The 69,791-nt window shown below is 47.8% G+C and overlaps 3 protein-coding genes and 1 pseudogene across 3 annotated transcripts; 2 read left to right on the top strand and 2 right to left on the bottom strand.

Moving 5' to 3' along the window:
* The first annotated feature begins 3,932 nt into the window (after positions 1–3,932).
* SLC22A13 (solute carrier family 22 member 13) lies at positions 3,933–12,940 on the top strand. Its single transcript, XM_032409181.1, has 10 exons — positions 3,933–5,009; positions 9,813–9,916; positions 10,116–10,270; positions 10,487–10,655; positions 10,838–10,958; positions 11,050–11,144; positions 11,394–11,608; positions 11,809–11,917; positions 12,443–12,658; positions 12,847–12,940. The coding sequence occupies exons 1-10, from the start codon at positions 4,632–4,634 to the stop codon at positions 12,938–12,940; spliced, it is 1,656 nt and encodes a 551-aa protein (XP_032265072.1). The 5' UTR covers positions 3,933–4,631.
* A 13,958-nt stretch (positions 12,941–26,898) lies between these two features.
* On the top strand, positions 26,899–54,558 carry SLC22A14 (solute carrier family 22 member 14). Its single transcript, XM_032409180.1, has 12 exons — positions 26,899–27,142; positions 41,442–41,957; positions 42,673–42,776; positions 42,980–43,134; positions 44,186–44,354; positions 49,236–49,354; positions 49,609–49,708; positions 49,966–50,180; positions 51,586–51,637; positions 51,744–51,875; positions 52,494–52,697; positions 54,241–54,558. Exons 1-12 carry the CDS (start codon positions 27,089–27,091, stop codon positions 54,422–54,424), a joined length of 2,004 nt encoding a protein of 667 aa, XP_032265071.1. The 5' UTR covers positions 26,899–27,088; the 3' UTR covers positions 54,425–54,558.
* LOC116635207 lies at positions 30,056–30,728 on the bottom strand (annotated as a pseudogene).
* Positions 54,559–60,648: 6,090 nt separating the features above from the next.
* LOC116635316 (deleted in lung and esophageal cancer protein 1-like) lies at positions 60,649–62,204 on the bottom strand. The gene is made up of 2 exons (XM_032409233.1): positions 61,849–62,204; positions 60,649–60,996 (listed from the first exon to the last, which is right to left on the bottom strand). Exons 1-2 carry the CDS (start codon positions 61,945–61,947, stop codon positions 60,757–60,759), a joined length of 339 nt encoding a protein of 112 aa, XP_032265124.1. The 5' UTR covers positions 61,948–62,204; the 3' UTR covers positions 60,649–60,756.
* Between the last annotated feature and the right edge of the window lie 7,587 nt (positions 62,205–69,791).

Here is a 69,791-nt window from a genome sequence, read left to right as displayed (position 1 = left end):
GCACATGCTCTCCCTCTCTCTTAAAAAAAAAAAAAAAAAGTGCTTTATCTTCAAGGCGATTCAGGGAAAGGACTTTGAAAAGTACAGGTTTCTGATAACTTTAAGATCATAAAACAGAACTGGGTAAGGATTTCCAGAACTAATGGAAAAACTAGATTCAAGCAAAACAGTACTAATTACATGGGTCTGAATGAATGTAGGAGGATGATTATAATTTTTTATGACTTTTGTTTGAAACATTGCTGGTTCCTTAATTAAATTTTGTTTTTCCAGATTTAAGGAAACCTTTTCTCTTAAGCTATCTAAGACTTACCTGGTAAAGAACACCTTTGTAAACAAAGATGAAACATTTACTTTTTCTTCTTGATCCTGATCCCTCCAGAATTCAGAGACTTTTGAGTATTCTTTACATGGCAATATAATTATTTATTTGCATAAGTTCAATAAGAATCTGGTCTCCTTGTAACAGGACATAATTTGAAACATTGGCTATATTACCAATGTTATATTACCTATATTACTGGAATGTCCTATGTATAGACTCGATAGGACCAGACAGCTTTAAGGGAGTAAAGTTGACTTTATGAGGCCAATGAAGCCCCTTGGAAAAATCAGCCTGATACTCTGCTTACAGGGTTGCTGGCAGTCTTACCAGGTGAGTAAGGAAGGTTATCTCCTGACAGCCCCAGGAATCTCAAAATACTTTGGGGACCTTGAGAAAGGAGGAATTCACCCAAACCATAGGTATTGCAGGTAAAAATCTAATGATGAGCCCTTGGCTTGGCTTTCTGGCCTCAGAAGCTTTGAAGAGTTCACTATGAGATTCCTTATGAAAAGTTGAAGCAAAGCAGTCTCTAAAAGGAGCTTATATGCTCAATCGTTATTCTTACTGCACTTATAGGAAGAATCAGGCTGAGTTTAATGAATATTAATTTTACTGTGATTATCTTTCGTAAAAAAAAAAAAATGGAGGTAATTGTCAATAGAAAAGTTACATATGTACCATATGGATGTTAGATTCTAGCCCTGTTAATTGTCTTTGAGGGATTGTTATACACCTGTGAACTAATCTAGATTCTGAATTCTAGTTTCCTCAAGTATCTGGCTACAACTCTCCAAACTAACATTTCCAATTTTCTCCCACCCTTCTGATTTGGAGTCACTAAGAACAAAGTCTGTCCTTTAACCTCCTTGGAAGGGACTATACAAGTCCTCCTCACTACCCAGATGGCAGCCAAATTTCAGGGACTTGAACTTCAGGGTCCACATCTCCCAATTAAAAAAGGCTCTTTCAGAGTCCAGGAACTGGAATATCAGTTCCAGCTGCAGTGCTCAAAATCAAACTGATGAGGAAGAGAATGTAGACTGCTTCCACCCAAGACACTGGATCAACACTTATTAACACGTTTAATTAAACGTGAAACACTTTCTTCTCTTCTTTCCTTTCCTTTACTCTGTATTGGCCGGGAAGAGAACACCATCATCTGTATCTCCTAGGCCATTGCAAAGGGGGGTAACCCTGCAGACTGCTGGATTTGTCATCAAAAGCTCTGACCTGTCCATGATGTTAGAAGGAGTGCTACCTTAGCAGGAGTGGTTTGTGCCCCGACAGGACTAATCTTTGTCTGGGGTGGTTATCATCCTCCTTGGGGCTATGGATGCCCAGATAGCTGGCAGATAGCTGGGCAGTGCCCCTAGCTGTTCATGAACAGACACCTCACTGGTTGACACCCCTGAATTTACATTGTCAAGTTAGAAAGGACCTACTTGGAGGCTTTCATCATTCAGGATTTGCTTCCTTTGGAGGTCCCTGTTTCCCCCAGTTAGGAGCGAACATGAGTGAGGCTATGATCAGGAAACTGTCCTTAACTCTGGAAAGTATTGCAGAATCTGTGCCATAGCAATAGCTGCCAACAAAGATCCTTAGACTCGCTGGCCAAAGTTGTTCTTGCTAATAGGATAGCCTTTAATTATCTTTTAGCTGAGCAGTGAGGTATCTGTGCTGTGGTCAACACCACAGGCTGTACCCAGATTAGCGCTTCTGGGGAAGTTGAAACTCAGCTAAGTAAGATCACTGAGCAAACCACTTGGCTTAAAAAGGTGGCTCCTTCTATGGGATCTTTTTTTGACTTATTTGATTTTGATTGGTTTGTGTTTTGGGGACCATGGCTCTGAAGTGCACTCCAGACATTGGGAATTACCCTGCTTACAAGAATCATAGTAGTCTCCTTGGCATGCTGTATTCTCTCCAAAGCTTTAAATGCATGTTTGCAGCCACTGACCACCAAGCAAATGATCTCCCTAAGACTGGACTGTCAAAGAAGGACCAAAGAGAATGACCAACTGAAAAACTGTGAACCTGAAGTCATGATCTGTGAACACCAGAGAGACTCAGCAAAAAACATCATGAACTGTGACTGTCACAAAGAAGATAAGTTAAAGCTGTGAGAACTTCAGCACGGTAGCTGAGAGTGGCACAATGCCTTATATTTTGATCCCATCTGTTAGTTAAGCTTAGAGTCTGATCAAAAGGAGAAATTGTGAAAAAAGACATAATAGACTCAAAATAGAGTCACTTGTGCTAAGCCCCATGTCAGCAAACCAAGATTTAACACCTGACCTCATTGCAATTTCAGTCTCTCCCAGGAATGTGACTTTTAACCGAGTCAATCTGGAATTACCTGGTCAGCACTAGTGAGGTAAATCTACTTGATAGACCCCCAATCTTCCCCCAAAGGAAGGTGGCTTTGCCGGAAACATTCACTCTTTGCAGGAAATTTTCTTTTTTTCTGCCCTTTTGTGCCTATGAAAGTCTTCTGTTTTGTACAGCTCCTTGGAGCTCCTTTCTGCTTGCTAGATGGGATGCTGCCCAATTCATGAATCATGGAGTAAAGCCAATTAGATCTTTCAATCTACTCAGATGAATTTTGTTTTTTTAACAAGAGACAGACTCAGAATCATAGTGAATCAGTAGCAGTGCCCAAGTTTCCTGCCTCCTAGCTCCAGCTCCCTTGGCTACTTGAAGCCAAAGAAGCAAAAATCCTCTCCCTGACTGGAGTAGGAAGATGATGCAGGCTGAGGACAGGCTCCTCCATCTCAGTTCTCTGCCATCGGGGGAGCACCCTATTGGGCAGTGGCAACTGACAGCATCTGTTTTCTTGGTAATTCAGTTGAGGTCATGCTGAGAAAAGCACATGCAAGAAAGCTAGGTAAGGAAGAAAAGATAGAGCTGGGGACAGTGGTGAGACTGGTGGAGAATTCGGGATGGGGCAGAGAGGGAGGTACTCTCCTTACGTAGGGTCATGGGCCCTTGCCTCTGCCCTGCCTTGACCTGCTATGCATGCTGGCTGACTAATAAAAGCCAGCAGCTGAGCTGGCCAGGGGACCAGATACAGGCATGCTGTGTCCAGAACTGCCCCTACAGGCTTGCTTCCTTGCATTCCTTTCACCTATGCTCCTCAGTCTCTCTTAAAATGGTTCAGAATTCAAACATGAGAAGGCTTCCCATGTATACACAGGCAAATATGTGAATGTGTGTGTGCACATGTGCATGCTTGCACATACAGGTGTATTTTTCCCTAATGCCATCTTCAGTCCTATCATTCCCCACCTCCCATGACTGAACTAGATGCTTTCCAAGTCCTGGGTCTACCTCCAGTAGACCTCTTCCAGGGTAAAAAGGATGGGGGCTTTTTAATCTTTGGGAGATTCCTCCTCTCGGAGGTCCTGTTATTCTCCAGTCCTGTAAGAATCCTGACCTACCAGCCACCATGTGCCCCATCCCAACCTTGACTCCAGCAGAGACTTCCACAGCTGAGGTTATGATCGAGGGAGACTTTGTCCTGTGTTCCCCTGTTATCACTGAGATTACCTATTATAAATGAAGTTCCCTGCAGCAGCTTGCTTGTGCCTTCTCTTGGTCATGTGTTAATGGTTTCTTCCTCAATTAGAGTAGAGCTCAAAAGGCACTCTTGGCTCTTCTGTAATTGCTGTGTGCTCTTGGATTGTCTTCGGTACTGAGGAGGAAAGGCATTTATGCCCTTGGTGGGTCTTTTGGCCTTCTTGCTACCCTACCACGTGCCAGAGACCCCTAGGAGAAAGATTAGATCAGTAGCATCAAGAGGCCAGATTGGGCTGCTGACTGAGTTAGTATGCAAGCTGGGTCCTTGCTACTCTCCTGACTTACCCCATTGTCTGTTGTGGGCTGGTCCCTAGAAAGGAATTCTGTATCCCTCTGAGTGTTGGAACTACTCTCAGAATTTGGGGTCTGTCGTAATGGGAGGGGTTGGAGCTGGGGGTGACTTGTTTAGGATGTTGCAGTTGGAGGGTGCTGCTTGTGCACTAACATCTGGCTAAAGCTCATTCCTGTGCTGGGCCTGAGAAGGTCCTCTTGTGAGGCTTGTGTCCATCGCACTGTCAATAAGGCATCCTGGGATTCTGCAAGCCAGTGTGGACTAGTTTTTCATCATATTCTGTCCTTCCCAGGCTACAGTCAGGGAGTTGAAGTGTGACAGGTCAGGCCAGGCAAGGCTGGATTAAATATTAACACAGCTGTCATTGCTGCTCAGAGGAGCCAGTGCCCCCAAGCCAAGCTGCAGAGCTGTTTGGTGGCCCCAGGCTGACCGGTAGACATGGCTCAGTTTGCCCAGGTTCTGGCTGAAATAGGTGACTTTGGACGCTTCCAGGTACAACTGCTGATACTGCTGAGTATCCCCAACTTCCTGTGTGCTTACTACATGTTTGCCCAGGTCTTCATGATCCAGGATGAGGCCCACCACTGCTCAGTGGCCTGGGTCAAGAACCACACTTTGAACCTGAGTGCTGCCGAGCAGCTGACACTGAGCGTGCCTCTGGATGCTGCAGGCAAGCCTGAGTCCTGCCTCATGTTCCGGCCGCCCCCGGACGGTGCCAGCCTGGAGGACATCCTCAGCCACCGCTTCAATGGGACGCAGCCTTGCGAGGCAGGCTGGGAGTATCCTGAGGACAGGCCCCTGTCCCTAAAGAACGAGGTAGGACTGCCCTTCTGCCTGTCTGCCTCTTTGGGGTTGGTCAGCAACTCTGTCTGGTCTTCTGCCCTCAGCGACTGGTCTTGCCGCTTCTGCCCTTAAGCACCCATGCCCAAATGATGGACCATTGGGGTGACTTTTTTTTTTTCCTTTTTGCCACTCATCCTGCTTTTCTCTTTGTCCTCCAACTATTGGCCCCTCTCCCTCTCTCTCCATTTTCTCTGTCTGGTTTGTCTGCCCATCTGTCCATGCATCTTTCCCTATCATTTTGTTTGTCCCTCTGCCTGTCTGCCCAGTTGTCTGCCTTTCTGTCTGTCCCCTCCTGCTTTCCTGTCTTTGTATCTTTCTCTCCCTGCAGCATTCCCATCTATCGGTCCCTTGGCCTTTGTCGTTCCATCAGCCCCTGCGCTCTGCCTGCTTACCTGGCTTCTGGTATCCCTGTCCACTTGCCTGCCCTCCTGCTTACCTGCCTGCCGTGGGCCTCCTGCCTTCTAGCTGCTCTCTCTGGAGCTATGCCCACCCGCCCTCTGGGGCACCGGAGGGCGCAGATGACAGTACCTGCTCTGCTAAACTCGTTTTCTTGGGAAGGATCCAGGCAGATAAACAGATTCCCATTCCAGCCACCTGAGCAAGAACGGCTCCCTGGAAGCATCCGTGCCCACTCTGCTGCTTCCCAGAAGCTGGGACTGAGGCGCAGAGGAGAGAGATGATTTGGTCAGGCCAACCCAATGAGCTGATCATGGAGGTGGGGCTCCCACTCAGCTCCCTGCAGGAGCAGGAAAGAGCACAGATGGTCCAGAATCCTGAGGCATGGGCATCCTTGGGGCGGGGGGGGGGGGGCGGGGTCTGGACAACTCACCTTGATGGGGGCGAATACTGAGCCTTTGTGGAGAGGGGAATCAGAGTCCAGAGGTTAAACATTCATTTTTTCCCCCCATGAGTAAAAAAGTATTTACTTTTTAGAAGCTTTCAGAGGATGATGCTTTAACCAAAGGCATTCACATTTTTTTAAAGATTTTTTTTTATTTTTAAGTTATCTCTGCACCCATTTTGGGCCTCAAATTCACAACCCTGGGATCAAGAGTTGCGTGCTCTACCAACTGAGCCAGACAGGTGCCCCAGTCATTCACTTTTTTAAATGTGACCAGGAACTTGCCCCCAGAACCCTTGCAGCCTGAGAATATGTCCTGCTCGTCTTCTTCCTGACCCTCCACCTCATTCTGCCCCACAGGGGTGTAGGCAGCCTAGGAGCTCTCCCAGCAGAGCCCAGGCCAGTCCTCACTGGCCTCTCCATGTCCCCGGCATCACCCTCATGGTAGGGCCAGCCTCCACTGGTCCTCAGATGCTATGGGTGCCTACCTCCACACATGCTCAAACTCTGCCACCTGGCCAAAAACCATCCTTAAAGCCAGGCAAACAACCAGACTGCTCGGAGCCAACTCTAGTCCTGTTCATACCCTGTGCCAGACTGTTTGTGTACTTTTATTCAGCCAGAGCTCCCTGAGTGTTTACTGTACAGGGAACAGCCCGAGGAGGGAGGTACCTTATTCTCCTTAACTGAGGGTTTGGGATTCCCCTCTGTCTTTAATCATCAACCTGGCTAGCACTGGGGTTGGGCCTTGGACCTCTTGTCCTTCCCTATCATGTTTCTCCTGCTCCAACCCTCCTGAGGACTTTGATTCTCAAGAGAATGTACATCTTTGGTACTTTGTGCCCTGCACCAAATGATAACTCCAACTTTGCTTCAAGAGCTACATTGGTGTGAGATCTTCTACCTCTGTTTCCCATCTACGAGGAGGGGCTCTGCCACACCAACTCAGGGGACTCTCTCTGAGCTGACATCCCAACTTCCCTTATTATAACCAGCAGCTTCACAATCAAATTGAAATTCAAACAGGCCTAATTTGAGAAGACAAGAGCATGCTGCCTTATAGGCTATGTGTTCTTAAAGAAGAGAGTATGTTTCTCCTTCTCAGTCTACCTCCCAACATTTCCTGGGGGTCCATCCATGGTAAAAGAAAATATGACTCCCAGCCTTGTCCACATGAACTTCTGAATAGGGAGGAAAATAGACTTGGAGTGAATAACAACAGTATGATCCATTCTGGGACCAGAGAAGGGGCAGGAATGGGACGGAAGGGGTGTCAGAGAGAATAGCCATTTCTAGGACTGGAGGCATGAAAATGCTTGGCAAGTGTGAGGAATGCTGACATACAAAGAGGTTGGGAAATGGGCAAGAGCCGACTCTTAAACCATCTTAGACACAGAGCTGAGGAATTTGGGCCCTCTCCCAGAGGCCAAGGGGAACCACCAAAGCTTTTGGAACAGGGGAGGGAGATGTGACAGGTGTGTACCAAGAATGGGGGAGGGTGTCTGTGTGCCTCTGTGGCAGGCCCCAGACAGAACCATCCACTGTGGGTGTTAGGGCTGGGGAGGTTCATGGCTGGCGTTCCAAGGGGGAGCCCTCTTGTCTCCATTCCCTCTGCAACATGATTCACCACTTCTTGGCACCTCTCCAAGCCTTGGTCTCTGTGGCTGCACAGTGCGAATGATAAGCCTTTATGTGGTTAAAATGAGGATTTAATGAAATAAGGGGTATATAAACTATAAGGAGGTGGTGCATGGTCACCACTGCATAGGGGCACCAGCCTTGGATTGGCACCCATGCCTTCAGTCTGAGATGTCTGTCACCAGCTGTGACTTTCATGAGCATGGTGGCCAATGCACCCTCTGCTGAGCTAACATTTACTGAGGGCTTCCTGGGTGACAGCCACTGTGCTGATAAGCATGTTACACGTGTCAATGCCTTTATTCCTATTGGGGGACACTACATAGTATATTTTATCCCCATTTTGCACATGGGAAACCAAGGCACCAACAGATGGCCTAACAGCCTCAAAGTCACACAAAGTTGCTCAGTTCAGACTCCAGAGGCTGACAGCAGCAGGCCTTTATTTATTATTTATTTTAAAGAGTGTCTAACTACAAAGGCAATCTGTGGTTGCTAAATAAAACCAAACAAACGAGAACTAGGTGGAACAAGTTCAAATCCCCTGTCCTGCCTCACTTCATTCCCAGGGGCAAGCAGTTAATCATTTGACATAATATTGAAAATTAACAGTTGTTGAGAACAGAAGTATGAGCACAATGGTATCTCCTGATTAATTTCTTGCTAAAAGTTATTTTGACTGATGATGATTGGCTAGTTGTCTAGCTGTAGGTATTAGTTCATTTATTGATTCATTCAGTAAAAATTCTCTTCGCTTTCACTCCGTTTCAGTCCTTGTCTGGGGCAAAAGGGGATGTCTGAACTCCATTGCCATCCAGCAGTGGGACCTAGGATAATGTGTGTAACCCCTCCTCGCCCAGGGGAGTGTACTAGTAAATCAAGGATTGTTGTCAGAATTAGATAACACATGTGAAGCATTTAGCAGACTACCCAACATAGAGTGAGCCCTCCAAAGGCATTAGTCATTGTGAAGCTATCTCCATGAGCTGCGGAGGAGAGCTCATGAGTCTGTTCCCCCTGCAAACATTCACGAATGGAGCTGAGCTGTGAGCAGGGGCACAGAAGTCCCTGAGGGTCCCACAGACCAGTGGGGGTGGGGGCCAGTCACACAGGCTTCCTGTATGCACACCTGCAGTAGACGTGTGCGGAGTTATCCGGACATGCATATTTTCTCCACTCAGTTTCTCAGTCCATCTATTAGGTTCTCCCTGTGAGTCTCCAGGTGGGTTGCCCCATCTCCGTGTGTGCACGCGAGTGAATGCCTACACACACGTGCATGTTCCTCCATCCTAATCTTCTGCAAGTGGCGTGTGAGGGCTCCTTGGGATTCTCACCACCTGTGAATGATTAGAGTTTCAGAGAGATTTTGCAGCCAGATGAGAAAATTTGAAGAGGCCCAAGTAGGTCACAGGGGTGCTCTGGCTGTGGGGAAGAGGCCCCATTTGTCAGGAAGCAGCAATGAGTCCCGTGTCAGAGGTTCCAAACTTTGGATTCTTAATGTGTCAGTAATTCTCTATAGCATCTCCAGGCCAAAAGAAAAACCTAACAGTTTTATGTATTAACTAATTAGGTCCAAACAATTTAATAAGTAATTATGTTCCAACAACTTAGTAGCTGTTTAAAGAAATAATATGCACGCAGGGCGCCCGAGTGGCTCAGTCAGTTAAGCGTCTGACTTCGGCTCAGGTCATGATCTCAGGGTCCTGGGATCGAGCCCCGTGTCCTCAGGCTCCTCGCTAGGCAGGGAGTCTGCTTGTCCCTCTCCCTCTGCCCCTCCTCCCTGCTTGTGCTCTCTTGCTCTCACAAATAAATAAAATCTTAAAAAAAAAAAAATAACACATGTAAACTGAGAGAAAATATTTTTTTCATTTTTAAATAAATACAATCAACTACTCATGGGATGTATGTACCTATTGAGAGCCGCACGACGTCTCCATCCTTGAACATTTTCCGCTCCACATGGTGCTTGCTTTTTTCAAAACAACTGCCAGAAATACAGCTTCACATAGATATGATGTCACTGAAAGGAATGTGGCATGATCTCATGTTGAAACAGAACTGTCCTTACTTGGCAGTTCTTGTAATATCAGACGGATGTTAAGTATTGATTGCTATATTTCCCTTTAAAATGTCAGATATTGTTCATTGACACACACAGACTGGTGTCCTGGGGTGCCTTTGCGCACAGTTTGGGAACCATGGGCGTCTGTCCCAAGAGTTTTGTAAGTGGGTGGGCTAGATGACAAAGGACTTGCTGTCAGCTGCCCCAAGTTCACATCTGCCTGTGTCTGCCTCAGTTCAACCTAGTGTGTGATCAGAGGCACCTGAAGGAGACCTCACAGTCGGTGTACATGGCCGGGCTCCTCGCTGGGTCTCTCATCTTTGGGCCTCTCTGTGACTGGTAAGAACCTTGACCAGCTCACCCCTGCCCTAGCACGCTCCTGTGCTCCTGGCACGGTTTCCCTCCATGCCCTTCACTGGTGCCCAGGATAGGGCAATGCGTCCTCTGTCAGCTAGAGCACCCAGGGCAGGCCTGGGTCTCCCTGCCTTCCTTCCCCTCAGAGACGGGCCCTCACGGCCCTGCCCCTTTGTTACCCCAGGATCGGCCGCAAGGCCACTATCCTGGTGCAGCTACTCCTCCTCGCCCTCATCGGCCTGGCCACGGCCTTTGTGCCCAGCTTCGCGTTCTACATGGTCCTGCGTTTTGCCGTGGCTACTGCTGTCGCTGGGTATGCCTTCAGTAATGTGACCCTGCGTGAGTATCTGGGTCCTGAAGCCTTGAGCCATGACGTGAGGCCTTGGGGTCTGAGCGGGCCACGCGCCCAGACTGCCTGTGGGAGCCTTGTCAGGCACCCATACCACAAGTGGTCACACACAAGGGGGACTGAGGCCCACGTGGACAGAGGGGCATCCAGGGAGTGCCAGGGAGGGAGAGGGCAGGGGCTGGCCCGCTCTCAACCTCTCTGCACAGTTACAGAGTGGGTGGGGCCCTCGAGGCGGACTCAGGCCGTGGTCCTGGCCCAGTGCGCCTTCTCCACGGGGCAAATGGCGCTAGCAGGACTCGCCTATGGCATCCGGAACTGGAGGCTTTTCCAAATAGCTGGCACGGCACCGGTCTTGCTGCTCTTCTTCTACTTCTGGTGAGGAGGTACTTCCCAGGAGCAAGCCACCCCCAGGCTAGTTGTGCGAGGTGTGGTTGGAGCGTAATACTCAAACTCACCTCACAGGACACTCCAAAGTGCAAGGGGTGTGGGGTTCCGTATGCACTGGAGCCCTTGGGGGAGCGGGGGGCTCCGCGGTCACAGCCATTCTGGACTTGCAGGGCTCTGCCAGAGTCAGCTCGGTGGCTTCTGACCCGGGGGAGGGTAGAGGAGGCTAAACAAGTGATCCAGAAGGCAGCCTCGGTCAACAAGGGGAGAGTCTCCCCGGAGCTCCTGAGCCAGGTACTTCTTACAGGCTGAGCTCAGCCCTGACCCTGCCCCTGGCCTGCACAGGCCTTTCTGCCTGGCCCCTCACTGTGCATCTCCCTACCAGCTCGTCCCAGAGAAGACAGGCCCCTCAGGGAATGCCCTGGATCTGTTCAGGCACCCCCAGCTCCAGAAGATGACCCTGATCCTCTTCTGTGTCTGGTGAGTACACCAGGGCCCAGGCCAATCCCCCCCACGAACCCCCCCACCCCCCCACAGGCTCACGCCCAAGGCCCTGAGGCAGCTGGGGGATGGTGACTGACTGTCTGTCAGGGATGGCTGTGTGGCATTACTGGTTTCTCCTTGGCTGTGCTCCTGTCTCCTGCCGGGACTCCCTCTCCGGCAGGCTCCCCCTGAGAGTGATGGTTTCTCATCACCCAGCAGTCACAGGGATTCCTGGACATTTTGTAGGTTTGTGGACAGCCTGGGCTACTTTGGCCTGAGCCTCCAAGTCGGTGACTTTGGCCTGGACATCTACCTGACACAGCTAGTCTTCGGAGCAGTTGAGGTGCCTGCCCGCTACTCCAGCATCTTCATGATGCAGTGGTTGGGCCGCAAGTGGAGCCAGATGTTGACTCTGGTTCTGGGTGGCCTCATGTGTATTGCCATCATCTTTGTCCCAGCAGGTACCAGGGCTGGCTCTCCCACACCCGTGTCTCCCCCCTATCCCAGCTACCAGAAGCCCATCGCCTCCCTTCCAGGAGCGAGGGCTCCCCTGGGGTCCAGGTGCAGATGGGCGTCTGGGAGGGCAGGGCAGGGGGAGGGCCCAGGGTGTGGGGCTGTCTCCCGGCACAGCTGGGAGTGGCTGACCAGCATCCTCCACTAGATCTGCCAGTGGTGGTCACTGTGCTGGCTGTGGTGGGCAAGTTTGCCACGGCCGCCAGCTTCACCATCTCGTACGTGTACACTGCCGAGCTCTTCCCCACCGTCATCCGGTAAGGGCTGCTCCTCTGCCCCGACACCCTGACCTTGGCCATGCCTCTCTGCCCTCACCACTGTTCCACAGACCGCTTATGAGGCTGGCTCGGGCAGCAGTGCTGGGGCCGCTACAGTCTAGTCCCCATGTTATCCTAGGCAGTGGAGGGCAGATACAGAAGTAGGCCATGCCCTGGCCTTGTCAAGACCGGGATGGAGGAAGTCTAAGAATGAATGGCTGAGAAGGAGGACTCACCGTGGCGGTTGGGGGGTTAGGCAGGAGGTATAGTCTTTGATCTGAGATTTGGTGGGTGAGCAGGAGGGCAGCAAATAGTCAGGCCTAGAGGTGGGAGAAGCATGGCACCCGGCTGGACAACAAGCAGTTAGTGCGGGGAAGCGGAGAAAAAAGGCTGGCAGGGCCGGGCGAGCCGAGGGAGCTGGTGGGGCCATAATGAGGGCCTGGGCTCGCCCAAGGTAGAGCTGGGGTGGAGCTGTGGCCTGGAGTTGAGGCTGGGTCCGCTCAGCTTGTACTGGCCTTCCCCCAGGCAGACGGGCATGGGGCTGATGGGCATCTTCTCAAGGACTGGGGGTATCCTCACCCCTCTTGTGATCCTACTGGGCGAGTACCAGGCGGCCCTCCCCATGATCGTCTATGGCAGCCTCCCCATTGGGGCAGGCTTACTCTGTGCCCTGCTGCCGGAGACGCGTGGCCAGCCCCTGAAGGACACCATCAAGGACCTGGAGCAGGGGCTCCACCCTCGGTGAGCTGCTTGCTTTCTCTGAAGCCCAGACCGCTACCTCACCATGTGTGCACTGTTGCGTAGAGCCCAGAGGGGGCCCTCAGGAGCCACAGACATCTGACTGACTTTGGGCCAGGGGAGGGGTGGTGAGGGACTTGGTGGTGGGACTAATTCTTGGCCAGTCAGTGATGGCTTCCTGTTCCCTCCAGGCCTCCAGAGTCAGCACCTTCAGGAAAGGAGACAGAAGCCTCAGGAAGAACTTCCAGCCCAGGGGTGACTTTTGTGAGCAGTACGTACCTCTGATTGTGTCTCTGGAGCCCGAGCGGCAGCAGGGAGCTGCCTGAACACCCCCTGGAAAAGGCTGGGCCAGCCCGCGAGCCCCGCCTTGCAGATGGGGGCAGCACACCCTGGCCTGGCCCCCATGCCGGCCGCTGGCTGCCTCGTCCTGAAGCACCCGGGTGGGCCTCCCTCTTCTCGTTGCTTCTCATCAGCTTTCTGACCCCAGCGCCCTCCCAGACCCCGAGCTGGGGTAGGTTCTTAGGTGTATCTTGGGCTTCACTTGTTCTCTGTCAGTCTTGTGGGAGTATGGCTCCTCTGGTCCCCTCAATCTGGGATCCCCCAGCCCTCGAAACAGTTAAGCTCAGAACAGAGCAGATGCTTATGGCCTTTCCAAGGATGTGGCAGTAGGAGGAGAGAAAGTTTGAAGCTGTGACCTCTCTCCAGGCCAGTGGGAGAAAAGGCTGTGGATGAGGAGAAGGTTGTATTTCCTTCTAGTGGCTGAGCCAGGCCCCGCTAGCTCAGGTGGGGCTGATAAGAAAATAAAAGGCAAGCGGAGGGCAAAAACCAAACTGACACTCTTACATCTCCCCTCCCCCCAAGATGTGAGGGGGATACATGTGACATTTCTCAGGCACTCCTGACTGCCCAAGAACGAAGGAAGGAAAAAGCAAATGGTCACCTGATAAAGATCACAGTTTTTACAAGAAAAGCACAATCTTGAGAGTAGTCAGACCTCCGGAAACCTATAGACTCAATTTCCTGGAGCCCTAACATCACCTCCCACCTCCATAGGAGAAAAAAAACCCTATATAATCAGTCACTCCTCACACATAGAATGCATCCTTTTCTGCCCAAGGGGTCCTGTCACGGTGCTTTAATAAAATCACCTTTTTTTTTTTTTTTTTTTGCACTGAAAAAGTCTCAAGAATTCTTTCTTGACCATTCAGTCTCAGACCCAAACTCCAAATGATATCATGTTGGTGCCCAATGTGGGGCTTGAGCCTTCTCATCTGGACTTCGAGCCTTGGTGCAAACTTGGTGAATACTTCCTCTTCCGGAACTCCCTTTCATCTCAGGGGCTTTTCAAGGAGTATGGTCTTATTGGAACACTTTCATGTCCATTGCCTAGGCTGCAATCCTCTAGTCCGTGGCTACTCAATGGGGTGGAGAAAGATTGCCTTTTGGCTGGAAGTTTGCACCCTGGCTGGGATGGTAATAAGACCCAGAAACTTGATGCCTTCTCTTCGTTTCTGTCCTTATACAAAGTTGTCTTTCTTGGGCAGGGGACAGCCACCTCAGTCACTAGGACGGCTGACAATCCTAAGACTCCTGTGTGAGGTTTCCTCCTCATTGGTCTAATGTGATCCCCTTCATGTCTCTGGTCTAGCTTCTTTTGGTCGTGAGACATTTGTGCAGAGCCAGCTGAAACCAGTACCCAATTGGATTAAAACTCAGCTGGGGACCATTTCCTAGGGAAGCCGGCTGTAAGGACCACACCTATTGGAATGGCGCTTAGATCATGGTGGATTTCTGTCTTTATTGTTTCCTGCCAGTGTTCCCTACTAACTACTTAAATTACAAAATTGGGTAATTTCCTCCTTATAAAACTTTTTTTAGTGTTTTCCATGGGTTAAAAATGGTAGGTTCTTCATGGCATGGCACTTCAGTTCCATTCACCAGCACCCATTTGTAGTGTAGGATGCAATGGGGAAGCCGGCATCCCTCCTACAAGGCAAGGTGTTGTTCGTAGTGACTTCTTAGAGGGACGCCTCTGGTCACTTTGACATCAGGAACCTCTGACATTTCCTGTGTGGGATGCCACCTGGGAGATAGGGAGGAATTTTTGATAGTGGACCTTCTCTACTTTTCTAGGAACATGGGATCTTCTTCTTTAGTCCCCAAGGATTCTCCTTTGGGATGCCTTTTAATCCACTGGAATCAATTTGGATTACAAGATTTAAGAAAGAGAAAACTGATCTTCTATAACATCAAGTGACTTCAGTACTCTCTAGGAGATGAGGGAAAATGGCCTTTTAATGGGACATTAAGCTTCAATACTATCTCTCAGTTAGATCTCTTCTGCAGAAAACAGGAAAAATGGACTGAGGTACCCTATGCCCAGGCCTTCATGGTCCTGCATCAGGATCTGGACCTAAGGGCCTCTTACAGAATGTGTCTAACCACCAATCACTTTCATAACCCCCCTCGGGACATACTGGATGATGATTGTCTAAGTAGGCCCATTCCTCCTAATAAACCTGGGCTACTGGAGGAATCAACTGACCAATCCAAACAAAGAGGATACCGGCTTTGTTACTATCCTTCCTCCTTATAAACCTCAAGACCCCTCTGCTCCCAGCCCAGCTGGACTTGCCAGGAGCAGAACTCCCTATCTTCCAGGACTGGATTGCATCCTTTTAGGGAGGTTGCTAATGGAGAAACAGGCACCATTAGAGTCCATGTCCCATTCTCAATGGCAGACTTGACTCAGATAAAACAACCATTAGGACGATATTCTGAAAACCCTTCTCAATGTATTGGGGGCTTCCAACAATTATCTATTATGTTTGATTTGACCTGGCAGGATATAGCCATCATATTAACTCACTGTTGCACCCCTGAGGAAAAGAACCATTATCTGGGCAGGGGCTCAAGAATTTGCCGATGAACTAGCAGCCAGAGATAGAGATCGTTATCCAGTAGGAGGCACTGCTGTTCCCAATCCTGAACCTCACTGGAATTACCAAGAAGATAGGGAAGGGAAGGACAAGACCATACAATCACCTGTTTAATGAAAAAGGATTCTCTAAACCAGTAAACTTTGATAAAATTTGGGAAGTTACTCACGGAGCGATGAAAATCCAGCTCTGTTTCAGGGTCATTTGATGGAAGCCATCCATAAATGTACAAATCTGGACCCAATCTCACCCGAGGGAACAACTACCCTAACCCTAACCTTAACCCTAACCCTAACCATTTTATAAGTCAGTCAGCACCTGACATCAGCCAAAAAGTGACCAAAATGGCTTTAGGTCCTTAAGCCCCCACCTGGCGAGTATTAGAGGTAACTACTAGAGTCTTTAATAACAGAGATATGGCTTTACAGCAGGAAAAGAACCGGAGAGCTAAATTGCAGGGTAAAATACAGCCTCAAATATTGGCTGGCACTATTGCGGATTACCCACAACACCAGACCCACCAGCCGCCAAAGAAAAAGTCAGTATCAGACACAGGACAAGGTAAGACCCCGTGCTACAGGTGTGGCCAAGTCGGACATTGGAGCAAAGAATGTCCAAAGGCTCTCCACCGGGGCCATGTCTTGCCCGCAAGAAAAAAGGACATTAGAAGGGAGACTGTCCTCCTCTCCAGAGAGGGAGGAAGACAGGAACCCGCTTCCCCACCCAAGAGCAGGCACCAGAGGATCTGACATGACGGGACCCTGAGGCTGGTCCAGCTCCCTTTGACATCAAGATGACCGAGCCCCGGGTTACCCTGGATGTGGAAGGTAAGTTTATCACTTTTCTTATTCATACAGGAGCCACTTACTCTGTTCTTCAGCACTCTGGCCCTACTTGTCTTTCCAATCACAGAATTGTTGGCAGAGAAGAGGAAACCAAAATGTGCCACCAGACAATGACTTTAACCTGCAAATAGAGAAGTCAATTGGTCACTCATGTTTTTCTAGTCCTTCCGTCTTGTCCCACTCCATTACTCGGATGAGGCTTAACGTATAAACTAGGAAGCAGGTTTGCTCTTACTAAGGAAGGGGATGGCTTGTTCTCTTTAACACCTGGAGAAGTAAAACCCTACCCTGATATCCCTTCTAGTATCTGGGAGGAAGTAAATCCCCAGGTCTGGGATTGTGATGTCCCAAGATGGGCTCTTAATGCCCAACCAGTCAAAGTGACTTGAAAGGACTCAACCACTGTACCTCATAAAAAACTATACCCTTTAAACCCTGAGGCAAAGACTGGGTTACAACTGCTTATTGATAAGTGTCTTAAACGTGGCATTTTAAAGCCTTGTCAGTCTCCTTACAGTGCTCCAATTCTCCCAGTAAAAAAAGCCAAATGGGGAATATAGCCAAATTTAAGAGCTATAAATGAAGTCGTTGTACCTATTCATCCCATAGTGCCAAATCCATATACTATTCTCACCAGGTCCCTGGTGACACCAACTGGTTTACAGTACTTGACTTAAAAGATGCTTTCTTTTGGGCGCCTGGGTGGCTCAGTTGGTTAAGCGACTGCCTTCGGCTCAGGTCATGATCCTGGAGTCCCTGGATCGAGTCCCGCATCGGGCTCCCTGCTCGGCAGGGAGCCTGCTTCTCCCTATGACCCTCACCCCTCTCATGTGCTCTCTCTCTCTCTCTCATTCTCTCTGTCTCAAATAAATAAATAAAATCTTTAAAAAAAAAAAAAAAGATGCTTTCTTTTGCAACCCTCCAAGTGAGGAGAGGCAGCCACTATTTGCCTTTGAATGGGCCTCACTTTCAAGCCCACAGGCTGCGCCATGAACTTGGACGGTCTTGCTGCAGGGAGTTAGAGGCAGGCCTCACTTGTTTGGGGCTGCGCTTAAAAGACCTTCATGGTATTTCCCTGCCTCAAGGGACTACAGTTTAATATGTGGTGGATATTCTAATCTTAGCCCCACAAAAGAAATGTCTGGTGGCAGTTCTATAACTTAACTTAATTAACCCCTAACAAGGTGCAAATATCTAAACAGAAAGTACGATATTTGGGATATGAGCTAACACCAGGTCACTGTACCCTGTCTACTGACAGGAAAAAGGCTATATTAGATCTTGGACCCCCAGGTACAGAAAAACACCTCTGTCCTTTCCTAGGTATGGCAGATTTCTGCCGCCTGTGGATTCCTGGATTTGGGCTCTTAGCCAGACCATTGTATGACTCGATTAGAGGCCCTGATGAAGAACCTTGACTCTGGACTAAAGCCCAGAGGACAGCCTTTCAAACATTAAAAGCGAAGCTTTTGTCAGCCCCAGCTTTGGTGTTACCAAATTTAGAAAAACCTTTCACTTTATATGTAGGAGAAAAACAGGGACACGCTTTGGGAATTCTTATGCTGGAATTCGGAAATAAAACAAGACCAGTGGGTTATTTTTCAAAGGCACTTGATAATGTAGCACAGGATTGGCCGCTTGTCTTTGAGCGGTGACTGCTCAGCCCTCCTGGTAGAAGCAGCTTCAGGACTTACTCTGGAACAGTCCTTCACAGTGATGACTCCACATCAGGTCCAAAGTGTCCTAGAGATCAAAGGCCACCAATGGATGACAGGAGACCGACTTACTAAATACCAGGCTATGCTTTGAGGCATAAGAATACTTAAAAGAATACTTAAAACCAGTCAAACTTTAAACCCGGCTACCCTAATGCCTGGACCTGACCATAGTACTTCTATGCTAGAACATGACTGCTCAGAGATGATCGATTTTGTTCATTCTAGCAGACCAGATTTAAAGGATTCCCCTATTGAGAATACAGATGACAATTGGTTTACTGATGGCAGTAGCTTCAGGGATAAGGGAGGGAGAAAAGCCAGGTATACTATAGTTAAACTAAGACCACTGACCTCCAATAAATACTTCTGCTCAAAAGGCTGAATTAATAGTACCTACCTGTGCACGTCAATTGACAAAAAGCCTCAAAATTATTATTTATACTGACTCCAAATATGCTTTCCTGGTGTTTCGTGCCCATGGGGCATTTTGGAAGGAAAGGGGATTATTATCAAGCCATAACTCCTTAATCAAATATGGGCCTGAAATTCTTCTTCTTCTTTTTTTTTTTTTTAAGATTTTATTTATTTATTTGTCAGAGAGAGGGAGAGACAGAGAGAGCAGAATCAGGGCGAGTGGCAGGTAGAGAGAGAGGCAGGCTCCCCGCTGAGCAAGGAGCCCGAAGTGTGGGGCTCGATCCCAGGACCCTAGGATCATGACCTGAGCCGAAGGCACACGCTCAACCGACTGAGCCACCCAGGCATCCTGGGCCTGAAATTCTTAGTCTTCTTGAGGCTGTACACTTACATAAGGAGGTAGCTGTGATTCACCTCAGAGGACATTAAAAAAATATGACCTTAGAATCTAAAGGAAACAATTTGACAGGCAGCACAAAATAAACAAAGGTTAAGTCTTATACAGTCTTAACTCCAATAAAGTACATAACTCCAGTCTATTCAGGCCAAGAAATTCACATAGCCCAGTAATCAGGATATTCAAAAACTACACAGGACTGGCTTATTAATGAGGGAAAAAATCTTTATACCCAAAAATAACCAATGGAAGGTAGTACAGGGTTTACACCTGGCTACTCATTTGGACAAAAGGGCTTTAGAACATTTAATTAAAAATATAAGACATGTATCATATGATCTCACTGATATGAGGAATTTTTTTTTTAAGATTTTATTTATTTATTTGACAGAGAGAGACACAGAGAGAGAGTGAACACAAGCAGGGGAAGTGGGAGAGGGAGAAGCAGGCTTCCCGCAGAGCAGGGAGCCCGATGCGGGGCTTGATCCCAGGACCCTGGGACCATGACCCAAGCCAAAGGCAGATGCTTAACGATTGAGCCACCCAGGCACCCCTATGAGGAATTCTTAATCTCAGGGAACAAACTGAGGGTTGCTGGAGTGGTGGGGGGTGGGAGGGATGGGGTGGCTGGGTGATAGACATTGGGGAGGGTATGTGCTATGGTGAGCGCTGTGAATTGTGTAAGACTGTTGAATCACAGACCTGTACCTCTGAAACAAATAATACATTATATGTTAAAAAAAAAAAAGAAGATAGTAGGAAGGGAAAAATGAAGGGGGGGATCGGAGGGGGAGACAAACCATGAGAGACTATGGACTCTGAGAAACAAACTGGGGGTTCTAGAGGGGAAGGGTGTGGGGGGATGGGTTAGCCTCATGATGGGTATTAAAGAGGGCACGTACTGCATGGAGCACTGGGTGTTATACGCAAACAATGAATCATGGAACACTACATCAAAAACTAAGGATGTAATGTATGGTGATTAACATAACATAATAAAATAAAATAAAATAAAAATAAAAATGGAAAACAAAACAAAACAAACAAACAAAAAAATATATTTGATGGAGTAAATTTAACAACTACAATAAAACAGGTCTGCGGATCCTGTATTGTTTGTGTACAAGTAAATCCAAAAGGCGTAGGCCGCCCCCTCCTCTCCTTTTGAAACCAGTCCAAAGGCATGGAATGTATCTAGGAGAGGGCTGACAGCTTGATTTCACACAAATGCCTCCTTGCAAAGGCTATAAATTCCTACTAGCGTTTGCTGATACTTTCACTGCATGGATCAAGGCCTTTCCTTGTAAAACTGAAAGAACCACGGGAAGTAACCAAAGTTTTGCTGCAAGAAATTATTGCTAGATTTGGCCTTCCACGATCCCTTTAAAGTAACAATGGTCCTTGTTTTACTGTGCAAATAACTCAACAAATAGCACAAGCTTCAAAAATTAAATATTTTCTACATTCAGCCTGGCATCCACAATCCTTTGGAAAGGTAGAAAAAGCTAATCATACTTTAAAACATCAGCTTTCGGGGCACCTGGGTGGCTCAGTCAGTTAAGCGTTTGCCTTCGGCTTAGGTCATGATCCCAGGGGCCTGGGATCGAGCCCCGCATCGGGCTCCCTGCTCAGTGGGGAGTCTGCTTCTCCCTCTGTCCCTCCCCCTGCTTGTGCTCTCTCTCTCTATCTCTGTGTCAAATAAATAAATAAATAAAATCTTAAAACAACAGCTTTCTAAACTTAGTCTAGAGACCCAGGAAAATTGGGCTACACTCTTACCAATAAGACTTCTCGGGATGAGGACTGCTTCAAAACAACCTCTAGGATTCAGCCCTTTTGAGTTATTATATGGGAAATCATTTCTTATGGTGGACCTGTTATTAGATGAAGATTGTAATTTTTTTTTAAAGATTTTATTTATTTATTTGACAGAGAGAGGCACAGTGAGAGAGGGAACACAAGCAGGGGGGGTGGGAGAGGGAGAAGCAGGCTTCCCGCAGAGCAGGGAGCCCGATGCGGGGCTCGATCGCAGGACCCTGAGATCATGACCTGAGCCGAAGGCAGACACTTAATGACTGAGCCACCCAGGCGCCCCAAGAGTATAATATTTTATTAAATTATTCACTTGAGGCTGGTTTAATTCATAAGTTACTTGCTCCCAAAACCTGATTTAACTATAACTGGAAGTTCACCCCAGGTAAGTCTGGGAGACATGGTTTAATTAAAAGATTGGAAGTCAGATACAGCAGGGGACTTAAATCCAAAATGGAAAGGTCCATCTCAGGTCATATTATGTATTTCCATTGCAGTAAAGTTAGAGGGGCACTCTTCCTGGACTCATATATCTATAATAAAACCTGTATTTCCTTCACAGGAAACCAATGAACAAACTAATATGCCTTCTTACTCTTGTGAATGTCCTAACAGCAGCTCAAGGGGGTGCATGTGCCATTATTGAGAGAGAATGCTGTGTATACATCCCAGGTTATCATAAAAATGTCACAGGACTACCCAAAAATATGAATACTCAAATTAAGGCTCCACAAAATTCTTCCCTCTCTTTAGACGATTGGTTAAACTCCTGGTTCAGGGGAGGACTATGGTCAACTCTGAAGGCTCTCTTTGTTGGACTTCTCGGTCTTACAGCCATTTTAATTCTAATATGTTGCCTTTTTCAATGTTTCTCCACTTGATGCCCAGAATCCATGATTACAGTAACTTCACGTCGACAGATGGTCCTTACCAACCACAGATACTTCTTTGCTGTCCACATTGGACTCAGCTGCCTCCGCCTTTCGTAACTCCCCTATACGTGCCCTGACTGATCAATGTTGACCCACAGGTAAGCACATCTCTACGCCCCTATTCAGCAGGAAGAAACTAAAGAAGATGAGACCTTGTGCCTTCAACAATATCAAATATTTAAGTATCAAAATTGTTCGGTATGGGGGGTAGGGGGATGATGAGATAACAAAAGGCAAGCTGAGTTCAAAAGACAAACTGACACTCTGCATACTATTCTCCCTCCCAAGATGAGAGTGGGAGAGATGTGACATTTCTTGGGCACTCCTGATTGCCCAAGAACAAAGGAAGGAAAAAGCAAATGGTCACCTGATAAAGACCACAGTCATGAAGGACATCAAACACCATCAGTTTGTAACTGTCTTAATGATTTACAAGAAAAGCACAATCTTGGGGCGTCAGGATGGCGCAGTTGGTTAGGTGTCCAGCTCTTGGTCTTGGCTCAGGTCATGATCTCAGGGTCATGAGATGTGCCCTGCATCAGGCTCTGTGTTCAGTGCAGAGTCTGCTTGAGACCCTCCGCCCCCCTCAAATAAATAAATTAATAAAAGAAAAAGAAAGAAAGAAAGAAAAAAAGAAAGAAAGAAAAAAAGAAAGAAAGAGAAAGAAAGAAAGAAAGAAAGAAAGAGAAAGAAAGAAAGAAAGAAAGAAAGAAAGAAAGAAAGAAAGAAAGAAAGAAAGAGAAAGAAAGAAAGAAAAGCACAATCTTGAGAATAGTCAGACTTCCAGAAACCTATAGACTCAATTTCCTGGAGCCCTAACATCATCTCCCCCCTCCAGAGGATAAAAAAAGCCTATATAATCAGTCACTCACTCCTCATACTTAGAATGCAGGCTTTTCTGCCCATGGGTCCTGTCCCCGTGCTTAATAAAATCACCTTTTTTGCACCGAAAACATCTCAAGAATTCTTTCTCGGCCATTAGCTCTCAGACCCAAACTCCAAACTACATCAGGGGCCCCATAGGACATTTGATCCTGCTGAGAGAGGACTCTGTGTCTGCTCCAAATCAAAACTTCAGGCTTGCATTCTCTTCAAAGATCCTCCATCCCCAGCCCCACCTTCGGCTCACACCTAACAGGGTGGCCCGGGAACCCCCGGTGGGGCAAGAGAGGAGGCTGGGTGTTCCTCTCCTCGTCTTCCTCCTCCCTTTCCCCCTCCGTCCCCTCTGGCTCCTGCGGAGAGGGCTCTTACAGGATGAGGGGAAAGGGCAGCAGTCTTGCTCCTTAGCTGCTGCTGGCCATAGCTCTTTCCCAGCTCTTCCATGGGGACATCTTGCTGGGATTTCTCAGCGGTGCTCCCAGGACCCGTGCCTGTTCCTGCGTCTGAGCAGCGTACTCCCAGCTGACCTCTCGGGCCCCTCTTCAGCTCCTGCCTCCCAGCACTGCTCCCCACATAGTCTGTCTTGCTGCCAGCATACCTTTCCTTACAAGACAGCCCTCCTGGGTGGGGTCCCATCAAGTGACCGCAGGCCAGGCTATCTTCCCCGGCAACTACCTGGCCCACAAGAGCACCATACATCTTTGCACCAGCAAATGGTGGAAAAGCGCTTTCCTGGCCTTGGCCCCCACTTTGCCCTGCCTCCCAGGTAACCCCAGCTAGCCTCCCAGCAGATGGTGATCTCCTCCTCACAAGCAGCTCCAGGCCTGAAGAAGGAGGGTTCCTTCAGAACCTCCCTCCCTCTCTCTCACTCACCTTCTCCTATAGAGGCTGGAGGGGGCAGTAGGTGCTGGGCTAGTTTCCCCATCTTTGTGAATCCGGCAAGGAAGGTGTCCAGCACCTCTTTTGAATACATGGATATTTTTTACTCACAGACTCGGCTTTGAAGTGACAGGAAAAAGTTTCATTTAGCTTCCTGCTACGTACCCAATCGTGGAATCCCAAGCTAAAGTCACCCACTGGGGACACTTGAATGTCTTTCGTGGCACAGTGTGGCGCCCAGGCTAAATCTGCCTGGCTGGGAAAACCTGCATGGGATTTGGAAAGCAGCCAGTTCAAAGCCAGAGGCAGTTTTCTCTAAAATGTGGACACTCACATTCTTTTGAAGCAGAATGATCTCCATTCCTGGAAAGAGACTTGAACAGATCCTTTAGGACACAAGCATCAATGCAAAGATTCACCTATTGCCTTTGGGCAGGTCTTTGAACACTTTCTTTTTCTTTTTCTCTCTTTTTTTTTTAGGGATTGTAGGCTGTTGGGGGAAAGATTTTTCTTCTTCTTTTTTTTTTCTTTCTTTAAGATTTTATTTCTTTATCTGACAGAGAGAGAGAGAGAGAGAGAGAGAGCCCAAACAGGAGAGTGGCAGGCAGAGGGAGAAGCAGGCTCCCCACCAAGCAGGGAGTCCGATGCAGGACTCGATTCCAGGACCCTGGGATCATGACCTGAGCCGAAGGCAAACGCTTAACCGACTGAGCCACCCAGGCACCCCGGAAAGATTTTTCTTTGTATGTATTAAAAAGCGCCCTGTGATTTGTTCTGTGTAAATGGGAAATGTCTGTCTTTTAGCAGTTGCTGACAGGAGGTCAGCAGCTGAGACCCTGGGACCTCAGGTGAGAAGATATGCAGGCCAATCTTAACTCTATCCCGAGGAGCATGAGAGAAAGGGGGCCTGATGGGACGAGGAAGTTTCCAGTATAGGCTGGACCATGGCGGTTCTCCATAGACTGTGTTGATCAGAGAAAAGCCCAGATTTGGGAGACACACTAGCAATGAGCCCTTATGGTTAGCTGTATGGAGACGAGGACACGGCTCAGCTCTCAGGCCTTGGTGACAGGAGCCTGCTACTTAGGCTTCCCATTGTAGAGTGGATGATTTCATAGGTCCCTTTACACAAATTCTCAAGGATTCTAATCTTGAGTGTGAAAGGCAGAGGGCTCTGTTCGTCTATCCCCGAGGTTCAAGGAGATAGGAAAGGAGTGCCAACCCCCCACCCCACCCCCGCACCCCTGGGTCTCAGGACAGAGTCTTGGAGCATGGCCCTGACTTACACACCCTGGACTTGCCTCACTGACAAACCCACTCACCCAGTGCTCCATCTTAGGGAGCATGCTGGACCCAGAAATGCACAATTCATCTGCAGCTATTGAACCGCCCCCCCACACCCCCCTCCCCGGTGACTCAGGAGAATGCTGTGGATGAGGAGAAGACACAGTGGGGTTACACAAGGCAGCTGACGCAGGTGCAGGGCCTGGAAGGCCCCCCAAGGACGGGCATCTAGGAGGAGAAGGAAGTGCAGGCCAGATGAAGAGCAGGCAGGCAGGAGGTGCAGAAGGGCGTTGAGGAGGAGACCAGGAATAGGCACGTGTGGAGCTGGAAGTTCTGGGAGCTTGAGAAGGCACACTCAGGTGGGGCTTAGAAGACCACACATGTTTAATTTCAAACTTTGTTCTGAGAGCAATAAAAGGCACTGACTGTCCTTTCTCTTTGAGCAAGGGAGTGGCCCGAGCAGATCTGTATTATAAAACTCACCCTATCTCTGAAGAACGTGTTGGAAGAGGGCAAAAGCAGGGTCAGAGGAACAAGGCAGGGCATCATTACAATGAACTCAGTTGCACACATTTACCACCTCATCTTATCTGATGATTAAATGGGGGTGATGACCGTGGACTGGAGGGACTAGGAGGCGAACACCTGATTGGTGTCCCCCCTGGCCTGCGCCGCTGGGCCCCGGGGCTGGGGAGCTGGGCCAAGAACCTCCTGCTCCTCGCTGTGGCTGCTCTGTGGCTTCCCTCTGGCAGAAACCTCTAAGTCCTGACTTCCAGCTCATTCCCCTAAAACTCCCTGGTTCACCGCTGTCCCTCCCACCCCAGCTCCTGCTGTCCTCTGGGAAAATACACGTCCATCTCCAAAGTCCCAATAATCGCTGGCATATACGTCAAGAAATGGAGGACCCTCTGATTGAGACAGCCCGTCCTCTGCCCGCAGCCCCCTCGTCCCGGCCCGCTCGCTCCGTTGTCCCTCTCTGCCCGCGTCTGCCATGCTGCAATGACAAAGTGCCACAGACAGGTGGCTGAAACACACAAATGTGTTTTCTCACATTTCTGGAGGCTGAGTGCTGGCAGTGCCAGTTCTGGTGAGGCCTCTTCCTGGCTTGCAGACACGGCCACCTTCTCGCCACGACTCTCACCCGAGGGCCCCACTCTCATGACCTGACCTAAACGGAATCGCCTTCCGAAGACCCATCTCCAAAGACCATCATGCATTGGGGGCTAGGGCTTCAACCTATACATTTGGGGGACACAAACGTTCAGTCCATAACACCATCCTTAGCCTCACCAGGCCCCCTGGGCTGCTGACTTGGGGACTTTCTCCCCACCTGGGTCCTCTCTGCTCAGATTAGAGGGTGTCCGCCATGGTTTTCAAGTCTACCGGGAGACGGACACCGTTTCTCCCTGTTGCCAGAAGCCTACTCCTTAACCCCTCTACTCTGGTTGCGCCCAGCTAGAAAACCACAGCAGTGAGTGAACCCCATCGTCTGCCTTCGCTCTCCCTGCACCCCAGGTGGCTGGTCACTGCCAGAGTCACACGCCCAGCAGGCCTATCCTGTGAATTCCCGGTCACCAGCGTCCACTGGGCTTAACAGCACCCAGCCTTCCTACCAGCCTTTTGTAGTCAGCTTCCAACCTTCACCAGTGGCCATTTCCACCCTCCATCTGCATAACTCCCTTCCTCCTATTTCCATTCTAACATAGAACTCCCCTCCTTTCTGAGAAAGGAGAAACCATCCTATGGCGGCTCCCCAAACTTCCCACCACCAAATCTTAAACCTATACTGCCTCAGGCCTCAACTCTGCTTCCAGCTCTGTTCTCGGGTCTGAAGACAACTGAGGGCCTCTGACTCTCCTCCCCCTTCCCCGCCCTGGGCATGGGGACCCGGGATGGGCAATTTGTGTCTGGAAGGGTAGGAGAGTTTCCCTCAATGGGGCTTATGGGGACAGCAGGTGCTCCAGGTGCCAGAACCATCTGCCCTCATGTGGAGATTTTCCCAGCCCACCTTGCCCCATTCTGTCTCTAGGGTCTGTGGCTGGAGTAGAATGGAGTAGAATGCTGCTCCTCACCATCCCTCCCCACCCGGAGGACCTCCCTGCCCCATTGTGACATTATTCCCCGGCCACCAATGGAACCCAAGAGTTCTGCTTCCAAGGGTCTAGCTGGGCCTGGATTGTGGTCAGGTGGGCCCTGGCTTTGGCTTGTGGTTCTGTCTCCAGGGAGGAGGGACTGGGGGGGTGTGGAAGGTGGCAATTATGATGACACCTGGCAACTGTGGGCCTGTGTTCTCAGCACAGATGTGGACAGGAGCCTGCTGGGGCCTGTTCAGCTATGCGAAGTCTGTGGAAGGAGCAGGCTGCCCTCACAGGAAATGCGAGTTCTCAGGTATGGTATTTGGCCATTTCCTGCCCTCAGATCAAGTGCTGCTCCCGGCTTTACCTCCCTTTCCTGGGCCTCTTTTGTACGCAGAACCGACTGCCTGGGGCCTGCCCCCCTGGCAGGGGACCTTTGGGGTCAGCAGAGGAAACAAATGCTCCAGAGCCTTGCAGACGGGCAGGGCCCCGTGAGGGGCACACTGAAGGGGACCCGGCAGGAGAAGGCTAGTTCAGCTGGCTCCAGGCCTGAAAGCCAACTCTGTGAGGAGAGTGAAGTTCCCTATGTGGGAGGTCTCTATCTACCGCCACCCCCTCCAGCCTTCCACGCATACACACTGTATTGGTTCCTGATAGCTGCTACAGCAAGTTACTACAAACACAGTCACTTCCCACAAATCTGTTACCTTCTGGTTCTGGAGGTCAGAAGTCCAAAATGGGTCTTACTAGGCTAAAATCAAACTGTCAGTAGGGCTGCATTCCTTTCTGGAGGCTCTAGAGGAGAATTCATTTTCTTACCTTTTCCAGCTTCTACGGGCTGCCCACTTTGCTTGGCTGCTGATCCCCTCTATCTTTAAAGCCCACGATGGTCAAGTCCTAATGGATATAGCTAAAGTGTATTCATTTTCATTGTTGTATTGTATTCCATTATTTAAATATACTACACTTTATCCATTGTTCTGTTAATGGGCATTTGTGCTCTTTTTTTTCATATTTGATGTGTGTTATCATGAACATTTTGCTGTCCATTCCTGGATCGTATGTAAAAATGTTTCCCCAAGGTATATACCTAGAAGTAGAATTGCTGGGTCATAAGGTATGCAAATATTCAACTGTATAAGACAATGCCAGATTGCTTTTCCAAGTGGAACTAGGAATAATCCTGCCAGAAGTGATGACTTGGTATTGTCAGACTTCCTAATCTTGTCAAGCAAATGAGTGTAAATATCTCATTATGGCCCTGATTTGCATTTCTCTCATTATTAAAGAAGCCAAACATTTGTTCATGTTTGTGTGCCACAGGAATTTTCTGTTCTTGAAATGCCCATTCATATCTCTCACCCAGTTTTCTATTGTCTTTTTATAATTGATTTGTAAGGTTCTTTACTCTTTTTTTTTTTTTTAAAGATTTTATTTTTTTATTTGAGAGAGAGAGAGTGTGAGAGAGAGCATGAGAGGGGAGAGGGTCAGAGGGAGAAGCAGACTCCCTGCTGAGCAGGGAGCCCGATGTGGGACTCGATCCTGGGACTCCAGGATCATGACCTGAGCTGAAGGCAGTTGCTTAACCAACTGAGCCACCCAGGCGCCCCTGTAAGGTTCTTTATTCTTGATTCTCATTTTTTTCCCCCAGTAATATGTGTTCGCAAACTTATTCTCCCAGTTGTGGCTTTTTTTTTTTTTTTAATTTTCATCTGCAAGTAGTCAATTTATCATTTAACAACTTTATGGTTAGCATAAAATAGCATAGCTTTTGTGTCTTGATTAAGAAATCCTCACCCAAGGGATGCCTAGGTGGCTCAGTCAGTTAAGGGTCTGCCTTCAACTCGGGCCATGATCCCAGGGTCCTGGGATCGAGTCCTGCATTGGGCTCTTTGTTCAGTGGGGAGCCTGCTTCTCCCTCTGCCCCTCCCCCCTGCTTGGGCTCTCTCTCTCTCTCTCTCTCTCTCTGACAAATAAATAAAATCTTTAAAAAATTCTCACCTGAAAGTAAAACATATATTCCTTATATTTTCTACTAAAAGTTTTGTTCTTGAGTCCTTAAGAGGGCTGGAATTTTTGTTTATGATGTGAAGCATTTTTCTTCCATTTCTGATCAGTCATGCTGCTCTCTTTTTCCTTCCAAACTTTTGTTTGTATAGATCTATTTCTGGGCTTTCTATTTAGCTATTCATGAACTGTTACCACTGTGTCTTTAATGAATGTAACTTTATAATAAATTTTGATATCTGGCAGGACAAATCATTCCTCTCTATGATTCTTCAGAATTGTCTTAGGTATTCATGCCCTTTATTCTTCCATATTTTGCAATCATCTTGAGAAATTTCACAAAAGTACCTTTTGGATTTTGACTGGAATTCTACTGAACCTAGAGATCAATATGGGAAAGAGTTGACAATTTTTATTCATGGCCATTAGATATCTCTCCACGTATTTTGCTTTCTCAACATATTTTTGTAAGTTTTTTTTCTTGAGGGAGGGAGGAAGGGGCAGAGGGAGAGTGAGAGAGAGAATCTTAAGCAGGCTCCATGCCCAGTGTGGAGCTCAATGCAGGGCTGGATCTCACAACCCTGAGATCATGACCTGAGCTGAAATCAAGGGTGGGAGGCTTAACTGACTGAGTCACCCAGGCGCCCCCATGTGTTCAGGCTTCTTAAGCCATTTTTTAAATTTGTGTAACAAATGAGTAAGAGATGAAATTTATTTATTTTTATTGTTATTTTTTTTTAGAGTAGCTCTATGGGCAATGTGGGGTTTGAGCTCACGACCCCAAGATCAAGAGTTGCATGCTCTACCGACTGAGCCAGCCAAGCACCAGTGACATGCAATTTTTTTTTTTTTTAAGATTTTATTTATTTGACAGAGACACAGCGAGAGAGGGAACACAAGCGGGGGGAGCGGGAGAGGGAGAAGCAGGCTTCCCGCCGAGCAGGGAGCCCGATGCGGGGCTCGATCCCAGAACCCTGGGATCATGACCTGAGCCGAAGGCAGACACTTAACGACTGAGCCACCCAGGCGCCCCCTGACATGCAATTTTAAACAGCAAAATGAAACAAACACACACACACACACACTAGGGAAAAGTCACAAATAAATGATTCTATGGAGACAGAGTTTTTTAAAAATGCTATTCATGATTTAGTAGAATTAGGAGTTTGCTACCGTGTTGTTTAACAACAATTACTTATATCGCTCATTTTTTGAGATTTCATTCCAACGAGAGCCGCATATTGTTATCTTGGTTTAATGGCTGCTGATAGCGAGACTTCCTGGAAATGGAATACATTTCCAGTCGCTATCTTTTTTTTTTTTTTTAAGTTTATTTATTTATTTATTTATTTGACAGAGAGGGAGACAGCGAGAGAGGGAACACAAGCAGGGGAAGTGGGAGAGGGAGAAGCAGGCTCCCCGCCGAGCAGGGAGCCCGATGCGGGGCTCGATCCCAGGACCCCGAGATCATGACCTGAGCCGAAGGCAGACGCTTAACGACTGAGCCACCCAGGCGCCCTCCAGTTGCTATCTTAATTGAATTTTGCTTATCGTGTCATAAAAGTTGGGCTCTAATGAAGTTTCTGCTCTGGTGGCACACTGGATACCCTCATAATTTTCTTTTTATTCCTTTTGGCACACATGAAGAGCCCAAAGCTGACAAGGATCCCAACACAGTAAAAGTTGGTGGCTTCATTCTAGGCCCTTTTAAGGCCATAATCGATAGAGCCATTGGCACCCATCACCCCCTAACCTCCAGGCAGGGGAGCTGCTCGCTGGGAGGCAGCAAGCGACTGGGCTGCTCCTGGCTCCTTCCCCGGAGTCAGGGCTGGTCCCACACTGCATTCAGTTGTCTTCCTAGTCTCCTCCAACCTAGAAAAAATCAGCTTCATTTTTCATGCTTTGACACTTTTGCAAAGTACTAGCTAGTTATTTTGTAGAATGTTCCTAAATTTGTTTGGTGTTTTCTTATGATTGTATCAACATTATGCATTTTTGGCAAGAAGTGATGATATACCCTTCTTTTTTTAAAAAACTCAAAATTTGACTTTTTTTTTTTTGAAGATTTTATTTATTTATTTGACAGAGAAAGAGCACAAGTAGGCAGAGCAGGAGGCAGAGGGCCCAATGTGGGACTCGATCCCAGGATCCTGGTGTCATGACCTGAGCTAACGGTCTGACTGAGCCACCCAGGCGCCCCGATATACCCTTCTTAGCGCGTGGTATCAAGGGGTACCTGATGTCAACATGTCCCGTTACCGGTGATTTTAACTTTGATCACTTGTTTGAAGTGGTGTCTGCCAAATTTCTTCATTAGAAAGTTATTGTTTTCCCCTTTGTAATTGGTAAGTATCATATGGGGAGATATTTTGAGACTCTGCAAATATCTGTTTCTCATATGTTCATCCTCTAGTTTTATATATCCATCAATGAGTCTTTTTTTTTTTTTTTTAATTTGAGAGAGAGAGAGTGAGAGAGCACGAGAGGGGGGAGGGTCAGAGGGAGAAGCAGACTCCCTGCTGAGCAGGGAGTCTGATGTGGGACTCGATCCTGGGACTTCAGGATCATGACCTGAGCCGAAGGCAGTCGCTTAACCAACTGAGCCACCATCAATGATTCTTGCCTGCAGTGATTACAACTCTGGTGCTTGCCAAATGGTGATTTTCTATTTCCATCATTCCTTCTATATTATTAATGTAGAATTCTACAGTAAGGAAGAGCCGTCCCTTTTCTCCTGTTAACTATTTTATCAGCATGGACTCAGGTATATTTAGTTTATAGGTTATAATCTATTACTATCATTATTTATTTTGTTGCTAAAATTGTCCCAGGTTTGGTTTTGGGGGACTTCCCCAAAACTTCTGGTTGGCTTCTATGTCCTTCTGACATGCCCCTGTCATTTTCAGGGCCACTTCCTTACTTTATGGCAGCACAAAACATCTCTCCCCCTCCCCCACATCTTGCATTTTTCCTGCTCCAGTCCTGGGATCAACCACTTCTCCAAAGAACCCTCATTCTTTTACTTAGAAACCAAGATCTGAGTACTAGGTGTGATCATTGCTATGAGGTTCACTGCTTGTGGGCCATCTCAGTGTGCAGGGCTAGAAAATACATATCCAGCATCTCTCTATCTCCCCATATGTGTCTGAAGTCATGAGTTCATACTGGTACCTTTGATTCCAATCCAACACCATGGTCTTCATTCTAGTCTTCCCCTGTCCTTGGTTGTAACTCTTCTCTCTAACAGAAATCTAGCTCTTATTATCTACAATACAGTTATTTGCTTAACTCCAGCATGTACATAAAGTTTCAGAATTGCAAATTCATTGTCCCCATGACAAACAGATGCACTAACTAGAATACATTTTTGTACAATTCTTATCTTCAGCTTTATATCATCAACATATTATTTTCCAAAGTTACTTAGGCTAGTTCTTTTCTTCTCTGTCCCCTTCAAGGTGGTTACGACGTTTATTTATAATACACTTAAGTTTGCCATTTGGATTTTTGCCTTGTCCTGATTAATTTTAATTATTTATTTGAGGAGGGGGGTGTATGTGAAACATGCTATGGTTCCAAGGGTCAGAATACAAAAAGCTATACTTAGAGAAGCTATACTTCCATCACTCCCCCTCATTCCTTTACTCCCATCACCTGTTTGCACCCACTCCCTCTCATAGATAACCAATCTCATTAGCCTGTGACTTACCTGTCCTGTATTTTTTCCCCACAAATGAGCATATATACCTTATAGCTCCCTTTATTATATGAAAGGTAGCATACTATATATATTCTTGAACATATTGCTTTTCTCACTCACCAGTGTGGCCTGGAAATCATTCCATATCAGTTCATAGAAATTTTCCTCTTTTTTTTTTTTTTTTTTTCAGCTGCATAATATTCCATTGGGCAGATGTACTATCTTTTATTCAACCACTCTCCTATGTATGGACATTTAGATTGTTCCTAATATTTTGCAATACCATCAATGCTGCAGTGAATAATCTTGTGCCTTTGTATTTTCTTATTGATGAAAGTGTATCTTCAGGGTAAATTCCTAGAAGTGGGATTGCTGAGCCAAAAAGTTAGTGCGTATGTAATTCTGTCAAGTGTTTCAGTGGTCTCCAAGACCACTCCCAGTTCTGGGATTCACTAGATGCACTCACAGGCCTCAGAAATTGTTATACTCACCACTAAAATTTATTACAGTGGAAGGATACAAAGCAAGGTCAATAAAGGAGAAAGATGCTTGGGGTGGAGTCTAGGGGAACCAGGCACCAGCTTCCAACAGTACTCTTCAGCAGAATTACACAGCACGCCCTTACTCCCCCAGCGATGAACAGTAGCAACATAAGTCAAGTTTTTTTTCTGCCAGGGAACCTTCCCTGAGCCTGAGTTGAGGGTTTTTAATGCCCCTGGGGGCGGGGGACAGGGGTTGGTCACATAGGCACAAAGTACCTTCCTGATTAACTGCAGTTACTGTAACTTCATGACTCAATTTCAGACCTTAGGAAAGAAGGAGATGTTCCCCATAAGGCACAAACCACATAGATAGGCCAGTACAACGTGGTTCAAAGTTCCAAGCATGCAAAATACTCTTACCAGTTTGTAGCACAGGGCTCCATTCCCAGAAGCCAGCTGAAGACCAGTCTCACACGCAGGTCCTATGAGAATGTGCAAGATTTAAGCAACTCAGGGCAGCTGGGTTAACTCTCCTGCATATTAGGTATTGCTAAATTGTCCTTCAGAGGGTTTGTACCAATTTGCATTCCCATCAACAATGGGAATTTGTTTCTTCACGGTGTCACCAACAAATTGTGTTGTCATAGTTTTTAATTTTTGCCAACCTGATAGGTAAAAAATGTTCTTAGTATTGTTATAATTTGCATTTCTCTAATTTCAAGTGAACTTGAACATTTTCCCATTAAATGGTTTATTTTTACAAATTGAATGGCTTTAGGTTTTCAGGCATGTAATTGACTTTCATATATTCACATTATACTCAGCTAGTTTGCTAATTTCTCCTTTTGTTTCTAATTATTTGTAGATTCTTTGGGGTTTTATTTTCTTCTTTCCAATCTTTATGCTTTTAATTTCTCTTTATCTCATGGCACTGCCTAGGGCTGCTAGTACAATGTTGAATAGGTGATTGTGGACACTTTTGTCTTCTCATTTTCAAAGGGAATAATTCTAATGTTTCCCCATTTTAGGATATTTGGAGGGGGGGTAGATTCCCTTTGTTGGATCAAAGAAATTGTAATTTTTTTCGAGGATTTACAAAAAACCATGAATCAGTGTTGAATTTATCAAATGCATTTCCTGCATCTCTAAACATGATCATATGGCTTTTCTCTACTTATACAGGATTTATGTATTTTTTTTTTTTTTAAGATTTTATTTATTTATTTGACAGAGAGAGACACAGTGAGAGAGGGAACACAAGCAGGGGGAGTGGGAGAGGGAGAAGCAGGCTTCCCACTGAGCAGGGAGCCTGATGCGGGGCTCGATCCCAGGACCCCGGGATCATGACCTGAGCTGAAGGCAGACGCTTAACGACTGAACCACTCAGGCACCCCTGTATTTTCTAATAGTAAAATCATCTTTGCATTCCTAGTTTAAAACTGACTTGACTGTGGTATATTTTTCCTCTTTATACAGTATCAAATTTGATTTACTAACATTGTACTTAGAGCATTTACAACTATTTTTATGAATTAAAGGGATCTATAATTTCCATTGTTGTACAATAGTTCTCTAGTTTTGTTATTGAAGTTAGAATGATTGGGAAGTTTCTCTCTTCTTATTCCCTGAAAAACAATTGTATACACTGGGATAATCTGTTACATAAAAGTTTGGTAGACATCCCATAGAACATTTTGGGTCTGGTGTTTTCTTTGTGAAAAGGTTCTTAATTTCTGCTTTCATTTCTTTCTTTTTTAAAATTTATTTTTATTTTATTTTATATTATTATTATATAGAAAGAGAGAGATGGGGGTGCTGTGCAGAGGGAGAGGGAGAGAGAGAATCTCAAGCAGACTCCTCATTGAGCACAGAATCTGATGTGGGGCTCCATCCCAAGACTCTGAGATCATGACCTGAACCGAAATCAGGGGTCAGACACCTAACTGACTGAGCTACCCAGGCGCCCCTACTTTCATTTCTTTCATCATTGTAGAACTTGTAAGGCTTTCTATTTATTCTTGAGTTCATTGGATTCATTTTGTTTTAGGAATTTAATTCATCTAAGTTTCAAATTCATTGACATAAAGTTGATGTTAGCATTTAGTTAATATTTTTAATCTTCCTGTGTCTTTATATTCCTTTTTGCATATATAAAAGACTTAATTGTACTTTGTTTTTAAATGTTTTATTTAATTTCACCAGGGGTGTGTCTAACTTACTCATCTGCTTAAAGAACCAATTTTGGACTTTGTTGATTCTCTTATTATATTTTTGAATTCTATTTATTTCTGTCTTAACTTTATTATCTCCTTCCTTTACTTATTTGGGTTTATTCTATTGTTTTTCCCACTTTTTGTCATGGGCATCTTATTTATTTTCAGTCTTTCTATTTTCTATTATAAAGTCTTTCTATTTTCTATTATTATATTTTCAGTCTTTCAGATTTTCTATTATAAAGTAGTTAAAGCTATAGATTTCCCACAGAGCACCACCTTTTATATCACCCACAAGTTTTAGTATGTTATCACTCATTATGACTCATTTATAAATATATTAAAATTTCCATTATGATCTCTTTTTTGACTTCTGGGCTATTCACAAATTTTTTAAATCTTATATGTACATATTTATAAAACTTAAAAAAATATATGTATTCCATCTTCATGGATCAGAAGACCGGGTATTATTATTAAGATGTCAGTTCTTCCTAACCTGACCTATAGGTTCAATACAAATCTCAATAAAAAATAAAGCAAGCTAGAAGGGTGTGCCTCAGTGGCTCAGTCAGTTGAGTGTCCATCTCTTGATTTCGGCTCAGGTCATGATCTTGGGGTCATGAGATTGAGCTCCGTGTCTGGCTCTGTGCTTAGCAGAGAATCTGCTTGAGATTTTCTTCCTCTCCCTCTCCCTCTACCCCTACCCTTGCTTGCACTCGCCCTCCCCAAAATAAATAAATAAATCTTAAAAAAACAAACAAACAAAAAAACCCAGCAAGCTAGGGGCACCTGGCTGGCTCTGTCAGTGGAGCATGTGACTCTTGATCTTGGGGTTGTATGTTCAAGCCCCATGTTGGGTGCAGAGATTACTAAAAATAAAATCTTAAAAAAATATATAGACTCCTATTTTGTAGATATCAACAAGCTGATTCTAAAGTTCAAATGGAAAAGCAAAAGACCTAGGAGAATCAGCACAATAGTGAAGAAAAACAAAGTTGGAGGACTCACACTACCTGATTTAGAGACTTAACTATATAAAGCTACCATAATCAAAATGGCATGGTATTGGCAATAGAATAGACACATACAGCCATGGAACAGATAGAGCCCAGAAGTAGACCCACATACAGTCAACTGATCAAATATGCAAAGGCAATTCAATGGAGAAAGGATAGTCTTTTCTGTAATGATTGAATGTACTGTAATCATTGAATGTCCATAGGCAAAAAAAGTTAATCTAAACGTAGATTTTATACCCTTTACAAAAACGAATTCAAAGTGGATCATAGGCCTAAATGTAAAACACAAAACTATACATCTTCGAGAGGAAAATATAGGAGAAAATCTATGTGACCTTGGGTTTGTCAATGAATTTTTAGATACAACACTGAAAACAGAATCTATGAAAGAAAAAAAAAACTGTTAAGTTAGACTTTATTAACATCAAAAACTTCTGCTCTGCAAAAGGTGCTGTTAAGAGACTAAAAAGGCAAGCCACAGGCTGAAGAAAATATTTGCAAAACATATATCTAATAAAAAGACTTGTATCCAAAATATACAAAGAACTCAAAACTCAACAATAAGAAAACAAACATCCCAAATTAAAAGTGAGCAAAGAGATAATTCACCAGAGACAAATAAACATATGAAAAGATGCTCAACATTATTTGTCATTAGGGAATCACAGTTTAAAAGAATGAAAAAAATGAGCTAACACTACATATCCATTAAAAGGACTAAAATCCGCGGGGACGCCTGGGTGGCTCAGTCGTTAAGCGTCTGCCTTCGGCTCAGGTCATGATCCCAGGGTCCTGGGATCGAGCCCCACATCGGGCTCCCTGCTCTGTGGGAAGCCTGCTTCTCTCTCTCCCACTCCCCCCTTGTGTTCCCTCTCTCGCTGTGTCTCTCTCTGTCAAATAAATAAATAAATAAATCTTTAAATAAATAAATAAATAAATAAATAAATTAATTAATTAAAAAAAAAAAAAGGACTAAAATCCGGGACACCTGGGTGGCTCAGTGGGTTAAGTGTCTGCCTTTGGCTCAGGTCATGATGCCATGGTCCTGGGATCATCAAGCTCTCTGCTCAGCAGGGAGCCTGCTTCTCCCTCCCGTTCTGCCTACTTCTGCTCTCTCTCTCTCTCTGTCAAATAAATAAATAAATAAATAAATAAATAAATAAATAAATCTTCAAAAATAAAAATAAAATAAAATAAAATAACTAAAACCCAATAAACTGACAACACCATTTGCTGATAAGGATGCAGACAAACAAACATTTTCACTCATTGCTGGTGGCAGTGGAAAATGGGAGAGCCACTTTGGAAGAAAGTTTGGCAGTTTCTTACAAAGCTAAACATAGTTTTACCATATGACCCAGCTCCCATGTTCCTAGGTATTTACCCAAATGATTTGAAAATATGTTCACACAAAAACCTGCATGCAAATGTTCAGCAGCTTTATTCACAATTGCCAAACACTAGAAACAACCAAAATGTTCTTCAATAGGTGAATGAATAAACTGTGGCAAGTGAATACAGTAGAATATTATTCGGTGATTAAAAAAAGAGCTATCAAGCCATCAAAAATTATGGAAGACCCTTAAAGTGCATATTGCTAAGTGAAAGGAGCCAGTCTGAAAAGCTATATACTGTACGATTCCAGCTATATAACATTCTGGAAAAGGTAAGATATACAGTAAAAAGGCCAGTGGTTGCCAGGGGTGCGAGAGGAAGGAGAAGGGTTTAATAGGTAGAACACAGAAAATTGTTTTAGGGCACTGAAATTCCTGTATGGTACTCTGTGATGTCCTAGTGGATACATGACCCTATGCATTTTTCAAAACCCATAGGATTTTAGAGAGCAAAGAGTGAACTTTAACATATACAAATTTTTAAAAAATCATTTAGGAGACCAAGGGATCCCGGGATGGAAGGCAGACTGACAAATAACTACAACTGTATTACAAATGTATGTGACATACACAAGAATTCTAAATTAAGCTATTAAGCCGTTTGTTAGAGACTTCTAATTTAATTGCGTGGTAGTCAAAAGACAATTTCTGACTCTTCTTTGAAATTTGCTGAGTCTTGGTTTCTTGCCTGGTACATGATAAAGTTTTATAAATGCTCTAAGTATAGGCATAAGAAAAATGTGTATTCTCTAGTGGTTAGATGCCGAATTTTACAAATGACCATTAGAAAAAGCTCATTAATTGTGTTATTCAAATAATCTTGATCTTTGCTAAGTTTTTGTATTTTTGACTCCTTGGAATAGATACACTGAAATTTCTCATTATAATATCAGAGCTGTCAATTTCTCTTGTTAGTTATACCCATTATTATTTTATATATTTGAAGACATTTGTCAGGTTCATATATAGTTAAAATTAACATTTGTGGTGTACTGAACTTTTATCTCTAGATAATGAATCTCTCTATTCCAAGTGATACTTTATCTTTTTGTCTGGTACTAATATGGCTAAATCAGCTTTCTTTTGATGACTGTTTGCCTAATAGAACTTTTTTTTAGAAGATTTTATTTATTTAATTGAGAGAGAGACAGAGAGAGCACAAGCTGGGGGAGGGGCAGAGGGAGAAGCAGACTCCCCGCTGAGCCGGGAGCCTGGTGCTGGACTAAATCCCAGGACCCTGAGATCATGACCTGAGCCGAAGGCAGACGCTTGACCCACTGAGCCACCCAGGCACCTTGTCTAATAGAACTTTTTCCATCCTCCTACCATCAGCCTTTCATGCTTCTGTTTTAAATGTGCCTTCTTACAGGGTGACCAAATTGTCATGCAAATCAAAACTCTTATGAGAGGGTAAGGGGACACCATGAGTCATTACACCAGCACAAGGGACGTGAACTGGATGTGTTCTGGGAGAACTGGAAATTACTGGCCATCCTCTGTAAACTTTTAAAAGGCTTAATCCATGGGGCACCTGGGTGGCTCAGTCGGTTAGGTGTCCAACTCATGATTTCAGCTCAGGTCATGATCTCAGGGTCGTCAGATGGAGCCCCACGTCCAGCTCCACACTCAGTAGGGAATCTGCTTGAGATTCTCCCTCTCCCTCTGCCCCTCCCCCTGCTCTATAAATCAATCAATAATTAAAAGGCTCAATCCAACCATCTCTTTTAACTAGTGATAATCAATGTACCGTGTCTCATTTCTCTAATCTCAATTATTGTCATCTGCTTTTTGTTTCTTTTCATTTTTTTCTTTCCTTGACTTCTTTTGGATTGAGGGTTTCTATTTGTTTTTCCCTTCAGTCTACCTTTTCCCACTACTGTTCTCTAGGTATATCACTGGAATGGTTGTCCTTGAAATTTTATCATGCAAATGTACCTTTGAACTCTTGGTTTTTCTGTCCTACACCCTAAACAATAGAAAGGTTGTAGGATTGGCTCAGATTGTCCCCCTGCTGACATACATTACTGTTGCCCATCATTAATCTTTTTTTCCCCCCACAAATGGACAGGATTTTTATTATTTAATACAATCAATAGTTGGATTTGCTTACATGTTTACCATGTTTGATTGCTCATTGTTGGCATCTGAGGCTGTCCTCCTGAGATAGTTTTCCTCCTTCTTCTTTTTTTTTTTTTTTTTAAGATTTTATTTATTTGACCGAGAGAGAGATAGCGAGAGCAGGAACACGAGCAGGGGGAGTGGGAGGGAGAAGCAGGCTTCCTGCCGAGCAGGAAGCCCAATGTGGGGCTTGATCCCAGGACCCTGGGATCATGACCTGAGCCGAAGGCAGACCCTTAACAACTGAGCCACCCAGGCGCCCCCCTCCTCCTTATTCTTTAGAAACTCCATTAAATCAGGTCTCTTACAAGAATGCTCCCTCAAATTCTGACTAGCTATAACTGTCTTTATTTTACCCTAGTTCTTGACAGATAATTTTGCTAAGTCAACAATTCTAGATCAGCTATTATTTTCTTTTTTTCCAAAGATTTTCACTCTCTTCTGGTTTCCTTGTTGCTTATCAACTCTTGTTTCTTAACAGAAGACTGTGAACACCTCTCATTTGTCAGTGATCTGTCTTCTCTCTAGATGTTTTTGAAGACCTTTGTCACCGATGTTCTGCAGCTTTATTACAATGTGTATAGCCGTGGGTTTCTTTTTTATGGACCCTGCTTGGGATATGCTGCTTCCTGAGTCTACGGATTCCTGTTTTCCAAGTTTTTAGAAAATGCGTTGCTTTTATCTCTTTAAATCTTGCTTCTCCATTTCTCCCCCTGGGTCTCCAACTGGATGCATGGTAAACCTTGTATCTCCCGAGTCTCTTTGCCTTTCTTTCACATTTCGGCTGTGTGTTCCAATGTGCTAATTCTCTGTATCAAATCTGACTCGGTTTTTTTCTTATTAGTGTTTCCATTTCTTCTAGAACTTCAGTGTCTTCCCTCCAAAAACTTCTTTTTGCCCCTTCTTGTCATTAGTTCATCTTGTAATTACGACTTTCGGGTCTTTGAAAAGTTTGTATGATAGTGGTTCTAGAAACTCTGCATCTGACAGTTCCAACACCTGCAGTCAGGAGCTGTTGGTTCTTGTTTCTGTTTACTCAGAATGGATTGCCTTCTCACAACTTTCAGAATCTTTCATTTTGAACTCTTTGCTTGATCTGCTTAATATCCTTCTAGTCAGTATTGCTATCTCCTTCCCCGCCTCTCCTGTACCGGCCTTTCCAGTTAAGCTCTATGATGCTCTATGCCACTCTACCATTTTGGTGCCCCAGGCCTGGCTCCCGACTTCTGTGGTCACCTGGCTACTCCTGATCCAGATATTCGGCGGGGGGGGGGGGGGGGGGGGGGGGGGGGGGGGGGCGCGTTGTTTGTTTTTTTGAAGAATTTCCCCTGGAGATCTCTCCTACCTTTTGCAAGACTAGCAGCGCCTGCCTGTCTGTGTAACCAAGGTTTCAGTTGTGGGAAGCTGTGGGAGAGAAACCTCCTCGGAACTTATTCATGACACTGGAAGCATAGCATTTTCTAAAACATTTACAAAATCCTAATTGCCCTGAAAATCAGGGGTGGGTGGGCCCCATGGGGAACAAATTGTTAAGTAAGAAACTTCAGAAGCGAAGGAGGGAACTACGAGAACATCGAGGCTGGAATCCAAACTTCCGGTTAGTGGCTCCCAGGCCAGTCTCTGATGTCTGAGAAGTGGTGTCAGCAGAGACTGAGCTGCATCCTTTCTTTGAACAGGTGGCAACAGAAAGCAACTGCAAGGTAAAGTGCAGATCCCACTATCCGTCCATGAACTTGAACCAGCTTGAGGCACCAGAACACACCCAGTCCCCGTCTCTGGAGATGCTGTTACGCAGGTTGAGGGCTACGGAAGCCCAGCAGAATGACAAGTTTGCCAACATCCTGGATGTGGTGGGGGAGTTTGGCACATTCCAGCAGAGGCTGGTGGCCCTCACCTTCATCCCCAACATCCTGTTGGCCTTCTTCATGTTTGCAGACATCTTCATGTTCACAGCCCAGAAGCCTTATTGCAATACCAGCTGGATACTGGCAGTGGACCCCAACCTGTCAGAGGCTCAGCAGTTGAACCTGACCCTGCCCCGAGAACCCAATGGCAGTTTCCAGACATGCCTCAGGTACTTGCCTGTGGCCTGGGATCTGGAATCTATTATCCAATTTGGCCTCAACTACACAGAGTCATGCCAAGATGGGTGGATCTATCCTGAGACCAAGAAGCGATCACTGGTCAATGAGGTGTGCCTTCTCCTGAGTTGTCTATAGCTACCCCACAGCCCCAGAGACGTGCCCTCACCCTCACTGAACAGGTGGGGAAACTGAGGCTCGGGGAGGGGAAGCAACTGGTCCAAGGTGACCTTGCAGAGGCAGAGCCACGGCAGAAATGTAGGATCCCAGTTGTCTAGGCCTGGCCTCACCTGTCTTAGCCAGGAAGCTAGAGCTGACTTGAATGTCAAGGCAAATGTCAGCGGGCAGTCTGTCTAGGGGATTGCTCCGTAGTTGTCGCTCTGCCCTCTGAACTCACACAAGATAGAGAACTGGGGAAAGCAGCAGCTTTGATCAGGTACCTCTTACAGGGTTTCTCAGCCAGCGCTGTAACCTGGGCCCTTCACTGCACAGACCTGCCCAATTTGAATCTCTAGGCTGGGGCCCAACATCTGTATTTGGGAAAGGGTCTTCAGTGATTCCAGACTTTGCTCAGTTACATTTTTACCTATTCCCCATTTTGGCATGGGCCTCTGGTCCCCTCTCTCCAGGCCTCGCTCCCAGGGTCTGCCAGATGCAGGATGGGCACATGCACAGCTGCCTGTTCCTGTCCCAGGCCCCTTCTGCCTAAAGGTCCACCCTGGGTGGGGGGGGGGTGGTAGTGGTGGAGGGGTGTAGGCTCAGTCCCTGGACCCAGAAGGCTGACCCTGGGTAGAGGCCTGTAGCCAATCCTGCGTAAAACCCCCAGTTTGACTTGGTGTGTGGCAAGGACCGGGACACGGAAGGCGTGCAGACCATGTTCACAGCCGGCCTCCTAATAGGGTCCCTCATCTTTGGGTTCGTAAGTGACAAGTGAGTGTCCCGGAGTTCCCTCTGGTCCCTGGAAGCCCCTGCCTCCTCCTCGTGGGCATTCAGAGCTAGAGTCTCAAGCTGGGGGAGGCCAGGGTAGGGGCACTCTGGAGGCCTACGCACGGCTCAGGACCGGCCCCGGGTGTCGGGCCGGGCCAGCCACGGAGGTCCGCGCGCTTGGCGCAGCCTGCCTTGGACGCCCGCAGGCTGGGCCGCTACCCCACCATCCTGATGTCGCTGCTGGGGCTGGCTATCTTCGGCTTCGGGACAGCCTTCGTCAACAGCTTTCACCAGTACCTGTTCTTCCGCTTCGCCGTGTCCCAGGCCCTCGTGTGCTACGCCATCAGCAGCGTGTGTTTAGGTGAGGCCCAGCGGTCGGGAGAGGGGTGGGGGAGGCGGGAGGCGGGGCGCGGGCGGGGCCGGAGGCGCGCAGGGGGCGGGGCCTCGGGGGTGCACCGCGGGGGAGGGGCGAGCGTGGGGGCGGGGCTGGCGCGTACCTACGGGGAGCCCGCAGGACTAATAGGGTTGAGGCCCAGTCGAGGCTGGCCGTGGAGGGAGCTTCCCCACGGATCGTCCTGGGGTTGCTGGAGAGTCTGTGCTCAGACTGCCCTTCCACCCTCATCCTCCATCCTAGCCGCCTCGTACCCCGCACATTCCCCCGTCATACCTCTGGCGTCCCCCCCACATGGCTTATATTTACTGAGACCTTCAGAAGGCCCGGGCCAGCTGCTAAACCCTTTACATGTACTGTGTCATTTCATCGTGATGTACTCTTCTATTATCCCTTTAGCAGAGAAGGATACTTGAGCCTCAGGAAGTTAACCAACTTGCTCAGGGCCACACAACAGTTACATGGAGGAGTTGGGATTTCATCCCAGGCCTGTGGGACGTGAAAGCCCCAAGTGCCCATACACTCATTCCGCTTACAGCTGCCATGGCCTGGTGAGCTCAGGGTTCCCTGGCAAGAGACCTCTTCTCCTTGGAGCTTGTCCGAGGGAACTGGCTTCTTCACAGAGCCCTAGGCCTAGATGGCCAAAGCCCTGAAGCACTAAGAACAAAGATAAGGACACAGACTCCTTGCCCCACCACGTGTCAGGCCACCTGTGAGGAGTTGTGCGCCGAAATGGGCCATTTCTGCGAGAGAGACACGTGGTCAGGCAGGAGGCGTTGAGAGGGAGCAGTTAGGTTGAGAAGGGACTGGAGGCTCTATGTGCGATTGGAAGTTCAGGCAAGGGGCCTAGGGTGTGTCCTGGGGGCACAGAGGCATCCTGCTTGGCTTTGAAGTACTGTCGAAACTTCACCCAGGTTGAACTGTCCCAAGCAGGGACTGGGGCATCTCAGAAGGCTGGGTGCTGGGGTAGCCCCAGGGATCCCGAGCTGACCATGATTTTGTCCTCTTGGCCTCCGCACAGCCACTGAGTGGCTAATGGGCCAGCACCGGGCCCACGCCATCATCCTGGAACACTGCTTTTTCTCTGTGGGAATCCTGTTCCTGACCGGGCTTGCCTACAGCCTTCCCCACTGGCGGTTGCTGTTTCTGGTGGGTGGGGCACCTGTGTTCCCCCTCATCTCCTACATCTGGTGAGCAAACAGGACGTGCGCAGTGACAGGTCTGATGGGCTGGAAGTTGAGGGGTGGAGGGTCCTTGAAGGGGTGGAGTGGGTGGAAATTTCCCTTGGAGAAAATGCATGTGGATGAAATGAGAAAGAGCCCAGGGCAGAGCCTTTGGAACCCTAACATTAATCCCCATCAGAGGAGACGCTCAAAGAGATGTCAGAGAAGTAGTCAGAAAAATCAGAAGGCAAAGTGTTGAAAGGCAGGGTTGAAGGCAAGAAGGGTGTTGCTGGGGAAGAGTCCCCTGGCCTTGGGGACCTTGAGCTGGCTTCAGTGGAGTGGCAGGGGTTTGAGGAAGGAGAAGGGGCTGAAAAATGGAGCCTTCCAGGAGACGACTCTTGCCACAGTGCTGGGCTGAGGTGGGCAGGGGGAAAGTGATGACATGGTTGGCAGCCAAGACAGTCAGGGTATGTGGTCAGGTCAGGGTATGTGGTGTTCTGAATGGTGGGGAGTCAAAGACAGGAACCTGAGACCCCCAAGCTAGGAAGGGACACGTGTGATGGGAGAGGGAGGGAAGAGAAGGCAGATAGAGAGTGAGAGGAAAAGACAGAAATCACCTGGTTAAGGTGTAGAGAAAGGATCAGGTTTCACCTTGACATCATCATGTTTAATCTTTTCAACCCTGAAAGAAGGATGTGAGTCTCATGTCCTGGGGGCTGAAGGGGTGGGGGTGAGAGGAGAACTGAAGCTTCAGAGGATCAAAATAACTTGCCCAAGGCCACACAGCTACAAAGTGGCAGACCTGGGATTTGACTCAGCCTGTGTGGCTCTGAATTTTACCCACTGCACCATACACAACACGGATTGTAAGAGGTGGAGTTACCGGTTAAGAGGGAGAGCATGTAGGTGGCTTGGAGACCTTCCAAATTCCAAAGTTGGCGACCATCTTTGGCAGTCATTGACATTCCCAAGTGTGTACCGGGGCCAGCTGATGCCAGGTGGCATGACTCTGTCATGGCAGCTAGGAAATAGTGTTTCGTGGCTTGACCTTAAAACATTTTTAAAAAGCAATAAACGCATGTGGTTAAAGACTAAGTAATACCAAAAGGTTTGTGGTGAAAAATAAGTCAACAATTTCAGCTCCCCTCAGCTCCCCCAGTTCCTTCCCCAGAAGCTGTCACACTGTGGACTCTTAGCTCTTTCTTCTGGTAAATGCCTACATAGTTCTACATTCTGTGAGTAGACGGCTCCTTGAATGGGGCACATTTTTCTTCAGACATGTCCTGTCAGCTGTTCCTTCACTGACACTTGACAATATCTTGGGCAGGTTCCATCTCTTCACAGTCAATTTGTTTTTCTTTTTTTTTTCAAAGATTTTATTTATTGGGGCACCTGGGTGGCTCAGTCGGTTAAGCGTCTGCCTTCTGCTCAGGTCATGATCCCAGGGTCCTGGGATCAAGTTCCTCGTCGGGCTCCTAGCTCGGCAGGGAGCCTGCTTCTCCCTCTCCCTGCCCATCCCCCTGCTTATGCTCTCTCTCTCTCTCTCTGACAAATAAATAAATAAAATCTTTAAAAAAAATAAAGTTTAAAAAAAAGATTTTACTTTAGAAAGAGAGAGCAAGTGAGTGGGGGGAGGGGCAGAGGGGAGAGAGAGTCTCAAGCAGAGTCTGGGCTGAGCCCAATGTGGGGTTTGATCCCAGGACCCCAAGATCATGACCTGAACTGAAATCAAGAATCAGATGCTTAACCGACTGAGCCACTCAGGCGCCCCCTCTTTACAGTCATTCTTAATTGTAAGAAAAAAATCTCATTTTGGTCATTCAGACTCACTTTGAGGCATTAAAAAATCCAGTCTAGTTCAATTTAAAACTTGATCTTACATCTAGTTCACAGCTTCTCCCTGGGGGCTAACCAGCTCAGGCTAGTGTTCTGACCTTTGCCCTTCCTCCTTTGTCTATCTGCTCTGATCTTCCAGGTCCTAGGCAGGGGATAGAGCATCAGAGAAAAGAGACAAGTGCGCAACAGGGGCTGTTATCGGTGGTCAGTGTCCTCTGTAGGGCAGATATTCGGAGGCAGGTGCCTTCGGGGCCCATGTGTGGGTCTTCAGGGGTCCACTTGGTGTTTCCTAATGCTCCAGGCACTGTCTTTATGACCTCTCCACACTCTGTCTCTGGCAATGCACCCATAGCCTCTTTCTGCAGAGGTCTCCTTGCCCTAGCACATGGGGTGCTTCAAGATAGCAAGATCCACTTGGCCAAAAAGACTCTCACCATCCCCATTCCCCAGCCTGCCATTGTGCGTGTCTCCCACCAACTTCCTGTCTGATCATATCCAGGGGAAGGGGGGTCCCCCATCTCTGGGTTTGCATAGATCCTCCAACTTGAGGGCATGTGAATGAACTCTCCCTGTAAATGACTGCCTGCAGTACAAGGCAGCCCCCTCATTTCTGAATCAGTAAGCTCCAGGCAAAGAGTGGGAGGGCAGACTCCCTTTCTCAAAGGTGGTCTCCTTCACCAGGCTTGAATAAATGAAAACAACCTGGGGAAGGGAAGAGAGTCTCACTGTCACGAACTGGAAATTTCCGGCCTGACTTGGTGGCTGGGGGAGGTGGCTACTGGGCTGTTTTGTATTTTTATTATTATTATTTTAAAGATTTTATTTATTTATTTATTTATTTATTTATTTATTTATTTGCAAGAGAGCACAAGCAGGGGAACAGCAGAGGGAGAGGGAGAAGCAGGCTCCCTGCTGAGCAGGGAGCCCGATGCGGGGCTCAATCCCAGGACCCTGGGATCATGACCTGAGCTGAAGGCAGATGCTTAACCGACTGAGCCACCCAGGCGCCCCTTATTATTATTTTTAGTGAATCCTGTCCTGAATGTGGTAACACCTCTCTTTAGAATGTGAGGTTATCAGTCATTGTTTAATGGCCTTGGGACATCAGCTGAAATTCTAAGACAAAAGTTTCCATGTCATGTTCGGTTACACTGCTCTTCCTCATTCTCTGATTTTATTATTTTCTCAATAGCATTTGAAATTTGTATTATGAAAATAAAATTGCAAAACATTCTCAAATGTTTTTGGGGATACAAGTTAGAATTTTCTTTTTTTCCCTCTTGCTCCCTACATTACCTGTGTCCTCTGGGGTAATTTTTTTTTTCCTGCTTGATTATTTTGGCCCCTTTTTCATTGAGAAGTTGTTTTTTTGTTTTATTTTTTTTCAACATTTGGTGCTTTTTGGTCATCCCTTCATCGTTAAGAGTAACTTACTAAGATGCTAATGGGAAACTGTGAACAGAAGCTTATTGCCTGGCAATCTTGTAGGGCAATGCCTCTCAAATTTCTACGAGCGGCAGAATCAATCACATGGGGGCTGGTTAAAACATCAATGACTGGGCCCTGCCCCCAGAGGGTCTCAATCAGCAGGACTGGGGTGGGGCCCCAAAATTTGCATTTCTAACAAGCTCCCAGGAGATGCTGATGCTGCTGGTCCGCTGACCACACTTTGAGAACCACTACCACTGGGTGACCAAATGGCAGGTGCCTTTTTTTTGAGGGATCCCAAAGTCAGGGCGTTGCCTGGCTCAGGTTGCTTTGTTCCCCAGTGGACTGGGAGCGGGGACTCTTGTCATCATCACGGAGACTTCCACTCCGTTCCCCTGTGTTTGTCCTCAGCCTGCCCTAGGCTCTGGGTGCAAACCTCAGAGGGAACTGGAGTCCCGTATCTGAGGACTGGGGTGTTCAGGGTCCCCTTGCTACATGTTGGGACTTGCCTCGTGGCCACCGGCCTGGCTCCATCCACTTCCGGGCTATGTGTATGTTTGTTAAATCTTTCTTCCACCCATCCTCTCTCCCACTCTCTTTGTTGAGATCCTTTTTCTTTCCTCTAGTTTAGAGTGGGCACGTGCTCAATCTCCCATCTTTTTGAAGAAGTCCCAGGTGGGTGACTTTCTTTAGGAGAGTTCCCCAGCCTTACTGTGGAGAAGGATGGCAGGGGGACTGTCTGATGGCCCCTAGTGGAGGGCAGGAGCTGGGGCAGGCAGAGAGAATGAAATGGCCCCTAATGTCAAGGGCATGTGTTTACACGGCTGGCCATGGAGTTCAGGCAGGGGCCTGGATCTGGGGGGGGGGGGGGGGGGCAAGAAGTCAGCAGGGGCTGATGGCATAGTTTGTAAAGAGTGCCTAATCAGGGCCCTGAGGTCCATACCAGCTCTGCCTCTGTGACCTTGGGCAAGCCCTTACCCCCTGAGGCTGGGAATAAAATGGGGATAATCATACTAGGTCCAGGGTTGGGCAGGGATTAAACTGGATGATTTATATGTAAGAGCACCAAGCACATTCCCAGACACCTCATAAGTGCTTTAAATGTTCACCTGTGTGGATTCTGGCTGCCTGGGAAGATCAGGAAGAACCGAGGGACCAGAGTTATTCCAAGGTCAGAGGCAGTGGGCAATGTGGCAGGGGAGAAGGTGGGACAGAGGGGACCTCTATTCACGCAGGCAGGGGCTAGGCCCTGGGGTCCCCCATATCCTCCAGGCTGTTAGGAGACAGAGAGGGAACAGGAGCAATGCCGACCATGAGAATGGGGCCCTAACAGAGGGGGTGGGCATTGGTGCCCTCAGCGTGTCTGGGCAGGTGGGGCCGAGCCCTGAGACAGAAGGGTAGAAAGCGTGTGCAGGGAGCGGAGGGGGGAGAAGCTACAGCTGGGGCAGAGGCAGCTAGGACCTGGGGTGACCCTGAGCGGCAGTGGGGGCTGTGTGTGGCCTGGGGAAGGGCTGACCGCCAGCAAGGGGCAGAGGCACCTTGAGGTGGAGGGTCACTTTCAAGGCCTCCAACATCCACGTCACCTCACATTGGCGGTCTCTGGGGCATCTTAGAAGGATGGCTAAGAGCGGGTGGGCCATGCAGGATCGTGCCGGAGTCCCCGCGGTGGCTGCTGATGAAAGGGAAGCTAGAGGAGGCCAAGCAGGTGCTGTGCTATGCGGCCAGTGTGAACAAGAAGATCATTCCCTTAAGTCTGCTGGACAAGGTAAGAGGCCTCGGCCTGGAGCGGGGCCGGGGCAGGGGCTGTGGAGGAGTCTCTTCCTTCTTCGGGAGACCTCTGCCCAGAGGCTGTCCCCAGTCCACCGCTCGAGGAGAATGGTGACAGCAAAATCGAACCCTGCCTGCGGAAGGCCAGAGACCAAGCTGGCACTTGGGGGGGGGGGGGGGTTAGGTCCTGTGGGGGTGGGGAGCAAGCTGGGGTCTCGGTCTGGCCTCTGGCTGGTCCTGCTTGTCCTGTAACTGCAGCTGCCTGGGAAGAAGGTGACTAAGGCCTCTGTCCTGGACTTCTATAACAATAAGCACCTCCGCAAGGTGACCTTGGTGATGGGTTGTGTGTGGTGAGTACCGGGATTGGCCGGCAGGGACTGCAAGCAGAACCTGCCAGAAGCTCTGGTGAGGGAATGGGCAGGCTGCAGGGGGGCAAGGCCAGAGGATGCTGGCTTGGCTACAGGTCCAGAGCTCTGTGCTTCTTTCTGTCCCCCATCCCCACCCCGCTCTGCTCGCCTCTGCCTCTGCCTTTATTCCTGCCCTATCTGCTGTATCTCCGCCCCCCTCCCCTCTCTCTCTGAGTGTCTCTCTCCTGGCTTCATTTCAGGTTTACTGTGGGTTACAGCTATTTCACGCTGAGCCTCAAGCTGAAGAATTTGGGCGTGGACCTCCACTTCACACAAGTGATTCCTGGCATCATGGAGGTGCCCGCCCGGCTCTGCTGCATCTTTCTCCTTGAGCAGATGGGGAGGAAGTGGAGCCTGATTGCGACTCTCTTCCAAGGCTCCCTTATGTGCTTGCTTGTCCTTATCTTCCCCTCAGGTACGGCTCACTCTCCCCTCGGTGCCACTCCGTCCCCCCAGCCTTCCTGCTTCCTTAGACTCCTTCCTCCTACCCTGTTTGGCCAACAAGACACCCTGGGAGTCAGCTGGGGCACCCATGGCCCTCCTGCCCTCCTGAGCTGGTGCCGGTCACTGGAGCGCTGCCCTCCTCAAGGGAGAGTCCCGAGACTGGGCTCTGGAAGCTCTCAGAAACCTGGAAGAGGAGGGGGTGCTGTCCCGAGGAATCCTCCTTGTGTGTGGGGAGTGGGTGGCCTTCTTCCAGCCCGCGTCAGATCTGATGGTTAACAGATGCCTGCAGATAGTCCTTCAACTAGTACCCCAGGCCCTGCCTCTCATCAATAGCCTCTGACTGGGAAATGCCTGTTATCTGGACCTTCACCAGGAAAAAATAACCTGCCCCCTGAAAATTGAGTGTAACAGGGGGCTAAGCTCTCAGAAACATTCTTACAGGGAGGCCTCTCCTTCCCAGGAGGGCACAGTACCCTTCAGCTCAGAACTAGACAAGCAAACTGGGGGTGGGGGGGTGAAGGCGCAGCAATATTTTCAAAATTGCAAAGATCCCTGGGACGATGAATATGCCCCAGGTCACAGGGCTAGAGAGTGGCCGGCTGAGGATGTGGACATTAAGATGTCAGTGCTCTCTCCGTCAGAACCGCTAACCACGAGAGCCCCCTCGGCTGCTGGGGCCAGGGAAGGGAAGCCGGGTCCGGGGTCTGCCTCCAGGGGAGCCCTCCTGTTCTCTGGGGGCTAGAATTATGTGTGTCTTGCCTGGGACCCTTCCTCTCCTAGATGCTGGCCGTGTGGACCAGCTAAAACAAAATGGGGCAACAAACACATTCTTAAATTGCTGTTGCTTGGTAGCTTTTGTAAAAAGTGGGCCTATACAGAGTCAAACAGAAATGTTTAAAACTCTCAAATGTGTGAGAGAAACTAGGAGTAGAATCCCCAACAGATAAAGCTAGATCTCCAGTTTCATCCCAGAGCCAAGAGAAGCTGGGGCCAGAGTGGGGAGTGGGGCAGCGGCGGGGCCCGGCAGAGGCTCATGGAGGAAGAGCTGCAAGCGGCCAGCTCCCCCGGGCAGTGAGCACCAAGCCGGAGGAATGGGCTTTCCTGGATCTTTTCTTCCTCCTCTTCCTCCCTCAATGCGCAAGTCTGGCTGCCCAGCGTTGGGGATCCTGGCTCTAGGGACCGAACACTTCCGGGCCCCCGTGCACAGTTCCCTGCTTCCTCCACCTTGCGGAGGATGGGAGGGAAGGTGGGAGGGCCCTGAGCAGGCCAGGGGTAGGGGAAGCTGCCTCAGGTGAGGATGTGGAAGACAAGAATGAGGCTGGAGGCAGAGGTGTGGGGGCTGAGAGGCCAAGGGGTGAGCAACTCTCCCACTGCAGTTATATTAACTTCTGGCCTGGCTGGGCCTGAGTCTGCTGACCAGCTGACCAGGTCCGGGGACGAGGGTGGGGGGGTGGGGGGGGACTACTCAGATGCCTTCCAGGAGGGATGTAAGGAGAGCAGATGGGTGGCCCCCCGTCCCCCACCCCAGACTCAGGTGGCCACGTTGTCTGGCCACAGAGCTGAAATCCATGATAATTGTGATGGCCGTGCTTGGAGAGTTCAGCCTGGCGGCCTCAGTCTCCATGTTCTTCATCTACACCGCGGAGCTCCTGCCCACTGTCCTCAGGTAGGCAGCCTGGCGGGCAGGGCCGTGGGGGCTTGGCAAGGGCGCGGGACCCAGGCGCTCCGGGCAGTGAGAGTGGCTGAGCACCTGGTGACAGGCACGCGCTGAGTGGTTTCCCTGGATCACCCCATTACCCCCCCAAACTTCGTCGTTAGCGCTATCTCAGACAACAGAGTCAGGTGGAGGCCCGACCGCAGATGGCAGAACCAGGCAGTCTGAGCACGGTCTCGGCCTTGCACTGCGCGGGTCTGAATGTGTCTGGGCTGCTCTGAGGCTCCGGCTGTAGCTCCGTGGAGGGGGGGGGGGGGGGGGGGGGGGGAAGCCCGTGGTCAGGGTGGCGGCTCCCCCTCCCCGCCCAGCTCCACTGCCCTGTCTTCTCGTGCGCACCCACCCGTGCCCTGGCTTTCGCTTCTCCTGCTCCTGATCCGTGGAGCAGGCCCCCAAGAAATAACCGCCCGCCCTGGATCAGGGGGGAGCCAAATGCTCCGCGGGCGCTTGGTGAGTCGGGACAGGCTGGAGACTGGAGCATGTGAGGTTTGGGGAGCTGCTGCTTCTACCCCACCTCCACCCAGCCTCTGGGCCCAGGAGGCCTCCTAGATGAGCTCTCACCTCCCCTTCCAGGGCGACAGGTCTGGGGCTGGTGTCTCTGGCCTGGGCAGGTGGAGCCATCTCATCCCTGGCGGTCAGCCACCAGAAACTCACCCTCCTACCCATATGTCTCTGCTGCGTCTCAGCCACCCTGGCCTTGTTCCTCTGCTCCCTGCTACCGGAAACGCAAGATCAGGCTCTCCCTGATAACCTGGAGCACTGGTTCCTGCAGACAAGGTAGGTGGGCGAGGCCCCTGGCCCTGGCCCCTGAGAGTGTGTTGGACACCGTCCACCCTGCCTGCTGGCCAGAGGGGCCTGTGACACCAGGGCCGCTCTGTGTCTACAGCTGTCTCCCCAGCTCTCCTGGATGTCACCACCTACCTCCTCCCTGCAGCCTGGCCTCTGCCAGCTTCCGTCCTTTTGGCTCTCCTGACCAGCCTGGGCCAGGCCTTCTCCTTTCCTCCCCCTCTGGCTGCTTCTCTGGCCTGGGTGCTGCCCCTGGAGATGGCCTGGGCTCTCTCCCTCCCAGGGCACAGGGCCTGGCTGGGGACCAGCTCTCCGAGTACCTCTCCTGTCCTATCCGAACTCTCAGCTTCTCAAAGAGGACCCGGTCTTGATTCATGACTCTGACCTCAAGGCTCCAGCAGCCCAGAGCCCCGTTTGGGCACTTCTGGCCTCATGATTGGCAGAACCATGCCTTCTGGGGTTTGTGCCAACGTGGCCCCTCGCTCTCTCCCTGGACCTGAGGGGACCCGAGAACCAGTGAGAGGCAGAGCCTACCTGATGTCCTCCAGTGCCCTGTGCTCATAGCACAGGGTGGCTGCCTCTGGCCATCCTCTGCCCTCCTCCCCACCATCCTTCTCCTCTTTGCCTCCCTCCTCAAACTCTACTGATACCATCTGTGCTAGGCATTGTACCCGGGCTGGGCTGGCAGGTCTCCAGTCTTAAGGGATATTTTATGGGGAGAGAGATGCGCCAACAGTTTTCCCCTAATGGGCTCTGAGGGAGGGATGCACGGGACCTATAGAAGGCCCTGGAGGGAGGAACTTTAGTTTAGGGAGTTGGGGCAGGCTTCATAGAGGAAGTGACATTGGGGGAGGGCTTTGAAGGATGAAGAGGCGTTAGCCCCGTCTAGGGAGGGGGAATGCAATGCAGCAGAATCGCTAAGAACACAGACTCTGGAGCCGGAGGGCCTGCACTTCTGTCTCTGCTACCGCTTCCTAACATGTGCCCAGGGGAGTTACCTAATGCCTCAGAGACTCAGTTGCTTCATTTGCAAAAGGGAATGATAACAGAGTAATAAAAATAGCTAACATTTACTGAACCTTTACCGTGTGTCAAGTCCTGCTCCATACATGCCTTTTCATACATTGTCCTCACAACAGCCACGTGCAAGATAGGTCCTGTCACTACCCCCCATTTTACAGATGAAGAAACTGAGGCATAGAGAAGCAGAGACATGTAGCCTAGCCTTTCTCTCTCGTGGGGCTTTGGGCAGGATTAAGCCCACATAACGCGCGTGGCGCAGAGTTCTGGCATGTGGCAAGTGCTCAGTAAATGCTAGAGATGGACCCCCAAAGATGCAGGAGCGTGAAGGGTCTGGGTGCTGTTGGGAGACGGCACACAGCCGGTCCTGGAGGTGAGGGTCCCTCACGGGTACGTGACAAAGCCCACCTCTCAGGAATGCAGAGCCAGGCTTGGCTACAGCGGCTTCGGAGGTACTGCTTTTCTTAGCTCCTGAAGATGCAGCTCATGACTTGTTCTCCAATGGCTTCCTCAGGAACATGGCTGAGGACCCGTTCGCCAAGGAGGTAGTGTCTGGTGATGGGACTGCGGAAGTGATGAAGAACACCATTCTCAGTTCCACGATGCTGAAATCGGACCTGGACATTCTCTCCAGTGCATCTTGGCAGAACGCATCTTTGCACGGCAGGGGAAAGGAAACAGACCCACAGAATGACTGAGCCCCAGGCCCCCAGATGATCTCGGTGGGAGCTGAGTGGCTGGGTGTGGGGCTGTGCACTCCAGGCCACGAATTCCACGCCCAATCCAGCTTGGGGGCAGGTCAGTCCTGCTCGAAGGCCAGCCCTCGAGATCCAAAAATGGCCCCTCCTGGGCGAGCTAGGGTGTGATTCATTCTAATAAAGGTGCCATGTTGGACTTGAGATGGCGAGGTCAAAATTGGCTGTGTGTGGAGAGCCCAAAGACCCAGGCCCGGAGGAGGATGGGTCGAACAGTCTCCCTAGAGTCCTTTCTGTCCTTAGCTAAACTTGGGGACAGCGAGGGGCTCTCTGTATTGGGGCAGGGGGATGGCTGTGTCTGTGAGGGCTGGGAGTGAGCAAGGGCAGGACTGTGCCCGCACCACCCACATCCTCTAGCCCAGGCGTCTGCTAGCGTGGGTGGGCTTCCAGCTCATGTGCAAGCTGACATAGACTTCAGCCCCGCCATATGCACCTGTCAAGGGTGGAATGTAAAGGAGTAATGGCGACTTTTCCCACTTGTACATTGCACAGAGCTTTCTCACTCAGTTTTCCCTTTGACACTCACAAATAAGCATGGCCTTGGGGATTACCCATCTCAGCCTCATCTTTTGGGTTCCTTCCCTGATGGCTCCAGCCTGGCTCACCTCTGACCTCCACCACCCTGAGGATAAGCCCCTACATCTGGCTCACAGTACCCACTACCCTGTTGTGGGGGCTTCCCCAAACAGGGTCCAGGGCTCCTCAACGATTAGTCAGACCCAGAAACCTTTAGGTCAGGCCCTGGGCCCCACATCCTCTCTCCAGGGGAGTGCAGGGCCCTGAGGGCAGAGCCTGGTCCTTCTCCTCTTTCTCTGCTCAATTTCTTGGAAGATCATCAGCTTGCAGGGAGGAGCTAACTCCCTGGAGCTTTGGAGAAAAGGACAGAAAAGAGTGCCCACCCTCATGGAGCAAGGGCAGCACGGGCTGTTCTCGTGGGCAGGGTTGGAGGGCAGCACACAGCGGTGGCTCCTAGCACCTGGTCCGAGCACACTGCTCTGGGGGAGTGTTCCCAAGCTTTGGCACAGCAAGAAGCTGGTGCCCATGCCTTCTCCTGCCCAGAATCATTTTCCCTGTCCCTAGGTTTCTTACCGAATTTCCCACGGTTGCCTCCCAAGTGGGGTTTGAAGTTCCCAGAAAAAGGGGTCTCATAAGTTATCTGCTTATGGGACGACAGGATTTTAAAGGCCTCCCCTGCTCTTTCGGAGGGGGGCATTTGAGACTTGGGGCTGGTATCCATGGGGCCATGTCTCCCACTGAGGCCAGCACCCGAGCCCCCTTCTGAGCTGCTTCAACCCTGCTGTCGGCTTGCGGGCACTCTGTACATTTCGAGCAGCATCCCTGTGGGGTTGGGTTAGAGGTGACAGTGTAAGAGGCTAGGTCCCATGTGTAGGTCGCTGCCTGGGCAGTGGGAGAAATGGCCGAGCCGCTGAGAGATGCAGAAATGACTTTGCTGGGAGGATTCAGCCAGTGCTTCAGAGAACAGAAGGAGGAGCTGGGTCGGGACAGAAGGGACAGGCAGTGCTGCTGTGATGGAGCTGGTGGCCTCAGGTGTGGCAGTGGGCAAGACCCAGCGCACTCCTAAGTGACTTAGGTCTCCTGTGGGTGGCCAGGATTTGTCCGTCAGTTCCAGATAAACCTATCTCGTTCATTATAGCCATCTCAAGGACTCATGTGACTCAGAGTTTGACATTATGTATTTTAACCGACTAGACCCACGCTGTCTCACCCAACAGCCACTAGCCAGACATGGCTGTGGATGGCTTGGAATGTGGGATAGTCACAATTAAGATAATGCCGTGAGTGTAAAAAACGATTTGGAAAATTTAGTACAAAAGGAAACACAGAATATCTCATCAGTATTTTTATATTGGTCATGTGTAAAAATGATAAGATTTTGGATATATCGAGTGGATAAAATATTAAAATTAATTGCACCTTTTTGTATTTAATTTTTTATTGTTATGTTAATCACCATACATTACATCATTAGTTTTTGATGCAGTGTTCCATGATTCATTGTTTGTGCATAACACCCAGTGCTCCATGCAGAACGTGCCCTCTTTAATACCCATCACCAGGCTAACCCATCCTCCCCCCCCCTCCCCTCTAGAACCCTCAGTTTGTTTTTCAGAGTCCATTGTCTCTCATGGTTCTCCCCCTCCGATTTCCCCCCCTTCATTCTCCCCCTCCTGCTATCTTCTTCTTTTTTTTTTTTCTTAACATATATTGCATTATTTGTTTCAGAGGTACAGATCTGTGATTCAACAGTCTTGCACAATTCACAGCGCTCACCATAGCACATAGCCTCCCCAGTGTCTATCACCCAGCCACCCCATCCCTCCCACCCCACCCCCCACTCCAGCAACCCTCAGTTTGTTTCCTGAGATTAAGAATTCCTCATATCAGTGAGGTCATATGATACATGTCTTTCTCTGATTGACTTATTTCGCTCAGCATAACACCCTCCAGTTCTATCCACGTCGTTGCAAATGGCAAGATCTCATTCCTTTTGATGGCTGCATAATATTCCACTGTATATATATACCACATCTTCTTTATCCATTCATCTGTCGATGGACATCTTGGCTCTTTCCACATTTTGGCTATTGTGGACATTGCTGCTATAAACATCGGGGTGCACGTACCCCTTCGGATCCCTACATTTGTATCTTTGGGGTAAATACCCAGTAGTAATTGCACCTTTTTTTAAAAAAACTTTTTAATCGCAGAAAATTTAAAACTACACATAACTTGCATTTGCGGCTCCACGTTATATTTCTATTAGACAGCACTAAACTAGAACCTTCTTTTTATTGGTCTCCCACATCATTCTTGTCACATGGGTTTCTTAATGAAATATTAAAAATTAAATGCCAAAATTGCAGGAAGCTGCACACTGCATGATCCTACGAATCTGGTGTCTTTATGATATAATTGATCTGTAGCAAACACGTCAGCCAGGGTCTCCCTGTGTGACCCACAAACCTGTGATGCCTGTCACTCATGGGGCTCTTGGTACCCCAGTCATGATCACTGGCTTATGTGGAACTCTGTTGCCTGCATCTCATAGGGCTTTCTAGGGAAGATGTATCTCACCCAAGATAAATTTGTAAGTAAAAATTACTGAGCACAGGAGGAAACAAGCTGGCATGAAACAGAAGCAATAAACCGGAGGATTTACCATCAGTGTGCCATCCAGCGGGGGGTAGGGCTCTCTGAAAATGCTTGACATTTGCTGAAATTGTTCAAAGAGATGAAGCAACCTAACTCCTAAGACACTCACTTGGAAAATGACTCCATAAAGCCTTGAAATGAACGATGTAGCAATTGAAGTTGGAAAACACAACAGAGAAGTGAAATTAGAATAGATACAACTGAAGAAAGAGTGAATTCTTTGTGGGTTGTTTCCCTTCTTGTTAAATAGCATCCCTCATCTCTACTGATACTTTTTGCCATCAATTCTAGTTTGCCTGAAATTGCATTTACTCCAATCTTAAAAGCTTCATTGAATAACATGCAGAGAAGTGCATAAATCAGTTAATGTTCCATTTTATGAGTTATCACAAGGCACTTGGTATCCATCACCCACATGGCGGAGAAGATTAAGAACCTCAGGGTTCCCTCCTGATTCTCCCATTCACCACCTTCTCTTCGTCCAAGGAAACTACTCAGCTTCTGACAACACAGGTTACTTCTGCAGGGTTTTGAACGGTAGAAGGAGCCGCAGTTCAAATTCTCGTGTCTGGCTTCTTTCAACCCTGAGATTCCTCTGATGCGGTGTAAGAACTTTGTTTTTATGCTGTAGAGAATTCCAGTATTACGAACTGACCACAATGTATTCATCCACTCTAGTCGTGACAAACATTTTGGTTGTTTCCAAAAGGGAGAAATGTGCTGTGATGAATAATGCTTCTGCTATGGTCTGTTTGTGTCCCCCCAGAATAATATGTTGGAAACTTAATGCCCAAGTGATGGTATTAGGAGATAGGGCCTTTGGGAGGTGATTGGGTTGTGAGAACGGAGCACAAATGAATGAGATTCATGCCCTTCTAAAAGAGGTCCCTGAGGGCTAGCTTGTCCCTTCCACCATGTGGGGGCACGGTGAGAAGATTGTCCTCTGCAACCTGGAGAGGGCCCCTCCCCAGATACTGAATCTGCTGGTGCCATGATCTCGGACATCCCAGCCCTTGGCACTGTGAGAAATAAATTTCTGTTTTTCATAAGCCACCTGGTCTATGGCATGTTGTTATAGTGGTCCAAACAGACTAGGACAGCTTCTATGGACTTTCTTGTAACTATGTCCTGGAGCACAGAAACACATTTCTCTAGGCTCTACTTGGGAGTGAGATTGCTGGGTTGTAGGGTATACATCACTTCAACTCTGGCCTGTCAAGCCACTCATCATCCAAAGTAGTTGCTTCAGTTTATACTTTTTAAAGGCAAGGTAGAAGACGTCCTCTGTGTCACCTCTTTGCTAATACTTGACATTTTCAGACTTGAAATTTTACCCAATCTTGTGGCTGTGTAATGATATCTCTTTGATTTAAGCTTACATTTCTCTCATTCCTAAGGAGGTTGAGTGCCTCTTGATAAATGTATTGGCCACTTGGATTCCCTGTTTTGTGAAATACCTAGTCAAGTCTTTTGCCCATTTTTGTATTAGGCTGTCTGTTAATCGTATAGATTTGCAGGAGGACTTTATTTGTTCTTGATGAGTCTGTTGTCAGTTATATGTGTTGCAAATATCTTCTCCCACTTTGGTTTTCCATTTCACTCAAAAAATTTTTATAGTTCCTTTTTTTAAAAATACGGGTGCCTAATTTTTCCAGGATCTCTTGTTGAAAAGATTTCCCCCACTGCCCTCAGTGCCATCATAAATCAAGTGACCATAAATGTGAGTTTGAGCCTGGGTTCTCTGTTTCATTGGCCTGTTTGTCATTCTTGTGTCAATACCATCTTTTCTTGGGTGCTGTGGTATATGAAAGTCTTGATATTCAGGACATCCCACATTGTTTTTCCTTAAGAGGGTCTAGGCTTTTCTCTGCCCTCTGCACTTCCATATAGATCCTAGAGTCAGCTCATTAAATTGCACAACAAAAATGAAAAACACCTGTTGGGGTTTGGGACTGGGATTGGGGTTGTCTATAGAACAATTTACAATATTGAGTCTTCCAATCCAAGAACATCCTAGATCATCCATTTATTTAGGTCTTCTTTAAAGCTCTTCAGCAAAGTTTTATAGTTTTATGGTTTTCTTTATTGGGCCCTGTATGCTTTTTATTTTTCCTTGGGTACTTGATTTTTTTAAGCTATCATAAATACTACGTTGGTTTTTGTTTTTAATTTCATTTTCCATTAGTTGCTGGTAGATGGAAAGGCCATCTACTTTTGTATATTAGCTTTATATCCACAGTCTTGTTAAAGAAATTGTCTCTTCCTTTCCAATGTTTATGTTTTATATTTCTTTTTCTCGCCTTACTAGACTCTAGCTGGTTCCTCCAGTATGAAATGGAACAGAAGTGGTATTAGCAGGTATCCTTGTCTTACTCCTGATTTCAGAGAAGACATTCAACAAACATTTTAACATTAAGTATGATGTTTGTTGTTAATTTATTGTAGATAGCCTTAATCAGATTAATGAAGTGCCTTACTATTTTTCTTTTTCTAGGAGTTGGGTTTTTTTTTTTTTTCCCCTCCTCTGGATCTTAAATTTTATCAAATATTGCCCTTTTGGAAAGGCACTTCTCCATGCCGGGAGCTGTTCAGAGTAGGTGCCACCTCATCCATTCCCCAGTTTGTGGTCTCGTCCAGCCACCTGCCCAGCAGACCTACTTCTTAGCTCTGGGCAGTGTTTTATTTCTACCTCTGGGAGCCTAGGGCTGGGGTATGAGCAGAGCCTCGGAGCTGCTGGAGCTTTGGCCCCAGAGCTGCAGGATGCAGGCCTTCTCACTGAGCACACCTTCCACCACCAGCCTGGACTCCTATAGCTCACTGCTCCTGGAGGGAGTGGGAGGCTGAGGTTAGGAAGGGGGTCTGGGCCTGGAGGGTGATGGTATCTGGGGGCACATTGACCGGTCCTGCATCCAGCAGGCCACTGTTTGGAGATACCCTGAAGGCCGCAGGGTCCTTGTCTGGCTCCTGCTGGCTTGCACCGAGGGAAGGGAGCACGCACGAGCATAGGCAGCTCCGTGCGCCGCCCCAGCGAGCGCCCCGCCCCGCAGCTCAGGTGTGCACCTCTGGTCCGGCCCGGTGCCACGGGGCGAGGCACCCTGGGATCACTTGGGATTTGGGAACCGGCCATCTGCGGGAACCCCCAGGTGGTGCCAGCCTGCGGGGGAAGTGGTGGGCAGGTACAACCTACCCGTCAGCACAGCCCAGTAGCTCCGACAGCCGCTCAGGTTCATGAGGTAGACCTCCCGGACCTGTCCCTGGTTCACAAAGCAGGTCCCGAAGTCCACCCAGCTGGTGGAGAGCTGCAGCTCGGGCACGGCCACCGTGGCCCTCAGGGGCACCACCTAGGGGGACAGAGCCTGCAACGTGGGGCCCTCGTGCCCTCCTGCTGACCCCAAGTCCCGAAGCTTCGGAGGAACACATGGGCAGCACCACAGCGAGTGGAAGGGGGCTGGCGCCGGCATCTAAAACCACAGCTGGTGGGGGTCTGCGCCGGTAAAGGGTCCCGAAGACGCCATCTGCTCTCCCTCCGCCTCCCCTCCCCCTGCCCTGATCAAGCTCGGTGGTTTCTGCTCCCTGGTCAGGCTGCCCTTCTCCCCCTCCCCCAGCCCCTGGGGTCCCAAGGCCCAGCCCTCCGCCGCTCCTGGGCTCTGGGCCATCTCACCTCTTCCTTTGGTCTCAGGCCCCACCTGTGTGCTGACCCGTCCTCGCTCCTGGCGGTCCCCCCACATCATCCTCAGGCACCACCATACACACCTCATCACCTCAGCCTTCCCGCCCCTGGGCCCCAGCAGCCGCCCAAGGACCAAGCTGGGGGGCCTGCCTGGTCGCAAACGGATTCTTCTTCTGGCCTCCCTAGAATCCACCCCTTAGGCTATTCCTTTCTGTTCCTCACCTGTACCTTCCAGCTGGGAGGCTTCACGTGCCGCATACCTCCTCCAGGAAGCCTTCCTTATTTCCCACCCTACAGCACCTCACCTGGTTCTGAGCTGAGCTAGGTAAGGAAGGATGACCCTCGTTTCTCCACGTGTGTCGTCAGGGAAAGGCCTCTTCCAGGGCAGACCGGGCCCTCAGGGCGAGGCCTGGGGCTCCTCTTATTTCGGAAGGCCGGGTCGGGGTCTGCCCTCCTCTGACCCACGAGAACAGAGTCTGGCCCGTTTCCGCCCTCTCCGACATGGCGCAGGCCTGGGACTCACCTGAGCGGTCTGGTTGGCGTACTCCAGGAGCAGGTTCTGAGTAAACACCATCTCTTTCTCCCCACTGGCGCGCTGCCGGATGTCCACTCCGGGCAGCATCTGGTCAGCCGGGAGCTTCTGGTAGGAGAGCAGCTCCAGGGACAGCGAGAAGGACACGTTCACCTGAGCAGATGTGAACAAGCCTGTCAGCTGAGGCTGCCGAAGGCAGGCGGCGGCTTCCCCACCTGGAGCTCCGTCCTCCTTCCCTCCACGGCCCCCACTGCCCGGCAAGGCCCCAGCTCGGCCCCTGCCCACACGCAGCCTGCAGGGCCGGCCCAGACTGAGCCAGCCCGGCCCGGCACGCGGCGTGTCTGGTGCATTCGGTCCACAGACACGGCGCCGCGCTCTGTGCCCAGCACCCGTTAGTACTGGGGACAGGGCCCTGCCTGCCCTCAGGAGCTGAGGACCTCGAGGGGAGACTACAAGCAAACCGCCCTTTACCCTTGGCATGCCCAGGGCTGCGGGCAGGCCTGTTGGCCAGGTACTGCCTGTGTCTTTATCCTGAGGACAGCGAGGAGCCCCTCTGATGGGTTGTAAGCAGGGGGATGTCCAAATCAGCTTTGCCTTCCTCGGAGGTCACTCTGGCTGCTGTGGGGAGGTTGGGAAGGGGACACAAGAATCAGGGGGCTGAGGTGTAACTTCCATCCAACAGGACGAGGCTCGGATATGCAGCTTCTACACAGGTCAGCGGACCTAGCTCAACAAATGTACCTAATATACCTGTTAAAATACAGATTCCTGGGCCACTGGGTCAAGAGCAAGTCAAAAGTACAACCAACTGTAAGACTTTGAAAGATTTAAGGCTGTGCCTCCTAGACCCTTTCAACCAGAGCAGTTTAGTAGAAGCTTCTCAGCAATGTTCTATATGTGTGCTGTTCAACACAGTAGCCACTAGCCAGATGTGGCTAGAGTCTTAGCGCTTTTCTTTTCAAGAAAAAGGAAAGATGGAAAATGAATGAGTTAAGTATTTCAATGTAAGAAGTTAGAAATAGGATAAACATGCCCATCAAATATATAATGAAATGATAAAGAGCAGAAATTAATGAAATACAAAGGTGAAGAAGGCTGAAAGTTTGTTATTTGAGAAAATTAATTATGGAAACAAATGGAAAAACCTCTGCCAATAAGAATTCTTTAAAAAGAAAGAGAGAGAGAAGGGACAAATAAACAATATTAAGAATTAAAAGGGAGGGGTGCCTGGGTGGCTCAGTTGGTTAAGTGACTGCCTTTGGCTCAGGTCATGATCCTGGAGTCCTGGGATCGAGTCCCACATCGGGCTCCCTGCTCAGCGAGGAGTCTGCTTCTCCCTCTGACCTTCCCCCATCTTGTGCTCTCTCTCACTCTCTCTCTCTCTCAAATAAATAAATTAATTTAAAAAAAAAAGAATTAAAAGGGAAAGTAGGGGTACCTGGGTGGCTCAGTCATTAAGTGTCTGCCTTCAGCTCAGGTCATGATCTTGGGGTCCTGGGATCGAGCCCCGTATGGGGCTTCCTGCTCAGTGGGAAGCCTGCTTCTCCCTCTCCCACTCCCCTTGCTTGTGTTCCCTCTGCCCGAGCAGAGGGAGAAGCAGGCTCCCTGCTGAGCAAAGAGCCCGATGTGGGACTCGATCCCAGCACCCTGTGATCATGACCTAAGCCGAAGGCAGATGCTCAACCAACTGAGCCACCCAGGCACCGGACATGGATGCATTTTGAAAACAGGATGCTAAATGAAATAAATCAGTCATAAAACGCCACATGCTGTATGATTCTATGTATTTTAAATGGCCAGAATAGGCAAATCCTCAGAGATAGAAAGTAGATTAGTGGTCACCTAGGGTAGGGGCTAGGGGGGAAATGGGAAAGGGTGGAGAATGGGATTTCTTTTGGCAGGTGATGAAAATGTTCTAAACTGGCTGTGGTGATGGGGATTAGGGAGGGCGCTTGTGATGAGCACCCAGTGTTGTACGGAAGTGTTGAATCACTGAATTCTACACCTGAAACTACCACACTGCATGTTAGCTATCTGGAATTTAAATAAAAATGGAACTAATTGCACAACTCCGTGAAGACACTGAAAACCGTGGAATTGCATACTCTAAATAGGTTGATTGGGTGGTATATGACTTACATATCAAGAGGGAGGTTAGGTTTTTTATTTTTATTTTTTTTTTATTTTTTAAAGATTTTATTTATTTATTTGAGAGAGAGAATGAGAGAGAGAGCACATGAGAGGGGGGAGGGTCAGAGGGAGAAGCAGACTTCCCGTGGAGCAGGGAGCCGGATGCGGGACTCGATCCTGGGACTCCAGGATCATGACCTGAGCCGAAGGCACCCGCTTAACCAACTGAGCCACCCAGGTATCCCTGGAGGTTAGTTTTTTAAAAGACAACTTTTTAAAAAGAAAGAAGGTAGAGTGGTGAAGAAGCAGAGAACAAGGTGCTCTCCTGGGCAGGAGAGCAAATTGTGCAACATTTCCGGAGGGCAAACATTTAAAATGTGTATACCCTTGGACTTGTAATCCCCCTTCTAGGATTTACTCCAAGGGCATCATTACCCCAGTATGAACGTATGTGGACAGAAGGATGGTCACTGCTGCTTTTTAAAAACAACTTTTAAGTCATCGCTAGGAGACATTACAGTTCAAACTAAGTAATGATACAATTTATGATAAAGCTCTATATTTCCTGACATGAACGGTGTCAGAGGCATAATGTTGTGGGAAGTAAACAGTTTACAGAACCACATGTAATACATCCAGTTATATAAAATTTAGACATGTATTTATACATAGAAGAATGTTCATCAAAATGTTGACTGATTTCCACTGGATAGAAGATTTTAAGGAAATATTAAAAAAATTTTATTTGTATTTTCTGTAATGTTGGAAAAATTTTTAAAGATTTTATTTATGAGAGAGAGAGAGAGAGAGAGAGAGAAGGAGCAGGGGGGGGGGCAGCGGGAGAGGGAGAAGCAGACTCCCAGCTGAACAGGGAGCCCAATGTGGGACTTGATTGCAGGACCCCGGGATCATGATCTGAGCCAAAAGCAGACACTTAACATATGGAGTCACCCAGGCACCCCTGTAAATTGGAAATTTTAAAAATATATATGCATAATGCTTATAAGACATTAAAGCTATTTCCAAAGAAGAGAAACATTAAAAAACATTTTTTTAAGGAAAGAGGATAAAAAGGTAAGTTTCACTCATCAAGGAATATACAGTCCAACCTTACAAAAATTTTTCCAGAAGACAGTGAAAGAGAAAATAGTTGTGAACTAATTTATGAGGCTTGCAAAGTCTTGATAACAACACAGGCATAGCTTAGGACCATTTAGAAAAGGAAAAGTCCATCTCAATCTCATTCAGGAACATAGATGTAAAAATTTTTAGCAATAGATTACAAACAGGGGCGCCTGGGTGGCTCAGTCGGTCAAGCGTCTGCCTTCGGCTCGGGTCACGATCCCAGGGTCCTGGGATCGAGCCCCGCATCGGGCTCCCTGCTCCGCGGGGAGCCTGCTTCTCCCTCTCCCTCTGCTGCTCCCCTGCTTATGCGAACACGCTCTCTCTCTCTCTGACCAATAAATAAATAAAATCTTTAAAAAATAATAAAAATAAAATAAAACTCTATGAATAAATGAAATGAAAGATACAGCTAGCTGGTCTCCACACAGGTTTCCAGTCCAAAGCCACACACTGCCTGTGAAGATCTTGGGAGCATGAGAGCCAAGGAGCAAGCCCCCTTTCCAAGTCCAGGCCCAGAGTGGTACCCAGACAGAGGAGCTCACTGGTCACCAGAGGACAGCACCAAGCAGTGTCCTTATTAAGGAACTTCTGGAAGATCGTGGAGTATGGGAAGAGGGCTTCAAACTTCAAATTTCACCAAGACAGCGACCTTAGGAATGGTTACAGAACTTCATTAAGAGGTGTTAAAAGCTCAACATTACATAAAGTTTTTGAAAAGACAGGAAAGATCTTTAATGGAGCATCTCCGAAGCACAGGACACCCTTACCCCTGACATTAAGTGGGGGTGAGAGGGGGGTAAGTGAAGCTCAGTTTAACATCTTCCTTGCCCTCGTGTTTCCACTTCAGTCTCCAAGACCCTCGGACTCATCCGCCCCAAAATATCACTGGGTTCTGACCTGTTCTTCCATTCTTGTTGCTGCCTCCGTGTGGTCAAGCCTCTAGGATAAAAATTATCAACTTACAGGAAAACAGTGAGCAAGAGAACATTGTAAATGACACCCCAGGGTGCATTCAACAAAATCTACATCATAAGAAACCCTATGGAACAAACAACCCATCTTCTGCAACGAATCATCTGCAAGAAAAAAAAAGATGGAAGGAGAACCTGCCGGCGGAGGGAGATGTAAAAGGAGAATCAGCCGATCACAATGTGTGTGCATTTTGGGGTCCAGATTCAAACAAGTATTTATGGCATTCACAAGACAACTGGAAATTTGAATATTGACAATACTAAGAAAATTTTTTTAAGTTTTCCTTTAGGTTTCATAATGGGATTGTGGCTGTTTCTTAAAAAGGTTGTGTTTTGGGGGCACCTGGGTGGCTCAGTCAGTTGAATGTCCAATTCTTGGTTTCAGCTCAGATCATGATCTCAGGGTTGTGGGATCAAGCCCCGTGTCGGGCTCTGCGCTCAGTGGGGAGTCTGCTTGTCCCTCTCCCTCTGCCCCTTCCTCCACTCTCTCTCTCTCAAAAAATAAATAAATAAAAATCTTTAAAAAATAAGAAGGTTGTTTTTTAAAAAATATAATTACATACTGATGAAATGATCAGTAGCGTCTGGGATTGCTTCAAAATAATAATAACGTAGGGAAAATGATGGTTGGGGGAGTGTGGATGGGCCAGGTTGGGTGGGCAGGATGGGCCATGGGTGGATGATTTGGGCGCTGTGTGATGGGTCCAGAGGGGTTCATTATACCATTCTATCTACTTTCATGGATTTTCAAAGGTCTCCATTAAAAAACCTTAAAAAAATTTTTTTTTAAAGATTTTATTTATTTGACAGAGAGAGACACAGCGAGAGAGGAACACAAGCGGGAGAGGGAGAAGCAGGCTTCCCGCCGAGCAGGGAGCCCGATGTGGGGCTCGATTCCAGGACCCTGGGATCATGACCTGAGCTGAAGGCAGATTCCTAATGAGTGAGCCACCCAGGTGCCCCTAAAAGCCTTTAAAATTTTAATGAGATAAAAAAGAGAAATTGGTTTGAGTAAGATTAAGCATTCCTTGGGAAAACATGAATATTTTTTACCAAACCCTCTTTTTAAGCGTGTGCAAATACTTAAAATGTAAAGCGTTTTCTAGTCTACAGTTTGTCAAAAGGTTATGCCAGCAAATTGACATCTCATTCACGTATACATATGATTCTGTATTGTCAATGTCACAAAATTAACATATTTTCACAATTTCCATTTTATTTTTCAAAACGAGTCCCCAGTTTAAAAAGAAGCACACCCTGACCACGTCATTCCCCTGCTCCCGCCTTCCAGTGGCTTCTAGTTGTCCTCAGCCACTGACTTGCTGCTGAGGACAGGCCACTGGCTCTGCTGTTCATCTCCCTCATCCAGCTGGATGAAGAGGGAAAGATCCTCACAAGGCATTGGGCCCAGGGTCCAGTGGGGAGCGTCCTTGGGAGCGACCCTGCCCCTCGCTTTGTCAGGGCCCGGGGAGCTGGGTCCCAGATGCCTGAGGTCAGCCTCCCTTTAGGTTGGAGGCCAGCAGCTTTCCTGTCCCCTCTGAAGACTGAGCTGGTGACCAGGCCTGGGTGCTGTGACAGCAGGGCCTGGCTTAACATTGTGGTTTTCAGTTCTTTATGAAGTTGTGGTTTTTTTCACGTTTCTGATTTTGTTTTTTTCAAGAGGTTGGTCTTTTTCTCTGGAGTCAAAGACTATCTCTTGGATTATTTATCTTTTTTGTGTTTGTACTGTTTTCTTATTGTTTTTGCCTTGTTTGCCTTTTTTCTGTTTTCCTGCAGGCTCATGTTTTCTTTTTTTTCTAACCTCCTGAATTATGGGGTGTATTAGTTTCCTAAGGCTGCTAAAAAAAAAAATACCATAAACTAGGTGGCTGAAATGGAAACTATCTTTCACAGTTTTGTAGGCTAGAAATCCGAAATTGAAATTTTGGCAGGGCCACGCTCCTTCCAGAGGATCTATGGAGGAATTCTTTCTTGCCTCTTCTAGTTTCTGGTGGTTGCTGGGAATCTTTGAGGCTTCGTGACTTGGAGAGGCCTCACTCCAATCTCTGCCTGTCTTCACGTGGCATCCTCCCCTGTGTGTGTCCATGTCTAAATTTCCTTCCTCTTATAAAAACACCAGTCATTGGATTCAGACCCACCCTAATCCAGTATGACATCATCTTAACTTGATTATATCTGCAAAGACCTTATTTCCAAGTAAGGTCACACTCGCAGGTACTATGAGTTAGAACTTGAACTGTATTTTGGGGGGCACACAATCATACTTACTACATAGAGTTAATTTCTTTTCACTCTTTAATGAAAACAGTCAAGAATATGCATTCAAGAATATGACTCATCTGTGAGTCAATCCCAAAGATTCTGCTAAAGATGTTTTTATTTTCTTGCTTTCTAGATAGTGTGTTAGATTTTGATTTTCTTTTTGACCCATAATTATTTAACAGAATGAGTTAAAAGTCCTAAGCACCTTGAGATATCCCATTATTGCTGTTTTGTTTGCTTGTTTTCTTTTTTAAAAAAATTCTTTTAGGGCGCCTGGGTGGTTCAGTCAGTTAAGTGTCTGCCTTTGGCTCTGGTCATGATCCCGGGGTCCTGGGATTGAGCCCCATGTTGGGCTCCCTGCTCAGGGGAGAGTGTGCTTCTCCCTCTCCCCTTGCTCCTGCCCCCGCTCATGCTTTCTCTCTCTCTCTGTCAAATAAATAAATAAATAAATAAATAAATAAATAAATAAAATCTTTAAAAAAGTTCTTTTAGTCTGAAAGTTGAAAGTTCAATAATTTATCAACCATGGTCCAAAAAAAAAAAAAAAAACCCCACTACTGAGTTAATTAAAATGCAAAAGTCACGTGCTAACCACCAGTTTCTAAATCCCATTCACACAGATAATTGTTAATTACTTGGAGTTAATCTTTCCAGACGTATCTTTCATGTATACATGTTTAATTATCTGCCTCAAATGCTCATGGAGGGAGGAAGGGCAGATACCAAGGCACAAACGCAGTAAGACCAGAAAAATGGAAGATACCCACGCCAATTTTTAATTTTCCTAAATCAAATTTGCTTCTGAGGGGAGTACAAATACATAAACAGGAAGTGTATCCACACTCTGGTGAAAATAAGCACTTTTCTCCTCAGGGCTCTTGAGACTCTGTTTGCTTAAACATCAAAGTCCATCAAACTTTTCTCCAGATATAAACAAAAAACCAGCTTTAAAAAATCTTAACCTCAGCTAAATGAGTTACTTATTTAACTGGAGGCAGGACCACTCCTTTCCCTCAGACTTAGACAAACAAATCCCTGTGACATCTGCCCTGTTAGGGGCTATAGTTCAAAATATTTCTTTTCCCTCAGAATAGCTTCCCACTCATCTTACAAAGAATTTGTACTACCTTTGATATAGAATAGACAGAATTATTTATTTTGTAACATATCCCAAGGTGAAATCTATAAAATTTCAGACAGATATAATAAATTAGTGAACCTGAATTATAATTGATTGCCTATTTCATTCCCTAATTTCTGATTATTTTTTTAAAGATTTTATTTATTTATTTGATGGGGGAGGGGAGGGGAGCGCACACAAGCAGGGGGAGGGGCAGAGAGAGGGGAAAAGTAGACTCCCCGCTGCAGAGGGAGCCCAACTCAGGGCTCAGCTGGATCCCAGGATCCTGGGATCATGACCTGAGCTGAAGGCAGATGCTTAACCGA

This window comes from Phoca vitulina, unplaced genomic scaffold (assembly GCF_004348235.1).
Source record: "Phoca vitulina isolate PV1807 unplaced genomic scaffold, GSC_HSeal_1.0 scaffold10, whole genome shotgun sequence".
In the NCBI taxonomy this organism is placed as follows: domain Eukaryota; kingdom Metazoa; phylum Chordata; class Mammalia; order Carnivora; family Phocidae; genus Phoca; species Phoca vitulina.
Note: the sequence above shows the minus strand (reverse complement) of the source record. Positions and strands in the feature narration are given on the sequence as shown.

What these genes read in the sequence shown, in the direction of transcription:
- SLC22A13 (XM_032409181.1), top strand. Translation starts at nt 4,632, where the DNA reads ATGGCTCAGTTTGCCCAGGTTCTGGCTGAAATAGGTGACTTTGGACGC. An exon ending in CCCTGTCCCTAAAGAACGAG is followed by an intron (nt 5,010 to 9,812) that starts GTAGGACTGCCC and finishes TGTCTGCCTCAG; the next exon opens with TTCAACCTAGTGTGTGATCA. An exon ending in TTTGGGCCTCTCTGTGACTG is followed by an intron (nt 9,917 to 10,115) that starts GTAAGAACCTTG and finishes TTGTTACCCCAG; the next exon opens with GATCGGCCGCAAGGCCACTA.
- SLC22A14 (XM_032409180.1), top strand. Translation starts at nt 27,089, where the DNA reads ATGCGAAGTCTGTGGAAGGAGCAGGCTGCCCTCACAGGAAATGCGAGT. An exon ending in TGTCCTTATCTTCCCCTCAG is followed by an intron (nt 50,181 to 51,585) that starts GTACGGCTCACT and finishes CTCCCACTGCAG; the next exon opens with TTATATTAACTTCTGGCCTG. An exon ending in CACTGGTTCCTGCAGACAAG is followed by an intron (nt 52,698 to 54,240) that starts GTAGGTGGGCGA and finishes TGGCTTCCTCAG; the next exon opens with GAACATGGCTGAGGACCCGT.
- LOC116635316 (XM_032409233.1), bottom strand. Translation starts at nt 61,947, where the DNA reads ATGCTGCCCGGAGTGGACATCCGGCAGCGCGCCAGTGGGGAGAAAGAG. An exon ending in ACGCCAACCAGACCGCTCAG is followed by an intron (nt 60,997 to 61,848) that starts GTGAGTCCCAGG and finishes CTGTCCCCCTAG; the next exon opens with GTGGTGCCCCTGAGGGCCAC.